This window comes from Cryptomeria japonica, chromosome 11, assembly GCF_030272615.1.
Source record: "Cryptomeria japonica chromosome 11, Sugi_1.0, whole genome shotgun sequence".
NCBI classification, from domain to species: domain Eukaryota; kingdom Viridiplantae; phylum Streptophyta; class Pinopsida; order Cupressales; family Cupressaceae; genus Cryptomeria; species Cryptomeria japonica.
Genome location: NC_081415.1, coordinates 676,125,041 through 676,197,129, shown reverse-complemented (window position 1 = coordinate 676,197,129; position 72,089 = coordinate 676,125,041). Strand labels below are relative to the sequence as shown.

General features: G+C 34.4%; 7 protein-coding genes across 7 annotated transcripts; 1 reads left to right on the top strand and 6 right to left on the bottom strand.

Annotated features, from left to right (window-relative positions):
- Positions 1–2,403: 2,403 nt before the first annotated feature.
- On the bottom strand, positions 2,404–4,098 carry LOC131058807 (E3 ubiquitin-protein ligase PUB23-like). Its single transcript, XM_057992405.2, has one exon. The coding sequence runs from the start codon at positions 4,036–4,038 to the stop codon at positions 2,815–2,817; it is 1,224 nt and encodes a 407-aa protein (XP_057848388.2). The 5' UTR covers positions 4,039–4,098; the 3' UTR covers positions 2,404–2,814.
- A 7,478-nt stretch (positions 4,099–11,576) lies between these two features.
- On the bottom strand, positions 11,577–13,426 carry LOC131058803 (E3 ubiquitin-protein ligase PUB23-like). The gene has a single exon (XM_057992402.2). It carries the CDS (start codon positions 13,377–13,379, stop codon positions 12,153–12,155), a length of 1,227 nt encoding a protein of 408 aa, XP_057848385.2. The 5' UTR covers positions 13,380–13,426; the 3' UTR covers positions 11,577–12,152.
- Positions 13,427–20,156: 6,730 nt separating this feature from the next.
- Positions 20,157–21,672, bottom strand: LOC131058801 (E3 ubiquitin-protein ligase PUB23-like). The gene has a single exon (XM_057992400.1). It carries the CDS (start codon positions 21,597–21,599, stop codon positions 20,400–20,402), a length of 1,200 nt encoding a protein of 399 aa, XP_057848383.1. The 5' UTR covers positions 21,600–21,672; the 3' UTR covers positions 20,157–20,399.
- A 17,587-nt stretch (positions 21,673–39,259) lies between these two features.
- On the bottom strand, positions 39,260–40,774 carry LOC131058804 (E3 ubiquitin-protein ligase PUB23-like). Its single transcript, XM_057992403.2, has one exon. It carries the CDS (start codon positions 40,481–40,483, stop codon positions 39,260–39,262), a length of 1,224 nt encoding a protein of 407 aa, XP_057848386.2. The 5' UTR covers positions 40,484–40,774.
- Positions 40,775–44,490: 3,716 nt separating this feature from the next.
- Positions 44,491–45,609, bottom strand: LOC131058802 (E3 ubiquitin-protein ligase PUB23-like). The gene is made up of 2 exons (XM_059214803.1): positions 44,921–45,609; positions 44,491–44,824 (listed from the first exon to the last, which is right to left on the bottom strand). Exons 1-2 carry the CDS (start codon positions 45,607–45,609, stop codon positions 44,491–44,493), a joined length of 1,023 nt encoding a protein of 340 aa, XP_059070786.1.
- A 7,017-nt stretch (positions 45,610–52,626) lies between these two features.
- Positions 52,627–53,411, top strand: LOC131860395 (uncharacterized). Its single transcript, XM_059214802.1, has 2 exons — positions 52,627–52,765; positions 52,858–53,411. Exons 1-2 carry the CDS (start codon positions 52,627–52,629, stop codon positions 53,409–53,411), a joined length of 693 nt encoding a protein of 230 aa, XP_059070785.1.
- Positions 53,412–66,765: 13,354 nt separating this feature from the next.
- Positions 66,766–68,486, bottom strand: LOC131038159 (E3 ubiquitin-protein ligase PUB23-like). The gene has a single exon (XM_057970505.2). It carries the CDS (start codon positions 68,423–68,425, stop codon positions 67,202–67,204), a length of 1,224 nt encoding a protein of 407 aa, XP_057826488.2. The 5' UTR covers positions 68,426–68,486; the 3' UTR covers positions 66,766–67,201.
- Positions 68,487–72,089: the final 3,603 nt, after the last annotated feature.

The following is a 72,089-nucleotide window of genomic DNA, read 5'->3' as shown; positions in this document are numbered from 1 at the left end:
GTTAGGTTTAGAAGGGGTTAGGTTAGGTGGTTAGAAGTTAGGAGAATTTGAATTTAAAAATTCAAAGAATAGGAAAAGGCTAATTAATACCAACAACTCATTATTGATTTGTTTTAATTAATTAGGAGATATAGAAGAAATGAATTTGATGGGGGGAATTAATTAATTTGAATTAATTAATCAAAGGGAATTATGAAAATGAACCTATTAAATAAATCCTTAGATTTATTAATAAGTAGATGAATGGGAGAATTTAATCAAATTGTTAATGAATTCAATTAAATTAGGAAGGGGGATTAATTAAATAATTTCTTATTTAATTAATTATCTTCAGACCATTTTTAGGTGTATACAATAGTCATGACATGTCATGTCATATTGACTATCATGGGAAAAAGTATAGTCTTATTTATTAAAAAATATTATAAAGAATAGTGGACTAACTTTTAGATTCAATGTAGTCACACCACTAAAATAAATTTATTTCAAGTATTATAAAGTCATTAAAGCTATCACCAACATGCGATGGATAATTACTTCATTGAAAACTTAGGAGTGAGAGGATAGTTGTGGGGATGTCCATTGTCAAGGAAATGGGAAATATTTACTCAAAGGAAATTAATCATATCGGTATTGTCTCCAAGAAGAAGAAACCAAGAAAAGCATAATAAATGAATGAGAGAACCATGATTTTACCAAATGATATTGAAATCCTATATTATTACTTTACACATCTAGCTCAATAGTACACGTAGGAGCTATTTATAGTCATATAGGCCACTATTTGATTATAGACTTGTATTTGCTTTGGGGTTCATGATATAGATTACTCAAGATAAATATATCTACTCTCTTTATCCATATCTCTATCTCCCTCTATTGATACCTCTATAAACTCTCTCTCCCACCCTCTCTCCTATTCTATTTGTATCTCTTTATCTCTATCTACTCTCTCTATATCGTCTCTCTCTCTCTCTCTCTCTCTCTCTCTCTCTCTCTCATCCTCTATAGAACTATATCTCTTTCTCTATCTTTATAACTCAATATCCCTCTCTCTCTCTCTCTCTCTCTCTCTCTCTCTCTCTCTCTCTCTCTCTCTCTCTCTCTCTCTCTCTCTCTCTCTCTCTCTCTCTCTCTCTCTCTCTCTCTCTCTCTCTATTTATCACTCCTCCATATTCTTCTCTATCTATTTCTTACTCTATCTCCCTCCCTCTCTATCTATCTCAATCTCTTTATGTTTATCTTTCCTTGTCTCTTTGCCTATCTCTCAATCTTTACTTGACTCCCCCTTTTTATCTCTTTATCTCTACTTGTCCTTCTCCCCCTCTTTGTCTCTTTATCCATTTATCTTGTCCTCTCTAACTATTGCTTCATTTTTATAATTTGTTGACTATATAGAGAAATAATAGACACATTTTTTTGCATATTTATAAGAAATGTCAATAATCTAAAAAATCTTTCTAATTTTAAATATAAATATTTACAGTTTAGTGGAAAGAAATATATCAATTGAAAGTGACTAAAGTTAAAATTTAAACCAAATATCTTTAGTTAATTTTTTTATTATGAATAAAAGTGGTGTTTTATAAAACATAACACATGATAATATTTTAGAAAACATAAAATATGACTGCATTATAAAAGACAATCATGTTTATATAATCTGACCAAATTGTGACTTAGTATATATGCCAAGACCAAGTGTGATCATGTTATGTCTAGGTATTTACCAAATCTAAACATGATCACATTATTTCTAAAATGTTTGACTTGGCTACTTATTTCCCTTCAATTTAATGCACTTACCCTAAGCTTAGCCTAGAAAGTGTTTTTTAAAGACCTTCCTTTTAGCTGTCATTCCCTTCCCTTTTTCACTTTCCCAATTATGAGATCTGAAGATGTTTGTCTCTTTAATGATTTTCACCCCATACTTCTCAAATCTATATTAGTATAAAATATTTGAGAAAATAAGAATTTCTTGTAAATATTAGGATTATAAGAAACATAAAAGTATTCAATTGTCAAACCATTACAATAAATTTTTGAAAACAGTAAAATAATGATTTTCTATATCAATATAAAACAAAAACAAAAAAAAGATTATATAAACATCTTGAAAATATGAAAAAGTTTAAAAAGAATTCAATTGTCAAAAAAATCATGTAATATTTCTGAAAAGATTAAACTAATCATTCATAAACGAGTGAAAATGTATAGAAGATAATTTATAGGACAAAAATCTCTAGCATTTTCCTTTTGCTTTGTAAGAGACCCATTTCATCTTCCCTATTTTACAGTTTTCATTCATACAATTACATCGACAATTTAGTAACTAGAAAATAGTCATATATTTCAACAATAATTTGATAATGATGATTACAATGAGGAAGGGCTTCTGAAAAGTCCCCATGTTGAACAAAGATGGCCAAGCCGCCGCATTCTTTGACTCAAATTGTTGTAGACGCTACTCAAAAGTTACTTTCCAGTCTCCACCAGGCAAGAAAGCTTCAAGAAATCGCTTTCCACGATTGTTTCTGTCTGATTTGTGCATATCAAGGGTGAGAATCCAATGGAAATTTTAATCTTGCAAGAGTATCCGACTACTTTCGAGACTAGCCATTACGTTCTATTTCCGCCGCAGTGGTTTTAATTTGTCTCGCATCTGCTGCTCCACTATTATTAACGCGACAAGAGCAACGAGCATGTTATGTGATCGAGGATGCGTCTGCTAATTGCAATTATCTCGCATAGCTGAATATGAGTCATCCAAATTGTTTAACACATATAGTTTCCCAGTGAATTGCGGTATTTTATTTATTCTGGAAAATTTACTGAGGAAATGTAACATCTGTCTTTCCAGCACTTACTATGCATTCTGAGCACCTCATTTACTTTACTCCTTGTCTTGGCCGAGCATGCGCATTGCATGAGCAAGCACAGTTTGGTGACTGCACCAGTCTGCAACATTTCATCAATTACTCGCTTCGAAGGAGAGAATTTACAAAGCAACCAGAGAATCCGAACAGCCTTTTCGGTTGCCAAATTGGAGACTCTCATTATTTTCTTAGAAACTGCAGGGATGCCCATTGCGTGGTCGGCCATGGCAGCCCTTCCTTCTGCACATCCGCACAACACGTCCAGAAGACATAACATCCTCTCGCACCTGCCTTTTTTCTCAGTAGTCTGATCGGGGAGCGATTCGATCAACACGGACACTGCCCCTGCCTCGATGGCCTTCATTCTGTTGCGTCGGCTGTTGGAGGCGATTGCAATGAGCATTTCGAGGGCGGCCACAGTGGCCTGGTGGCACACCTCCTCCGTCAGCAGCTCCAGCAGCCCTTCAATTAACTCACCGTTGGCATTCAAAACAAGCCGCTCCAGGCCTTTCCTTGAAAGCGTCTGTAGGAGCATGGCGGAACAAAACCGTGCGTTGGAGGTGCCTCTCTTAAGAATGGCGGCCAGGGAGGCTAGGCACTTACTTGTGGCGATCGAATCCAGCGTCTCGTCCAGCAAAGGAAGAGAATAAAGGATTCCCAAGGCTTCCTCGCAGGCCGTCGCAACTTCGTAGCAGTAACCCTCTTCATCCCTCTCTATGGAATAGCTTTCAATGACAGAGATTAGTGAAGCCGGTGCGGCGGAGGAAGCGAAGAGCCGCCTGTTGCTCTCACTTTCACCGGCCACAGATCTCAATTTCTTCAACGCCTTCACTTGAAATGAGTCCATGTGTAGGAGCAATTTATTAAGGCGATCCGCGTCGAGTGGTGGCCGGGGCGTGGAGATCCGTTGGACGCCAGCGGAGGAGTTGAGGACGCACCATTGTTGGATGAGGCGGCGCAGTGTGTGGTTGGGTGTGAGGTCAGTGTTGTGAAGGGGTTGCTTTGTGAGAGGGCAGGTGTTGTTCCCCAGTGTAAACATCCACTCCTCAATGCTGTGTCGATCATAGCTCGCACCGGTATAAAGCGTGACAGGGTCTTTCATGAGCTGCATGGATATGGGGCACAAGAAATACGAAGGGATTTCCATCTGTGTGGAATCCATACGTTCCAGAGACCTAATAACGGAGACGGCCGAGTGTTGGATTTTCTTTATAAGGCCTAGGAATTTTGGAACTGGGAAGTGTATTCTGGCAATAGAGGAGGCCACAGACGCTTTATATAAACTCGTTTATGGACGCATGCAGTCAGCGTAGGTTGCAACTTGTTCGTAAGGGTTTAATGTCAACACGGTTGCCCACAAGAAAAATAAATGAGGGCGGTGTTGAATGAGAAAGCGTAATGCAGCCAACGATCTTGTGACGGGCCGACCCTTCCTTTTGGTGATGGATTCTTGGTTGGCAGTCGAGCCTTGAAAGTTTCATAAACATTATAAACATTATATTAGATACCTAAAGTTTCAACTTTTATGACTAGATGTTTGACATTTTTGTGAGTTTATTTGTAGGGGTGGTTGTTTTCTTGGTGGAGTAGTTTTATAATACTAAGCTTTTGATACTGATTATATGTGTTTATTAAGTGCAACATAATATTTAGTCGAATTTTAAAGCATAAATTGACACATCTCTTTTTGCATTTCATGATTATAAGACATGATTTCTTTGTAACAGGATAGAGAAATTCTATGATTTTTTTTTTATATACAAACATCAAAACAATCTCATTCAATATTATCAAATAATACTAAAGCTATAAATTAAATCAATGCATGAGATTCAAAGAAAGGCATGAATCTTTGATTTTATAGATTTCAATAACATCCTTGAGACTTTCCCTTAAATTAATTTTAAAATTGAAATAAATTAATATATTATGCTACTTTTTCATATATATGATGTCCACTAGATGTGACAATCTAGTGATAATTAGCCCATAAAATTGAAAAAAAAGGCGAGGTTGATCTCTATGTACTTGTTGAAAATGGGGCCCTTGAACATAATAGATTTCGTTGCTTAATTTTTCAACTGCAATGAAAACATATTTATACCATTAAATTAGTGTGCCTAATTTATCATAAAAAAAGGGAAGAAATTAGATTGTTATAAGAGGAATATTGTGAAATTTTATGACATGAAAGAACATAGTAAAAAAAGATGGAAACAATCTTTGAGGAGGGTTACCTATAAAATAAAGTATAGTGAAATTAGCAAGTGACAACAAGAACACATCATTGAGAAAGGAAGGAGGAGAATGTCTATATTAAAATTGTTCAATGGGAAACATGCAAGAAATTTATGAGAATGGAACCTATAACCATTGAATGTTGGAATTGTGAGCTAAGTAGGGAAACAATAGAATATATAGGAACTGTTTCTTACCATTATTTATTTGCAAACCATAAATAATCTTTGAGTGGCTATAATTGGTATAGGAGGGTTTGAAAAAGAAAGGACTTGCCATATCACTCGAATGTGATTTCTCTATTTCTTATTTGCAATGAAAATTTAGACATTTATGCCATGTCTAAGTAAAGTTGTTTGGTAATCAATTAAAAATTGATGAAGGAAAAAATATTGAGCATTACAAAGCATACCTATCCACCTAGTTAAAGATCAAAAGAGAACTTGATATCAAAGAATTGAAATACAAGTTCATCAAGGTTGTGGTAATGGGTAGGAATGCTAGTGATATGCCATAGATTTTGTTCATAGTAATATTGTAGAAAATAGAAAATGAAAACTTTTGGATATAGAGAATCACAAGGAAAATTATTGATCACCCTATCTCCTCCTCTATTATACTCAACTTCTCCTTTGTATATTTTAAAATATGTACAAGCCCCTATTCTTCTAAGCTTCATTTATATGCATTCCAATGACAATGGATAAAAGGAAAAGAGGTAAATAATAAGAAATAAGAAATCACAAAATATGTGATCCTTGATGATGACAATGAAATAAACATTATTTACATTAATTCAACCAACATAATACACTTCTATACCAGATACTAATGTATACTTAGTATTATGCATTTTCTACATGGGAAAAAAGTTCAAATTCATTAAGTAAATATAGGCACCTAAGTTAATAAGATCATGGTGCACAACTCAATAAGCACCATCACTATAAAGGACTTATAAATGGAATCCAATAATTTAATCTACTATTTAGAAGGGAAAAACTTATTCTCATAAAAATAGGAAAGGTAAAATGTACAAGAGTAAGTAAAAAATAAGGAACTATGTGAATAATTTCATTGCACTTAGATCATAAATTGGTTCTATCTCTCATTCTACTTTTATTCCACGTTCAAAACTTTTTCACTTCTTCATTAAAGCATTGCATTCACAATAATCGCAAATGAAAGCCCTTACACAAATTAGATGTAGAATTAGATATGATCAATTCATAGTAATGAAAGTTTACCAAACAATTGTTACATCTGAATGAAATATTTCATTTTGTTAGCACATTTTACCAAATAATCAAAAACGATTCCAAAAATAAAAATAGAGATGCCAAAGAATATGACTGGTTTACTTTCTCAACCTCCTATTGACTTTTCAAAAGATTTTAAAAAATGAGAATTAATTCATTGTCTAGATTAACTTCTTCAACCTTCACCTTTTAAGTTTTGTCTTTCATATTCATTAGGAGTTCCTTAACAGCTTTTGCTCCAGAAATCTTTAAAACATTTTGGTGGTGTGCATGACTTATCAATTGCCGACAAGTTGGTATGTGTAGAAGCTGATGAAGATTTAGTGTTTCAAGGTCATAGGAATGATTTTTGCGCAAAGCTACATCTTGAAATAGCTCTAATACCAATTGATGAAATAGGGAAAACAACTAAGAGGGGGAGGGGGTGAATCAATTGTCACAAAAACTTACACAACTTAACTTATTCTTAGATCTGATAATTAAGCATGAAAACATGAATCAACAACACAACATAAACACACATAACACCAATATTTTGATGTGGAAAACCCAGTCAAGGGAAAAACCATGTGGGAACCTACCCACAATAAGATGATACTCTATTAGAAGTATTACAATGGGGAATGCACAAGCATTCAGGCACACTGCCTAGAGCTCATTGCTCAAAAACAAGAAGGGATACAACCCAGGGAAGACTCACTGTCTTACAAATAGATTCAGATCACATCCAAAAGATTATGAACTGAAGAATAATATCTCCTTAATGCCTAATTAGAGTTCTGATTAAGCACATAACAACTTCTCTTCTCAGCTTCCGAAAGATGTATACATTCACCGCACATATATTCTAATTATCATCCATACACACACTCAAATAGAAAGATACTACATTTATTTATACATTACATCAACCTTATGAAGATCATCAAGGTCGTCTTCAACACTCACCACCTAGTTACAAAAATATAATCACACATGCTACAATACCACATGGGGACCAAAACAATGTTGGCTAAGACATAGTATGGACCCAAATCGTCACCTTGAACATGCTACACCTCCAAGAATTATGCATCAAACATCCAAAACACGCTACAAACATCCGATAACCTAAAACATGAAGAACACTAATGCACAGGAGAAAATTGTCAATTGCAAGCTCAACGATCAATGCGGACCACCAACACAAAAGGCAAACGATCTAGAAACATCCACAAACATCATGAATGACTATAGCAACATTTGCATGAACACAAATTACTAAAATCACATCATCATTATATCAAACCTTAAGAACACTAACTACAATGACTATCAAGATGGAAAAATCACTTGCAAAGCTCCAAACCTTGGACCACTTGAATTGAGGATACACATCAATGTTCCAAACATATCTCTAAATCCGCAGATCAAGATATTATAATGTGGAGCAATGTAGATCAAAATACTGACACTCTGTCACCATTGAACAACTGAAAAACCAGCCACAACACATATATCCATAACTCAATCCAATATTTAGTTAGTGATGTATAATGATCCCATTCATGTCCTTACAATGAAAATATTGATTGATTGACAACCTGCCCTTTTGCGAGAGTCAATATTTGAAGAGAGTTGTGATTAGCACATAATAAATGAAGTCATCCACATAGTTGCTGGTCTCTCAGAGTGAAGTCATTTATGACCACACATGCTATGACTAGAGAAATCAATTCATCAACAACAATCCCTTTATAGACGTTAGGAACTTCCAGAGAACACCATTGCCAAACTGATGTTTACTCAGTTTTAAGGGCTAGTCAATGATTTGTACAAAAATGCCGTGTTAAACATTAGTACTTTGATTCTAATTTTAATTTTATGAGTTTTGAAATTTTATTGTTATTTCTAGCCATTTTCAATTATGTATGTGCTGGCTTTTGGACTCAATTTACAAAACTCTTACACCATAGGGCTATTGTATCCTTCAATAATAGAAAAGAAACTTTAAAAAGAAACAATATCATTGCAATTTTAAATGTATTTCAAATATGACAAAGAGCATACTTTAATTGTGCAAGGCAATAAATGTAAAGGCTTCATCCAAAATTCTATCTTCATGTCAAAAAATTGTTCTATTGTGTTTATGGTTATACCAAATCTAAAGATACAAGTGGCAAGAACAAACTCAAAACTATTGCTTCTATTGAAATGACTTTGTATCCACGTATCTTGTTATAAATTATTTTCTTGTCTTCAAAGAATTAGAAATAAGAAATTGATCTTTGTACTCTATATATATCTTTTAAAAATATTGGAGATAAACCACATTTGGACTAAGGGTGGGCTAGCCATAGAGGGGATAGTAGCTTACTTCGTGGAGCACTCAAAAAAGAAATTGAAGGTCCTAGGTTCAATTTATAGTTGTTCCATATGAGTTAAATTTCAATATGTGGCATCAGAGCTAGGGTAGGAACCCCAAACACTTTTAGTGTGGTTTAAAGGGCTTGTTGGAAATTAGCCACACTTGAACTAATGATGAGTTGTCCATAGAAGGGCCAATAGCTCTATTGAAAGAGCACTCCAATAGAAAATGGAAGGTCCTACGTTTGAGTCATAGTTGGTCCATATGAGTTGTAGCTCAACAAAATATTTCTTTTCAACATAGATGTAACAAGCACTTTTTAATAGATTCTTTTCAAATAAGAAATCAATATAATAGTATCAAAAACTAACAATAGAAACATCAAGCATAGTTGAATTAAACTTGTGAGGTGTAAAGAGCAAGTAATTCAAAATATCTTCCCACACATGACCTATTTATCCTTACTCATCTATCAACCAATAAACCTCTCTTGGCATCAAAGTCTATGTTAATAAAAAAGTATTTTGGATAATTTTGGTTGCTGATCTCCAATTTCATCTTCCTTTTTTCTCACAACAACACTTGGTTTGACATTGAAGAGTGACATCCAGCTATCTCCTTTAAATTTGATAGCATCTTTCTCTCAATGCTTTTCAAATACTTCACTTATTGCACCCATCTCTTGAGCACAAAATACAACATATTTTACTTTGCCTAGGATAATAGAGAGACCACTCAATATTTCCTTTCATTCGACAACAATCTAAATAAATCGACACTAATTAAAGGGAAAGAGGATGAGCTAATTGCTAGAGAATGTGGCAACATTTCTATTAATGATAATTTCATTAGCATCTTGAAGTAGCCAATGATAAATGAAATGTCTTTATCCTCAAAAAATAAATGTCCAAGTGGTTTGCAATTTCCTAAGAAGATAGTTTTCCAATGCCATTAGGATGAAGAGGTAAGAACAACACTTTCAACTATCTCATAGAAAACAAACACCTTACATTTTTTCACAAGCACATTGACCTTATTTCAGAATGATACTAAATACTGGAGAACAATGAAAACATGATCAATCATTATTGATGAACAATACATGACTATAAAAGAGGAATAGTTGTAAGGTATAATAACCTGAGAATAATCTCTTGCACATTGATTCATAATGATAACAATATAATAATTTCCCATGCTAACAAAGATAAAGAGAGAGGTAGAGAAATAGAAAGATGAAGTTATAGATAGTGACATAGAGGAAGATAAATTTCAAGGAGAATAAATGGATATATAAAGAGATAGAGAGATGGATAAAGAGAAGGATATAGAGTTAAAGATAGAGGAATAAATAAAGATAAAGGGTGGAGAGATAGAAATATAGAGAAGGGTAGAAAGAGATGGAAAGAGGGATAGAAAGAGGGATAGAAAGAGAGAGAAATGCAGAGATAAAGATATAGAGAAGGAGAAAGATAGAGAGCTAGAGAGAGATAGAGATAAGGATATAAAGAGATGTAAAGAAGTATTCAAATAGATAGAGAGAGAGAGAGATGGAGAGAGGGAGAGAGGAAAATATAGATATAGAGGTTATTATGGAGGGACCCAACATTTAGTTGTCTAATCAAATAATTCTTAGGTGGCACACATTGTATGAATTAATCCATTGAATTTTGGTAATTTTTTCTCTTAAACCTATTTTAAGAGAGTTTGTTAAAAACATGTAGCCTAGAAGGATTAGGTGTGTAATTTTGACTCTCTTATCCATAAGTTTAATTAAAAGGTGGTGCAGATAAATCTCTTATATCCAAAATTTTATTTTCCTTATGGAAATCCATCAAATTTTGATGAGGATAAGAATTTTATAAAAAAGATAAGTTTCCTAAGGCATATTGGGCCATGAATGAATTTTTATAATATTTATTAAGAGTCATGGGTCATTTTTATAATTTTTATAATATTTTATCTCCTCCACTCTAACTATTGTTTTATTTTTATAATTTGTTGATTATATAGAGAAATAATAGACATTTTTTTGCATATTAATAAGAAATAACAATAATCTAACACATCTTTCTAATTTTAAATATAAATATTTACAATTTAGTGAAAAAAATCAATTGAGTGTGACTAAAGTTAAAATTTAAACCAAACATCTTTAGTTATTTTTTTTATTATGAATAAAAGTTGTGTTTTATACAACATAACACATGACCATTTTTTAGAAAATATAAAATATGATCGCATTATAAAACACAAGCATGTTTGTATAACTTGACCACATTGTGGCTTGGTATATATGCCAAGGCCAAATGAGGCCATGTTATGTCTTGGTATTTACCAAGTCTAAACATGATCACATTATTTCTAAAATGGTTGACTTGGCCACTTATTTTCCCTTCAATTTAGTGCACTCACCCTAAGCTTTGTATAGGAATTGTTTTTTTAAAGACCTTCCTTTAGTTGTCTTTCCGTTCCCTTTTTTATTTTCTCAATTATGAATTCTAAAGATGTTTGTTTCTTTAATGTTTTTCACCCCATACTTCTCAAATCTATATAAGTATAAAAATATTTGAGATGATAAGAGTTTCTTGTGAATATTAAGAATATAAGAAACACAAAAGTATTTAATTGTCAAATCATGATATTAAATTTTTAAAAGCAATGAAATAACGATTTTCTATATCAATATAAAACAAAAACCAAAAAAAAAATCCATGAATACCTTGGAAAATGAGAAAGTTTAAAAAGAGCTCAATTGTCAAACAATCATAGAATGTTTCTTAAAAGATTAAACTAATCATTCATTTTATGAGTGAAAATGTATAGAAGATAGGATAATGCTTTGTAAGAGATCCATTTCATATTCCCTCTTTAACAGTTTTCTTTCATACAATTACATCCACAATTTTGTAACTAGAAAACAGTCATATAAGTTCAACTATAATTTGATAATTATGATTAAAATGAGGAACACGTGGCTTCTAAAATGTCTCCACGTTGAACGAAAGATAGCTAAGCCGCTGCATTAGTCCTTTGACTCAAAAGTAAGCGAACATAAGTTTGAATCAAATTATTGTAGACGCTAATCAAAAGTTACTTCCCAGTCTCCACCAGGCAAGAAAGCTTCAAGAAATCGCTTTCCACGATTGTTTCCGTCTGATTTGTGCATATCAAGGGTGAGAATCCAATGGAAATTTTAATCTTGCAAGAGTATCCGGCTTCTTTCGAGAATAGCCATTACGTTCTATTTCCGCCGCAGTGGTTTTCATTTGTCTGGCATCTGCTGCTCCACTATTATTAACGCGACGAGAGCAACGAGCATATTATGTGATCGAGGATGCCTCTGCTAAATGCAATTATCTCGCATAGCTGAATATGAGTCATCCAAAGTGTATAACACATATAGTTTCCCAGTGAATTGCGGTATTTTATTTATTCTGGAAAATTTACGGAGGAAATGGAACATCTGTTTTTCCAGCACTTACTATGCATTCTGAGCACCTCATTTACTTTACTCCTTGTCTTGGCCGAGCATGCGCATTGCATGAGCAAGCACAGTTTGGTGACTGCACCAGTCTGCAACATTTCATCAATTACTCGCTTCGAAGGAGAGAATTTACAAAGCAACCAGAGAATCCGAACAGCCTTTTCGGTTGCCAAATCGGAGACTCTCATTATTTTCTTAGAAACTGCAGGGATGCCCATTGCGTGGTCGGCCATGGCAGCCCTTCCTTCTGCACATCCGCACAACACGTTCAGAAGACATAACATCCTCTCGCACCTGCCTTTTTTCTCGGTAGTCTGATCAGGGAGCGATTCGATCAACACGGACACTGCCCCTGCCTCGATGGCCTTCATTCTGTTGCGTCGGCTGTTGGAGGCGATTGCAGTCAGCATTTCGAGGGCGGCCACAGTGGCCTGGTGGCACACCTCCTCTGTCAACAGCTCCAGCACCCCTTCAATTAACTCACCGTTGGCATTCAAAACAAGCCGCTCCAGGCCTTTCCTTGAAAGCGTCTGTAGGAGCATGGCGGAATAAAACCGTGCGTTGGAGGTGCCTCTCTTAAGAATGGCGGCCAGGGAGGCCAGGCACTTACTTGTGGCGATCGAATCCAGCGTCTCGTCCAGCAAAGGAAGAGAATAGAGGATTCCCAAGGCTTCCTCACAGGCCGTCGCAACTTCGTAGCAGTAACCCTCTTCATCCCTACTTTCTGTCGAATAGCTTTCAATGACAGAGATTAGTGCAGCTGGTGCGGCGGAGGAAGCGATGAGCCTCCTGTTGCTCTCACTCTCACCGGCCACAGATCTCAATTTCTTCAGCGCCTTTACTTGAAATGACTTCATGTGTAGGAGTAATTTATTGAGGCGATCCGCGTCGAGTGGTGGTCGGGGCGTGGAGATCCGTTGGACGCCAGCGGAGGAGTTGAGGACGCACCATTGTTGGATGAGGCGGCGCAGTGTGTGGTTGGGTGTGAGGTCAGTGTTGTGAAGGGGTTGCTTTGTGAGAGGGCAGGTGTTGTTCCCCAGTGTAAACATCCACTCCTCAATGCTGTGTCGATCGTAGGTCGCACCGGTATAAAGCGTGACAGGGTCTTTCATGAGCTGCATGGATATGGGGCACAAGAAATACGAAGGGATTTCCATCTGTGTGGAATCCATTCATACACTTCCAGAGTGTTGGATTTTGTTTACAAGGTCTTGGAATTTTGGAGTTGAAATGTATTGTAATGATAGAGGAGGCCACGGACGCTTTATATAAACTCGTTTATGGACGCAGGTCAACGGAGGCTGCAAGTTGTTAGTATGGGTTTAATGACAACGCGGTCGCCCACGATAAACATAAATGAGGTACGTGTTAAATGAAAGTCTAATGCAACCTTTGACCACGTCGATGGGCCAACCTGTGTTGGATTGTTTTTCTGGCAGTTTAGCATTGAAACTTTCTTACAATTATATTTTAGACACGTGAAAATACGCAAGGTACATATTGTAATGTTTCAATATCAGGTGTAATGGTTGTTACCTTCGCTCTAATCTATATAAGTAGAAAGTTGTATTGAGTCAACATGGAAGCTTAAAATTTTGTAAGAAGTCTGAATTTATTTATTAAATATTAGAACTAAATATTTATGCTTCATTGACTGTTATACAATAGTACTTATAACATAAATCTTACGAGTCATTAATAAGTAATTAATGATTTTTCAACATTTATGATAAAAGTTTTCAGTCATTCAAAATTGTGGTTGTTTCTTGGTGGAGTGGCTCTTTATCACTAAGCTTTTGATTTTGAATTTAGGTGTTTGTTAAGTACAATATATCATTTAATTGAATTTGACAAAATAATTTGACTCATCTTGTTTTATTTCATGATTATAAGAAATAAATTCTTTGTAATATGATGAATTACATAAAGACTTTTTATACACAAACATTCAAGCAATCTCATCTAATGTTCTTAAAGATTACTAAAGCTAATAATCAAATTAATATATAAAATTCAAAAGGAGCCATGTATATTAGACATTATAGATTTTACCGACATCCATGAGACTTATCCTTAAATTAATTTTAAAATAAAAATAAACTAATATATTATTTTACATTTTGATACTTTTGATGCCCAACAAATTCGACAATGGGTTCTTTGAACATAATAGATAATACTACTCAATGTTTTAATTGCAATTAAAGTAGATTTATAACACTAAATTAATGTGCCTAATTTATCATAAGAAAATGGAAGAAACCTTTACTATAGGAATATTGTGAAATTTTATGACATGAAGAACACAATCAAAGAAAATGTGCAAAAAAATTTCACGGAGGGCTACTTATAAAAGGAAGTAAAGTGAAAGTGAGAAGTCAGTAACAAGGGAAACATTCAATTGTACACATTAAAAAAAAATAGTGGACAAAATGGAAGGTTTGATTGAGAATGGAACTTATGTGCATGCCGAAAATGAGAACTATGGAATTGTGAGCTAAGAAGGGCAACAATTGGAACATACACGGATCATTGATTTTCATTCTGTATATGCAAATCATAAAAAAATTTGATTTGTTAGATTTTCTTAAGAGGGTTCTACCAATGGGAGGGCTTTCAACATTACCTAAATGTGAGCTTTCTGTTTCTTATTTGAAATATAAATTGAGAAATTTACACCATATATTGGAGTTGTTTAATAATCAATTACAAAGTATTGAAAGAAAAAATAATCAACATTATAAAGCGTTTGTACACATTAAGTTTCCACAGTCCATAATTGTTATGGAGTATAGAGATTCTGGATATGATAAGAAAAAGGCACACATAGTCAAATCCAGAATCTCTATACTCCATAACAATTATTAACCATGTCTATTGTTGAAGAGTCAAAGAGAACTAGATATTAGATAATTAGAATACAATTGCATGTAAGGTTGTCATATATTTTATTCATTACAATCTTATAGAAAACACCAAAACAAAACTTTTTGATAAAGAATTGTAAACAAATTTATAGATCAACGTGGTTCCTCCTTTGTAATACTCCACTCTTCCTTTGCATCTTCCAAAATATGCATGAGCTCCTATTTTTCTAGGGTTCCTTTATATGTAGTCCAATGATAACGGAGTTATGTGATGGATGAAAGGAAAAGAGGTGAACAATATGCTATTATCAATGGGCCCTTGGTTTGTTGGTGTAGTTGAATGGTTCTAAATGAGCCCACTAGGGATCAAGTCTTGTCAAGTCTAAGGATCCAACATCATAAGGGATGAAGTTGGGGTCATGCCTTGGGCAAATTTGGCAAAATATTTATGCCTTAGTCCTTGTTTTTTGGCTGAAGAGGTTTCAACCAATAGGCTCGTACCCTCATATCGAGTGACAAAAACTACTTTGTGAAGATCCTCGTTGGGCTGGTGTGCTCATGGGCTTTATGCCCTTGCTAAGCTATCATGCTTGTAGGTCTAGACCTCGATAAAAATATTTAATAAATAAATAAATAATAAGCTATTGAAAATCACTAAATGATTATTCAAAACCACTGATCATTTTTTCATGACATTTAGCTAATCAGTATTTTAACTTTTTATCATGTAGAATATTCCTTTTGTTTCATTCCAATTATGTGTATATAACTTTACAATTGACTATTCTACTTAAATGTTATTTGATTCAAAGAACAAATAATTAATTATAATTTTATACCTCATCGATATTTTTTATCACTTCATGGGAAGTGACTTAATCTTGTGTGATATAGCTATTTATTTTCCTATTGGAACTTACCATTTCTAATTCTTATGAATGATTTAAATACTAGAACTTATATAGATTTACTAAATTGATATAGAATACATTGAGAGATATCATTGTTAGGTAAAAATGTGTTTTACATGATCTATTATCTCATACAAGAGAGACGTTCCTATCTCATATTCTATATTTGACTTTGTGAACATGAAAATTCTTGTAATCTATTCTCTTTCTTTCTAATCTATTTGAATGCTTCTATTGATGGATTTAGAAGCTTCATTGTAATCTTTTCTAGCAAGAACTGATCATATGTAATGCAATTTACTTTATATATCGATTACCTTTTTAATTTTGTTTACACATCTTTACAAACCCTATATGTGTGTAGAATGCCTCTCAACATAAAAAAATCATAATCTAAATTCTTATGCTTAGTAGAGTTTTAATCTTAGCTATACCCACCTACCACCTACCACCTACCACCTTAGTTTCTTAGCCAAGCACACTGATTTGAAAACCAACCCTAAAAATGTATGTAAAACATTGATTTGGATTAAATAATAAAATTCAAATGGATCAGACATATTTTAGCATATGGAAGGATGCTCCTCTACATAAACTTCTTTCACACCAATGGAGCACATTATTTCCCAAGTTGTATCTACAAAATTTTCAATCGTTTGATTAGTTTCTATTCGAACGATTCTGAGAGTGGTGAAAGTGTGTCCTCTATTCCTCTAGTAGCTTATTAATAGCTGCATTCAAGTTGTTGAAGGCTCTATAAGATTTTCTCATGCAGTTTTTGAGTAATTTGCATGATGTTTTAATTTGCATGTAGTATTTGCAATATGTCGTAGCCTGCATGATTTTTATCTCACTGGTTGGTTGGTTAGATACTTATGACTTGGTCATGGATATGAAGTGAAAGTATGCTAATTTCTATGACTGGCTTTTTCCATTGTGCCCTAATCAAATTATAATGGGTTGGTCGGTCCCTACCTAGCTATTTTCTCTATATGGTCCGACTGGCCCTATCTATATTGTCAACCGAGTTCCAATCTCGATTTGGTACTTCTGTGCCAAGCCCCTACCTATATGATTGGGCCCTATTCATATCCTCTACTTGCAATGATATAGGCATGGCACATGGCATTGGAGTTGCTATTGCTATTCCCATGGAAGTGTTTGTCAGTATGGAGCAGTTAGAGATTCGTACATCCTGGCAAATAGTTAAGGTTTGCATGCACAACTGGTCCCAAAGATTTATGCACACCCCCCTCCAATGGGAACTGCTCAGTATGTTGAGATGGGATTCGTTATTAGATCAGGGCGTTTACATTCCCGTGCCATAGATAGTAGGGGCCCTTGATTCTACCTTTGCTAAGAGTATTGTCTTGAACTAGGTGGGGTGCTCGATGTTTTGCCTAAAGAAACAATAGACTCGTAAGGAGATGGGGAAGCAATAACTAAAACGATATGTTCAACATTATATTTATAACCAGCAGTACAGAGCAAAAGGAATACGAAGGGATTTCCATGTCTGTGGAATCCATACACTTCCAGAGACCTAATAACAGAGTCGGACGAGTGTTGGATTTTTTTTACAAGGTCTTGGAATTTTGGAGTTGAAATGTATTGTGGTGATAGAGGAGGCCACGACGCTTTATATAAACTCGTTTAGGGTCAACGTAGGTTGCAAGTTGTTCGTATGGGTTTAATGGGGACCCGGTCGCCTAAATGAGGCACGTGTTTGATTACAAAGGGTAGCGCAACCATTGACTACCTCGATGGGCCAAGCATTTATTTTGGTGATGGATTCTTTGTTGGCAGTTGTTAACTTTTTATTTTAGACACGTGAAAACACGCTAAGGTACGAATTGTAATGTTTCAGTTTCAATATGAGGGTGTGTAATGGGTACCTTAATTCTAATTAGGTTTTATAAATAGTAGAGTAGCATTGAAAGGTTTTATAGATGGTACGCATTGAGTCAACATAGAAGTCTAATATTTTATAAGAGGATTTTGTTAATAAAAAATAAACAATATAGTATTTCATTGAATTTGATATAATAATTTGACTCATCTTATTTTATATAAGAGACACAAATTCTTTGTAATATGATAGAAGAATTATATGAAGAAATGAATTTACACAAATCTTAAAGCAATCTCATTAAATGTTTTCAAAGAATACTAAAGTAAAAGATGAAATTAATATAGAAAATTCAAAGGGAGGTATGAATATTTGACATTATAGATTTTACTAACATTCATGAGATCTATCGTTAAATTAATTTTAAAATTAAAATATTCTGATATACTATATTACATTGTGATAGATTTGATGTTCAACTATGTAGTTTTTGAGTCAAACTCATTAACCCACGTTGTATGAGTAGTGATTCACAAGAACCAATCTCATAGTTGAATCCTGATAGCAATATCATAATTTGACTTGTTGTAGAAAATATCTCCTACTTATCAATGGAATAGAATAATTAAAAAATAGCACCTATATGTTTATGCGGATAAACCCTTTTAGGAAGAATAATCCACCAAGAAGAGAATATAATTTTTATTTTCAAAATAGAGATTACATACAATCCTTCCTTTCTCCTCTTTTTTCAATCCTTCAACACTTGCAAATATATTTTGTCCACTCTTGCTAATTACAATTGCATACTAGCACCTCAAGTCATGTTTATATATCATTTTCAACCCCTAAATGGTGCATCCAATGTTTTTATAAAATTACAATTCGTCCCTTGGATAAATCCAACCATTTGATGCATAAGATAATGTAGGTTGCAATTATTTTACTCTGCTATCCTATTTTGACACCCGATTATTAATAGTTTCTAAATAGTTTGGTGGTTATTATTATAACAATAATTTATTTTGTCTTTAATAATAGCCACCAAAAATGACCAAAAAACCTCATTAAACCCCCCTTAGGAAGTTGAACATACAAAATAATCATTATTCTTCTAGATTCCTTCCCAGTAAATAGTAAATCACAACTAGTAAAACATAGTTATTGACCCTTATAAGAAAATATTTACTATACCAATAAAACTTAATTACCATAATAGTAAATGGACAATGGTAAAAAATTAGGAGTAACACTCTCACTATTGTGCTTTTAACATATATTCTTTTTAAAAATTAATTATAAATAATATATTCATTAAAAATACGAAAAAACATTTGTACTAATGTTAAGATTGTACTACATCTATTATTGGAAAGCACTACTACCTTCATAATTGTTTGTTGTTGAGGGTTCAATACGTTTGTTCTTATCTATAATCTACTATGAATTTCTTGACCAATCTTTAATTTGTCAACTCTCTATATAAGAATTTAAAAATAAATAAATATATAAATGTTAAAAAATAAAATAAAACAATTCATTATAATTTACAAAGTCCAAGTTAAAATTAAAAAAGCCATACATCTTATTGTAAACTTCTAGACCAATTTTATCTTCCCTCCTTTTCAATTTTTATCCATAGATTTACATTTACAACAACAATTTAGTAATTAGAAAGTGGTCATATAATATCAACCATAGTTATGAATAAAATGAGGAAGTCATGGAATACGTCTCCACATTTAACAATGATAGCTAATCGGCTGCATTGGTCTTTGACTAGGGTAAGTAAAATTAAGTTTTAATCAAATTAATATAGATGCATTTATATTTAAGGTAGGGGAATAGCACCAATAGATAACATAGTTCCAATAACCATCGCCTTATTATCATGTTGACCCCCCAATAGCTGTCATAGTGAAGACACCATTAATAAATTTGTTTTGTACTAATAGCTGATCATTTTTTGTAATTAATTAACCCATTTGTGCATCACTATTGGGACATTTGTCAACAAGTACTAGCGATTTTGAGTTGATGGTTACTGGAACATCTTTAGTTAGGTATCGGGCGACACTTTGAAATGTGTACTTTTTGACCTTTGTGCGCATAATTGATTCCATAGCGTGCATCGTTACTACCCAGAACCCAGATCAATTGCTATAAGCAGTTAAGTCGCATACGAAGACAACTAAAAAAAAATCAAAATCCAATGTACCGTTTAAGATCTGTGAGTGTGTGAAATTAGCTATGATGACTACTTATACTCTTCCCCTATATATTTATAGAATAAAAAAAATTACTTTCGAGTTCCCACCAGAAAAAAAAAAAACTTCAACGAATATTCGATTGCTTTTAAGAATAGCCATTACGCTCTATTTCCACTGCAGTGGTTTTAATTTCTCTGGTATCTGCTGCTCCATCACTATAACGCGGAGAGGGCAACGAGCATATTATATGATAAAAGAATGCCTCTGCTAAATGCAATTATCTCGCAAAGCTGAAAATGAGTCATCCAAAATGTATAACACAAATGGTTTTTACAGTGAATTGGGGGTATGTTATTTACTCTCGAAGATTTACGAAGGAAATGCAAGAAGTGCTCTTCCAGTGCAATTTGAGCATCTCCTTTACCTTACTTTTGGTCTTCGCCGTGCATTCGCATTGCAGGAGCAAGCACAGTTTGGTGACTGCACCAATCTGCAACATTTCATCAATTACTCGCTTACAAGGAGCGAATTTACAAAGCAACCACATGATTCGAACGGCTTTTTCCGTTGCCAAGTTGGAGACTCTCATAATTTTCTTAGACACTACAGGGATGCCCATTGCGTGGCTGGCCAGGGCAGCCCTTCCTTCTGCGCATTCACATAACACGTCGAGAAGACATAACATCCTCTCGCAGCTGCTTTTCCTCTCGGGAGTCTGATCGGGGAGGGATTCAATCAACACGGAGACTGACCCTGCCTGGACGACTTTCATTCTGCTGCGCCGGCTGTCGGAGGCGATTGCAGTCAGCATTTCAAGGGCGGCTACAGTTGCCTTGTGGCACACCGCGTCTGTCAGCACTTCCAAAAGTCCTTCTATTAAGTCACCGTTGGCGTTCATAACGAGCCGCCCCAGGCCTTTCCTTGACACCGTCTGTAAGAGCATGGCGGCATGAAACCGGGCATTGGAGGTGCCCCTCTTAAGAATGGAGGCTAGAGAGGCGACGCACTTACTTGTGGCAACCGAATCTAGCGACTCCTCCAGCAAGGGAAGAGAATAAAGAATTCCCAAGGCTTCCTCGCAGGCCGTCGCAACTTCGTAGCAGCATCCCTCTTCGTAGCTCTCAATGACAGAGATTAGGGCAGCTGGAGCGGCGGAGGAAGCGATGAGCCGCCTGTTGCTCTCGCTGTCACTGGCCACAGATCTGAGCTTTTTCAACGCCTTCAATTGAAATGACTCCATGTCTAGAAGTAATTTATTGAGCCGATCTGCGTCGAGTGGCGGCCGGGGCGTGGAGATCCGTTGGACGCCAGCGGAGGAGTTGAGGACGCACCATTGTTGGATGAGGCGTCGCAGTGTGTGGTTGGGTGTGAGCTCAGTGTTGGGAAGGGGTTGCTTTGTGAGAGGGCAGCTTTTGTTTTCCAATGTAAACATCCACTTCTCAATGCTGTGTCGGTCGTAGGTCGCACCGGTGCATAGCGTGACAGGGTCTTTCATGAGCTGCATCGATATCGGACACAAGAAATACGAAGGAATTTCAATCTTTGTGGAATCCATATGCTTCCAGAGACCTAATAACAGAGACGGCCGAGTGTTGGATTTTCTTTACAAGGTCTTCAAATTTTAGAGTTGAAATGAATTGTGGTGATAGAGGAGGCCTTATATAAAGTGGTTTATGGACGCTAACGGTCAACGTCGGTTGCAACTCGTTCCCATGGGTTTAATGTCAACGCGTTCGTCATGTCAATGAAGCACGTGTTTGATTACAAAGTCTAATGCAACCGTTGACTACCTGGACGAGCCAGATGGATTCTTCGTTGGCAGTTCAGCGTTGAAAGTTTCATAAAACACCAAAAGTATTTTTTTAGACACGTGAAACCACCAAAATTATTTTAGACACGTGAAAACACCAAAATTATTACAAATTGTAATGTTTCAATATAAGGAAGTGTAATGTTTGGGTTAACGGTTTTATAATTTTGAAACTAATATTGAGTCGACATAGAAGTCTATAAATTTATAAGAGGTCTTAATTTAAGATAAAATATCCGAATTAAATAATTAAATTTGAATAATTAGAATATAAATCTTATCAATCATTCAACAATAAATTGAATAAATAAGTTGTTACAAGTTTGATTTTTTTTCTTGGAATTCATTTGTAAGGATGGTTGTTTCTTTGATAGAGTGACTTTATAGTGCTAAGATTTTTATTTTGAATTTAGATGTTTATTAAGTATAGCATAGCATTTCATTACATTTGAAAAAATAATTTGACTCATCTTGTTTTATTCCATGATTATAAGAGACATAAGTTCTTTGTAAATGATAGAGGAATTACATGAAGAAATCAATTTAACACAAACATTAAAACAATCTCCTTCAATGTTCTCAAAGAATAGTAATGGTAAGAATGAAATTAATATAGAAAATTCAAGGAGAGACATGTATATTTGTAATCATAGAGTTTACTAACATCAATGAGACCTAACCTTAAATTATTTTTAATTTATTTTTAAATTCATTATATTACATTTTGATACATTTGATGTCTAAAAGATTTGACAACCTACTGGTAATTACCCTATGAAATAAGCTAAGATGAGCTCGAGTTCTATTCATTGGTTGAAAATGAGTTCTCTGAACATAATAAACTCCACTACCCAATTTTTTAATAACAATTATTGTATATTTATAGGACTAAATTAGTGTGCACCTAATTTATCGTAAGAAAATGGAAGAAATCAAATCTTTACAATAGGAATATTGTGAAAGTTTATGACATGAAGAATACCAATGCCTATGTTTCCTCCATATTTTGTGACACCAAAATTTGACAAGTATAGAGGAAAGGGAGATCCTAAAGCACATATAAGAGAATTTTTCATGGCATGCATTGAGGTATTAAGAGAGGAAACATTCTTGATGCGACTATTCCCACAAAGTTTAGGTGGACAAGCCATGGAATGGTTCTCTCAACTTCCACTAGGAATCAAGTCATGGGGTGATCTAGCAAAAGCTTTCATACAACACCTCTCATACAATATTGAAATAGATGTGTCAGTGACTACTTTGTGCAGTACCAAACAAAAAATGGAGAGTCCTTTGCTTCATTCTTACAGTGATGCAGAAGTCTTTCTAGTTGATGCTCTTGTGATATTATTCAAAAACAAATGGTGGAAATGTTTACTCAAAACATTAATAAAGACATTGGATATGGATTAAGAAAAAATTGTTTGTCCACTTTTAAGGAAGTCATTGAAAAGGGATTGGTAGTTGAAAAGGTCCTTATTGAGTAAGGTACTATTAAGCTATTCAAGGACAACAAAGATGAACTCAATGGGAAGGATAAACCTTGCTTTTGGAACAAAAATAAGAACACAGTTAACGATGGGGTAGTGGATGCAAACATGGTAAAACCAAAGATGACTTTCCCGAGCGCAAGTTCATCCAATTCTAATAATCAAGTGAATGCTCAAAGGGCATCAAAGCCTCCAAGAAAATATACTCCATTGGGAGAGCCAACTGAGAAAACATTTAAGAAGTTGGTTGCGAACAAGCTTATAACAATACTAGACAATCCACCTTATGAAACATAACACGAATGCGTTATAAGATGTAAATTTTTTCTTTTATTTTTTTTGGAATTTACCCACCCTTAATCTTTACTAATGCTTGAATTAGCTTATTTCTTTTACAATTTCTTATTTTGTGAATTACATAAAAAATATATAAATATTGAATTTTCTCTCTATTAGGTTGCATATTTTAAGATATTATTCATACTAAAACACTATTGTAATGTCAATCTTCATTTTAGCTTTGTAACCACCCCCTTTTTTTAATTCAAATAATTATGATATATATATATATATATATATATATATATATATATATATATATATATATATATATATATATATATATATATATATATATATATATATATATATATATATATATATATATATATATATATTGACATTTTCACATGTTAATAAAAATGAATGATCTTTTTGCACCTATTTTTAATCCACACATCTATATTTAAAAAAATATATGTTTATGTTCTATGTTTCATTCTACACACTTTTTCTTTGTTTTTTTTCCAACTGTTTTAAAAATTATGGGGTTTTCTCATTTTTAATTACTCTAATTTTCCTTTAATCTTTCTCCCTTATGCCATGACTCAATAAGTAAGTTCTTGACCAAACTTTGTTTCAATCTTTAAATCCCTAAGTTGGACACTAATTCTCAAATTTTGGTAAACTCTTCAACAGTAGGAGCTAAAAATTAGAAAATGTAAGAGATTCATTTAGGTGTTGAAATCATTGATGTAAAAATATTATAAGCATCTTGAACACTTTAAGCTTACTTTTTGTGACTGCTAACTTGTCTCTCTTCACAAAAAGGATATTGACAAAGATACCTCACTTTATTTTTTATGTCGTACACATCTAGAAAGTTTCTCTTCTTGAAGTTGCTACCCTCAATAACTTTATCTTTAAGTCTATTAAATAAATTATTTAGAATCATCTAGAAATAAAATTGCAATGCTATATCTTTAAAAATCCATGCTTTCATCTAGAAATAGTCATTTAAATTCTTTGCAATAACATTACTTTTTGGGTATCTGTTGTCTCCATTCTCACACAAGATGCATTGAAAGCCAACCAATAGGGGAGAGGGACCAGTAGTCATTAGGGATAACTTCGTCAACATGTAGCCGTCACATGGAATATTGTAAGACCTCTATTTTTTTTAGGAATGTAATATGGAGACTTAACCATCTACAACTAAGGTTTGAAGGCATGACTCATTATGCAAGTCATCAAAATAACACGTCCAGTGTGAAGGGTCAAAAGAATGACTTTTTAAAGATTTGACCAAAACTTAATCTAAAAATCCCTGGTTGTTGAATAAAAAATATCATTTGTAATTAATATAATATCATATTTTTATGTAAAATATAACTTATATGAAACTTAAATGGACCAAATACCTATTAGTAATCATAAATGTGTGTTATCTCTAACTTTTATATCCAACACTAAAGGACCAATAGTTGAACACAAAAGCAACATATTATGATATAAAATAAACCTTATATGAACACAAAGGGACCAATTGTTGAACACTTAAATATTTGGACAATCCCTCACATTTCATGGAGAAAAACAAGGTATTTATTGTGTTCACCTTTTATATTTGTGATAGGACAAATTACTAATATGAAATACTCCACTGCATATACATTGCTACCCCAATAGTTGTGCACATAAGAATAATATTTTTACACTATGATAACACTACTTGTTTAAGTAAGTATCTTATTTTATATATGACATACTTATAGTGGATAGCTATGATATTTTATTTGAAACAAAACATGATCTATTTCACTTGTTAATTAATGTATTTGTGTTCAAGTATTGGTCCATTTTGATCAACATTTGGTAATTTTTTTATTTACATATGGATTGTTTATTTTCATTATATAGTATAAATATGTGGCAAGACTGCATATTATATGCACAATTGCTATAACGACTATTAGACCCGGTACAACTACTGGTCCCTCTCCCCTACTTAGCATATCAACTCAAGAAGATTCAAGTTGGAGTTGAAATGAATTATGGTGATAGAGGAGGCCACGGACGCTTTATATAAAGTCGTTTATGGACACATAAGGTCAACGTCGGTTTCAACTTGTTCATATTAGTTTAATGTCAACGCCGTCGTCATTTCAATGAGGCACGTGTTTGGTTACAAAGTCTAACGCAACCATTGACTACCTCGACGGGCCAGATGGATTCTTCGTTGGCAAATAAGCGTTGAAAGTTTCATAAAACACCAAAATTATTTTAGACACGTGAAAACACGCGTAGGTACAAATTGTAATGTTTCAATATAAGGAGGTGTAATGTTTAGCTTTAACAGTTTGATAAATTTGAAACCAGTATTGAGTCAACATTGAAGTCTATAAATTTATAAGAGGTCTTAATTTAAGATAAAATATCTGAATTAAATAATTAAATTTGAATAATTAGAATATAAATCTTATCATTCATTCAACAATAAATTGAATAAATAAGTGGTTAAAAGTTTGATTTTTTTTCTTGGAATTCATTTATAAGGATGGTTGTTTCCTCGATAGAGTGGCTCTATAGTGCCAAGTTTTTTATTTTGAATTTAGACGTTTATTAAGTAGAGCATAGCATTTCATTACATTTGAAAAAATAATTTGACTCATCTTGTTTTATTTCATGATTATAAGAGACATAAATTCTTTGTAAATGATATAGGAATTACATGAAGAAATAAATTTAACACAAACATTAAAACAATCTCATTCATTGTTCTCAAAGAATAGTAATGGTAAGAATGAAATTAATATAGAAAATTCAAGGGGAGACATGTATATTTGTAATAATAGATTTTACTAACATCAATGAGACCTAACCTTAATTTTTTTTTAATCTATTATATTACATTTTGATACATTTGATGCCTAACAGATTTGACGACCTAGTGATAATTAGCCTATGAAATAAGTTAAGATGAGCTTGAATTCTATTCATTTGTTGAAAATGAGTTCTTTGAACATAATAAACTCCACTACCCAACTTTTTAATAGCAATTAAAGTATATTTATAGCACTAAATTAGTGTGCCTAATTTATTGTAAGAAAATGGAAGAAATCAAATCTTTACAATAGGAATATTGTGAAAGTTTATGACATGAAGAATACCAATGCCTCCGTTTCCTCCATATTTTGTAACACCAAAATTTGACAAGTATAGAGGAAAGGGAGATCCTAAAGCACATATAAGAGAATTTTTCACGGCTTGCATTGAGGTAGCAAGAGAGGAAACATACTTGATGGGACTATTCCCACAAAGTTTAGGTGGACAAGCCATGGAATGGTTATCTCAACTTCCACTAGGAATCAAGTCATGGGGTGATCTAGTGGAAGCTTTCATACAACACTTCTCATACAATATTGAAATAGATGTGTCAGTGACTACTTTGTGCAATACCAAACAAAAAATGGAGAGTCCTTTGCTTCATTCTTACAGTGATGGAGAAGTCTTGCTAGTCGATTTTCTTGTGATATTCCTTAAAAACAAATGGTGGAAGGGTAAGTGCACCAAGATGGCGAACAAAAAGTGGCCACATGCAAAAAAAAAAAACCAAAATTTTCATAACTCGTGCAGGTTCTGAAAATTCAAAAATGTGCTAGGCTTGGTAACACCAAGCCTAGCCAAAAACAATTTAAAAAACATAAAGTTCCTCAATACGGGTTTTGAGGAACATTTTTTTTTTGGGTAGGCCATAGGTTTTGGCCATTTCCAACGCTAAAACCCGTGGAATAGTAGCAAGAGAAAGCCAAAAATCCACAGAACCCGCACGAGTTTGTAATTATTTTGGATTTTTCCAGCATTGAGAGCAATTTTCAACAATGGCAGCCCATCGAATAGGTAAGATTTGATTGGTTTGATTATTTTTGTTTGCATTTTAATTGAATTAGGGTTTTTAAATTGATTTAAGTTTTCTTTTTATTAATTTGATGTGAGATTCTTCAAGCAATCCCCAAAAATGAAATAGACAACACAAACCTCCTCCTACACAAGCAACACAAGCAAACCCTGTAAACATTGCACATGAGCAATAAGAAAACCCTCAAGACGTTTCTTGACAACCACAAAATCCTCAAAATGCTGCACCTCAACAACCACCGCCACCCCAAAACCCTCCACGTCCTCCATTAGATCATGTAGATGTCGCACAAAAGGATCTCATCAATCGCCTTACACAAAATAGTGCCCAAATTTCTATATTGGTGAAGAGGTTGAGGTCCTCTAGGCTTGAGCACCACTCAACCCCCGCCAGAACACTAGAAATAATGGCCAATAGTGCGAATGAGGTATCTAGGGAGGTTATGAAATGGGGTTCATGGAGGGATAGATGTTGAACATTTTATGCATATGGGTTGTCATATGATCAAGTGAAAAAAAGGGCATAGTTAAAGATAACATATGTGCTCTTTTCACCAATCCTGTTACCAGTAACAACCTAGAACTAAATATGACTCAGTTTCCTATACATTGTTGTGTTCATGCTAGGCTGAAAGAAGATTTTTGGGATAGGTGGTATATGGTCTTTGACCAACCACCTTGTAATAATTGGGAGGTGCCTCTATATTTTTTGAGAATGTTGTATTGTGAGTTTATCCTTGACGAGAAGCCGAATTACTTTGGCATCCGACAATTTCAGGGTAGAGGGAGAGGCTTTGCACATGATAGACCTGGGGCCCATAAGGTGGTAAAGCCACAACATAGGAGGAGTACAACTTCTAAACCCATGGTTCATGTCGCTGTCCCTATATCCTTGAAGGAGTCTACGGAATTATAGACTCTTCAGGCAGCTGTATCATTGACTGATGTCATTGTTCAACATGGCACATAGTTGGCTGGAGCAGAGGATGTACCATCACCTACGACACCTCCTTCATCAGCGAAACCTCCTTCATCAGCAACACCTCCTTCATCAGCAACACCTCCTTCATCAACGACATGTTCTTCATCAGTGTCACCTCATGCATCATTTGGCACGGGCCAACCCATTCAACATATGTGCCCCACCTGCTAGGGTGTATGTTTTGGTGTAGACACTGACACAGATGAGGAAGGTTTGACATCTCATTCGTGTACATGTTGTGGGAGTATATGCCATGCTTCCACTGTAGAGGATGTAGCCCTCACCGACAACCTGATCAGTATGTTGTACCCTCTCTATCAGACACAGGTGCGTTTAATTCTGTTTATGATATGTTATTAATTAAGTAACTAAATCTTATAAAAAGAAATGAATTTTTATTTTTAGAACAATTTAAAGTGACATATAAATAAAATGCATTGCAGGGTGCAGTAGGTGGTGGGAGTACACCACATTCTTTTCAGTCGACTCCACGGTCACGAGTAGTTTTGCCACTAGAGGTAAAGATTTGTAAGTTTGTTAAAAATATAATAATACATTGGTTTCAAAATATATTTTGTTAATTATATGTATCATTACTTGGTGTTTTATTAGGCTTATCAGGGGCTGAGATCTCCCAACTTGATGATATCATGCTTTCGACCATTGACTTTGGCCAAGATAGCTATGTGGTACCATTTATATTTATATATTTTTGACTTAAGTGGTATATTAAATACATGCTCTTTTCCCTTATGTTAATTTTTTCTGTTAGTTTACCCCACCTACCTTGAGGACATCTCGTGTGAGAAAGCCATCCTCTAGCACTCCAAGGCAGAAAAATATATCCTCTTGGACACCCAAACGACAGAAGGTAATTCAGTATAATTTAAATTCATTTGTTGAAATGTATTATGATTAAACATGTATATGTAGATATTGAAACCCTCTAGTTAACTCCTTTTGGATCACTTACCATGGATATAGGAAATGATCGTAATTGATTCATCTGTGACTTTGCCTCCTACGACCAAAACACATCCATCTGAGGCTCCAGTATGCTTTAGTTTTTTAGTCTATTCATTTTTAGTTATTATGTGTTAGGTGACATATATGTTATTAACATGTATTAATGTTGTTTTACCAGCTACAACCCCCTTCAGGACATCCCACGGATCCTTAGCCTCACCCAATTGCAGAAGACAGAGATGAGGTAATCAACATTTTAACTTCAAACAATTTAGAGTTCAATATTTAGTTATTTTGATGTTATATTAAGAAACTATATCTGATTCGACATTTGAATTGTCCTTGTGCAGCCACCTGTAGAGCCACGTACTACTTCAAAAAGGCTCGATTTTGATGATCTACCACAGTCATAGATATCGATAGAGATATAACTATAGTTGTGGTCATTTAAGGACCAATTTTTTTATATATTCGACATTTGTATATGTATATATCGACTTTGACAGACATGGCACATGCCACATTTTTGTAACTATTATTGATTTGGCATCTATGCCATTTTTTGATAGGTACACGATTATTGTTCATTTTGATATATATGAAACTTGTTATTCGATCCAATTTGTTCATTGATATATATGAAACTTGATATTCTTGAAACTTAGTTATTTTTTATTGAAATGTGATCAAACTTGTTCGTTGTGTATATTTCTTAAAATGTGATCCAATTTGTTCATTACTTGTAACTCATATGGCATATACTTTTAAACTATCTATTGCTCATATTGTGTATACCCACGTACCCAAGTACCGACACCGGTAATGCTGATATTGTGTATTTTGATTGAGAGAATTTTCTTTGTGTCCTTCATGAATGAAGAGATTGGAGTGAAGCTATTATTTCATAAACTCATGTTTATGGAGCGAAGTTCATCATTTCAAAAATCAATTAAGACAAGATTTGAGCACACAAAGCAGATTTGAAATTTATCTAAGGATGAGTCGGCTTAGGTAAGGTTTTCATTTAAATTTTATTCCATAACAATTCAACTTTAGGGTAAGAGACACACCTATTCATCCAAATCAAATATAAAAGAAGAGTTGAAGCAATCATTTTAACATCAAATCAAACCAATTATCTCTTCTTTCATAAAAAATGTCAAAAACTGTTGGTGAGAGGTGGAAAAATAGTGCATCTTTCATTATGCTCATCATGGAAATGAACCTTCAGTGTGAGCACATCTGGGTGGCTGGGTTTATGCGAGGTGTGCCCTTGTCTCTCTCCCTTAGATGTTTGACCATTTCGAGCCACCTCGTAGTGACATTTTCCCTTGAGTGCTCAAAGTGGAAAAAATGGTCAAACTTTAACATCGTGTAACTCGGAGAGTGTGGCACTTATGGATGATCCATTTGAACCTATGGGGTTATGTTGCCGCTTCCTAAAAAATCCTCTCTCAGTTTCGGACAACTCGATTTCGTTTTCTTGTGGTAAGATTTTTTCTGTTGCATAAAAAATCGTCAGTGAGAGGTGGCAAAATAGTGCATCTTTCGTTCTGCTCATTGTGGTAAAGAATCGTCAGCGCAAGTGCATCTGGGTGGTCACGTTTATGCTAGGTGTTCCCACATATTTCTCCCCAAGACTCCCAATCATTCCGAGCCACCTCATAGCGACATTTTTCCTTGAGCGCTCAAAGTGGAAAAAATGGTCAAACTTTGACATCGCGTAACTTAGAGACCGTGGAACTTATGGATGATCCATTTGAACCTATGGGGTCTTGTTGTCTCTACTTAAAAAATACTCTCTCGATTTTGAACAAATTTATTCCATTTTCTTGTGGTGAGATTTTTTATGTCGCATAAAAAACTGTTAGTGAGAGGTGGCAAAATAGTGTAGCTTTTGTTCTGCTCGTCATGGGAATGAGCTGTTAGTGCGAGCACATGCATGTGGTCGGGTTTATGCTAGGTGTTCCCTTTTCTCTCTCCCCAAGACCTCCAATCATTTCGAGCAACCTCGTAGCGACCTTTTCCCTTGAGCACTCAAAGTTGAAAAAATGGTCAAACTTTGACATTGCATAACTCAGAGACCGTGGAACTTATGGACAATCCATTTGAACCTATGGGTCATGTTGTATCTTCCTAAATTGCCAAAATTACAATGTTTTGCAAAAGATATATACAAAACTGTCAAAATTATTGTACCATATTGTAGAATTATTCTTCTAGATGGCCCAAAATCATTCAAGTGAACCTTTTGGATCAGCTCTAACCCTTAGTGTCTCAAGTATTGCCTCGTGGTTAGATTCATGAACTTTCCACAAATCCTTGTTAAGAGGTCTACCACAATATTTACTCAAATAAATATTTTTTGCAACAAGAAGGTTTGAGTAATGAAGAATATGTTTGTGTCTCAAAGTCCTCAAACAACCAGGCATTAGAATTTTTGATAGGGTACCTGCATTTTATAGAATGATAAGTTAATGCCAAAATCAATACAACGACTGATAAATAAATGAGTTTAAGAGGTCTCAATACAACACGACACAACAACGGTACCTTCTAAGCCATGTCCTATCACAACAATAGATCCTATTTGGTACTCAATACCCTCTCCATCAACCATTGTAGAAGTCAATTTATTTTTGGCCTTAATACAACGACACAAAAAGTAATTTGTCCCTTCTTCATTGTTCTCATCCGCAATAACTGCATATACATGATCTTCATTTAATAGAATGATATAAGTTAATACCAAAATCAACTTAAGTTAATACTAATAAATTGAGCTTAAAATTGTAGCAAATTACAACCCTTTAGCTAGTTCAACTATGTCCGATACATGGTCAAAATCCACTGATGCTTCAATTTGGTTCATTTGTAGTGCTCTAGGAAGTTGATATGTATCTAGGGTTTGCAAGAGTCTACAAGACCATTGGTCAATCCACTCTTTTGATTCACATTCATCCCACACAAAATGCATACATGAAGAGCAAAAGCATGCAATCTGTCTAGTATAAATAACTAGTGATGTTGCATTTGAACTTCTGAATGAATGAATGCATGTCACTTGATCCGGTAAGTGTACAACAATCTAGATAGTTTTCAATGTTAGATTCACGTATTAACTAAAAATATCTAGAAACCATAGACTTACCTGTATTTCCTGGTCCCATCATAGAGTTACACCATTGCACAATTGTTTCTGCATCTATTAACATTGCACCAACTTCGTACTTCAATTCCTCTCTGGTAAGAGCTCTTTTCACAATGCTCCCGCACCATCATTCTCTCCCTTTCCATGCCCTACCTCAATGAAATTCCAAAAATGTTGCACATCACTTGTCACATGCATCCTACCCAACCAATAGAACATCCTTGCATTCTTGAATTGTGTGGTGCAATTGTTCGACTATATTAAGTGTTGGTTGTATCTTATATCTCTTTCCCTTAAAGTATCATAGAAGACGGTAAACAATCCTTGCACAAAATCGGAGGAATGAATACGATCATCGCTAATATAGAAGTGATATTCTCTTATAACCTTTTGGTCCTCCTCGATGCTATCATGTGCATGCATGAATGTTATGTGTGTAAAAATTGTAACTTGTGTAGAGTGGTAATACATAGATTGTACTTCATTTTGTGCCTTTAGTGTATAATTCTCAGCAAAATGAATGACAGAGACAATAGTATCCAGGGGGAAAGTGTCCTTACACAACTTGAATTTCTCATCTAACCACCTAGCTCTATGTGTGTGACCTATGTACTCATACACTAGTTTCTCTTGAAACATCATAAAATTAGCTATGCATATATATCCCTTTTCACTAAATCACTCCTCTTTAATTCTTTTCCATCTTTAACATCATATGTGACTGACTTGTATTTTCCAATAGAAACTAGTTACTTACCAATTTAATGTGTGCTATCCAGATGTAGGCATCTATGCAACTGTTGCAAACCGCCACATGTAGGACAAAAACCTCTCAAACACATCATCTTATAGTAATTGCATCCATCATCTTGTCTACATAGTACATTTGAAATAATTTCTCGTAGTGACTTAGGAGGTGCTTCTAGACCACATTCCTACAAAACATCATTAGTGTGCAAAGTACAACATATATAACGATAAATATCATAATGCATAGAAAATTCAACATGGACCCTACAACAACATGTAGTACATGCATGACTAATCTTAACATAAAATGGTTTTGTCATCTCAAAAAATCTTTGACTAATTTTAATCTGAGGAAATATTTGAAGAAACCTTTCATAAAATTGTGTTTGAGTTGTATCTAAATAGTTTTTTGGATGTGGCTCACGATTACTAATTCCAATTCGCCTTCTAACAACATCTCTTTGGTTGGGTGAAACCCTTGTGTTGTCATACCAATATTTCTCAATTAACGTTCTTAGTGCATCAACAACAACCTTGTCCTTGCATGGGAGTCTACCCGAGAATGCCCAAAGAGAATTATTGTTAGGATCCTTGATTTTATCTCGCCTCTCTAAGGCATAGTGTAATGTGGTTCTACTTATCTAATGAATTGCTTGTTTTGCTTATTAAACAAGATTTTTTCATTTCCTTTCCCATTATGGTTGATGTGAGGACACGACGAGTAACATTAGCATCTTTAGTGCGTGATTTCGAACCAATGGCTTGGTATGCATCAAAAAAATTTCTCACAATGGTTCTTTTACTATTATTTTCGGATGTTCTTAACCCCAAAATTTTCATTCTCTCTCTAAATTTCAGATTTTTAATCATTTCAACAACTAATTGGCATCTCCCACTTTGATTTAAGTTTTCAAAATAGTTATTCCAAATTCTTCAAACCATTCTTCTACAAGTTCTTTCGGAAGTTTTATCATGCATTGGCTTCACAATATTTTCATCAATATCTATTAGGAACTTTGGTTTTCTATGAATTATTCTAAGAGGTGTTAAGATTGGTGCATGCTCTTCATTTTCATTAGGTGCATTGATCACATCAAATTCAAATGGTACGTCTTTTTTAATTTCATTAACATGTGCATTCACCGAATCATTTTCAAATGGTGTATGTTCATTGCATTCATTATGTGCATTCATCATATGAATTTGAATTGGTGTATGTTGATCATTTTGATCTGGTGCATTCATCATATAAATTTCAATTGTTGAATGTTCATCACTCTTATTAGGTGCATTAGATGATGTACCTTCATGTAATCTCCTCATACACTCCCTTTGTCTTTCCTTTGTTGCCTCTCTTTGTTCATTCATTCCTCTCTTTTTCTTTCCCATTGTCCTAAACATAACATCATGATGACAATCCACAATCAAATAGCAAAAACCAACAAATGATCATCATTTTGTTATAATCTAAAGTAACAATAATAAAATAACCTAAAAAAAAACCAAAATACAAGACAAATAAATCATGATCAAAGAAAAAAAACAACAAATGATCATCATTTTGTTATAATCTAAAGTAACAATGATAAAATAACTTCAAAAACAATCCAATATACAAGAGAAATCAATCATTTCAAAGCAAAAGTGACAAAAAAAAATGAAAACCTGACTATTACTGTCCCAGAAAATCATGTGAAAAAGTAGTGGGGCCTTCAAACAACTTGCAATGCCGATGTTTAGGCCGTTGGGACTAAAATATATTAAGATTTTCCCATAACCCATATGGGTTATGGAAACCTTTAATGTGAATGTTCACAATTTCTCATAACCTGTACGGGTTATGTAGAACTACAAGTTTTGTCCTTAGTTCTACATAACCCGTACAGGTTATGTAGAACTAGAAGTTTTGGCATTAGTTCTACATATCCCGTATGGGTTAAGTAGTTATAGGAACCAAATATGAAGTGGGGAGAGAGATAGAGGGAGTGAGAGAGAGAGGGAAAGAAAGAGAAGGGAGAGAGGGAGAGAGGGAGAGAGAAGGAGATTAGGAAAAGGAGAAGGGGAGAGGGAGAGGGAGAGAGAGGGAGATTGGGAAAATGAGAGAGAGAGAGAGAGAGAGAGAGAGAGAGAGAGAGAGAGAGAGAGGAGAGAGAGAGAGAGAGAGAGAGAGAGAGAGAGAGAGAGAGGAATAGAATAGAATAAGGAGAGGGGGATGGAGAGAGATTTAGAGACAGAGAGAGAAGGGGAGGAAGATTGGGAAATGGAGAGGGGGAGAGGAAGAGAGATGGAGATAGGAAAAATGTGTGTGTGTGTGTGTGTGAGAGAGAGAGAGAGAGAGAGAGAGAGAGAGAGAGAGAGAGAGAGAGAGAGAGAGAGAGAGTAGGAGATATGAATAGAATAGGATAAGGAGAGGGGGATGGAGAGAGAAGGTGAGAGAGAGAGAGAGAGAGAGAGAGAGAGAGAGAGAGAGAGAGAGAGAGAGAGAGAGAGAGAGAGAATGTGATAGGGAGAGAGAGTAGGAGAAGGATGAGAGGGTGATAGACATGAGGTAGAGAGAGAACGAGAAGGAGAAAAGGGTGAGAGAATTGACAGAGAGAGAAGTCTGAGGGGGAGAGAGATGAGATAGAACTCAAGGAGGATAATTAGGGCTCATAATAGACAGAGACGGTGATGGGGAAGGAAGATGAGAGAGAGAGGAAAAGAAGAGATACATGCATGTATACAAACATATATACATATATCTATATAAATATATATATATAAGTATAGATATGCATATATACATACATAAACACATATTATATATGTATGTCTATACATATGTGTAGTAAATGCTAAGTTTACAAGCATACATTATTATGTCTTCATAACTCGTACGGGTTTTGTGAAACATAAAATAATGGTTTTAGTTCTACATAACCCGTATGGGTTATGTAGAACTACGAATAGTACTTTATGTTTTTCAAAACTTGTGCGGGTTTTGGCTTGGTAAGAGGGTTGGAAAATGATCCTAAGAATTGCAAGCCCATTTCCCCCCCATTTTTGTCCCTTTACACGTTTTTTCATCATCCAACATGATTTCTCAACTTCGTCGTCATCAGGTTTACAAATGATCAAGTGGGTATCTCTAAAATTACCACCATAATCTCACATATCTTCTCAGTTTTTGGACCATATAAGTTTTTCTATTTTTGGATAACATTAGCATAGTAAACTTTAATTTTCTTTATCAATGCCTTAACAATCCTCACAGACATATGTCTACCATTTTTTTAATAACTTTTGATATACTTAACCAAATTCAAAATAAATTACATATTATTGTTCTACAATAGATTCTATACACTTAAAAAAAAATGATTTTGCATTTTTTATTACTTTGATGCAAGTTGTGCCCAACACACGAATAGGTACCAAATTTTTAGGATGTGGTTAGTTCAAAAAGTCATTAAAAAAAAATACTCAATGGAAGATTACAAAACAAAACATAACTTCTAGATCTTAATCTTACCTATCATCCTACCAAAGGGTTTTGCAAAATACTAAACCTAACTATATATTTTGTGCAATGCATGAAAACGGCTATGTTATGTTTTCTGAAAAAATCAGGAACAATTTTTCATGCGTGAAAGGTTTGACCCTCTTAATCTTATCAATTTTTTTTGAAAATAGTAGTTTAGAAACTAAATTTAGAGTACTACAATTCTTATTCTTTTCTCAACTCCTAGTTTTGTGTGCATGACCTTCAAATATCTCTTTCAAGTTCAGGTTTATCTGTTTTCAGAAAAAAGTGGCCACTTATACCCCCCTTTTGTTCACCATCTTGGTGCACTTACCCGAAAATGTTTATTCAAAACATTAATAAAGACATTGGATATGGATTAAGAAAAAAATGTTTTTCCACTTTTAAGGAATTCATTGAAAAGGGATTGGCAGTTGAAAAAGTCCTTATTGAGAAAGGTACTATTAAGCTATTCAAGGACAACAAAGATGAATTCAATGGGAAGGATAAACCCTGCTTTTGGAACAAAAATAAGAACACAGTTAACGATGGGGTTGTGGATGTGAACATGGTAAAACCAAAGATGACTTTCCCGAGCACAAGTTCATCCAATTTTAATAATCAAGTGAATGCTCAAAGGCTATCAAAGCCTCCAAGAAAGTATACTCCATTGGGAGAGCCAATTGAGAAAACATTTAAGAAGTTGGTTGCGAACAAGCTTATAACAATACTAGACAATCCATCTTATGAAACATAACATGAGTGCGTTAGAAGATGTAAATTTTTTCTTTTATTTTTTTTGGAATTTACCCACCCTTAATCTTTACTAATGCTTGAGTTAGCTTATTTCTTTTACAATTTCTTATTTTGTGAATTACATAAAAAATATATAAATATTGAATGTTCTCTCTATTAGGTTGTATATTTTAAGATATTATTCATAATAAAACACAATTGCAATGTCAATCTTCATTTTAGCTTTCTAACCATCCCCTTTTTTTAATTCAAATAATTAAGATTTTAATATATAATTATATTTCTTAACATTTTCACATTTTAATAGAAATTCATGTTCTTTTTGCACCTATTTTTAATACACACCTATATTTTAAAAAATATATGTTTATGTTCTATGTTTCATTCTACACACTTTTTCTTTGTTTTTTTTCCAACTGTTTTAAAAATTGTGGGGGTTTCTCATTTTTCATTACTTTAGTTTTGCTTTAATCCTTCTCCCTTATGCCATGACTCAATAAGTAAGTTCTTGACCAAAATTTGTTTCAACCTTTAAATCCCTATGTTGGACACTAATTCTCAACTTTTGGTAAACTCTTTAACAATAGAAGCTAAAAATTAGAAAATGTAAGAGATTCATTTAGGTGCTGAAATCATTGATGCAAAAATATTATAAGCATCTTGAACATTTTAAGCTTCCTTTTTGTGACTACTAACTTGTCTCTCTTCACAAAACGGATGTTGGTAAAGATGCCTTACTTTATATTTTATGTCCTACTCATCTAGATAGTTTCTCTTCTTGAAGTTGGTACCCTCAATAACTTTATGTTTGAGTCTATTAAATAAGTTGTTTAGAACCATCTAGAAATAAAATTGCAATGTTGTATCTTTAAAAGGTCATGCTTACATCTAGAAATAGTCATTTAAGTTCTTTGCAATAACACTATTTTTTGGGTATCTGTTGTCTCCACTCTCACACAAGATGCATTAAAAGCCAACCAATATTTGGCATATCAACTCAACAGATTCAAGTTCAAATTGTTGAGTTGACTACCAAACACTTGACATCCATTAGACTAGTTGTTAGATTTGAATTATATAATTAGAGTAAAATCAGTTGGATTGCATTCCACTACATCACGCTTAAGATGAATTATTTTACATCCATCATTGAAGAGATGCTACCTTTGTAATTGTTTGTTGTGGATGGTTCAATAGTCTTATTTAGTAATTATTATCTAATAAGATTTTATTAACTAATCTTTAACTTATTATCATATTTGTTTACTAAAGTTAAATATTTTTAATAAACATACGTTTTATTTAATTTTAAAAAATAAAATAATTATAATTTAAAGTCTACCAATTAAATGAAAATAAAAAGGAAGCGCAAAGTTACCATATAGCCATATGTTTTATCATAAGAGAACCATTTCATCTCCCTCTTTGTATTTTCTTCCCCTAAGACATCTACGACATTGAACAAAAATAGCTAACTTACCTTGAATACGGTAAGGGAAAATAATATAAATTAATGTACATAGTAGCCAAGCAATTATCTTGCCAAGCTGAAAATGAGTCATCCAAGATGTATATTACAAATAGTTCCCACAGTGAATTCCTGCGTATTATTTATTCTGGAAAATTTACCGAGGAAATGCAAGATCTGCTTTTCCAGCACTTACCATGCATTCTGAGCACCTCATTTACCTTACTCCTTGTCTTGGCCGAGCATGCGTAGTTCAGGAGCAAGCACAGTTCGGTTACTGCACCAATCTGCAACATTTCATCAATCACTCGCTTCGAAGGAGAGATTTTACAAAGCAACCACAGGATCCGAACGGCTTTTTCCGTCGCCAAGTCGGAAACTCTCAATATTTTTTTAGAGACAGCAGGGATGCCCATTGCGTGGTCGGCTACGGCAGCCCTCCCTTCTGCACATCCGCACAATACATCGAGAAGACATAACATCCTCTCGCACCTGCCTTTTTTCTCCAAAGTCTGATTGGGAAGTGATTCGATCAACACGGACACTGCCCCTGCCTCGATGGTTTTCATTCTCATGCGCCGACTGTTGGAGGCGATTGCACTCAGCATTTCAAGGGCAGCCACAGTGGTCTGGTGGGACACCTCCTCCGTCAACAGCTCCAGCAGCCCTTCGATTAACTCATCATTGGCGTTCATAACAAGGCGCTCCAGGCATTTCCTTGAAAGCGTCTGTAACAGCATGGAGGAATAAAACCGTGCGCTGGAGGTGCCTCTCTTAAGAATGGCGGCCAGAGAGGCCAGACACTTACTTGTGGCTATCGAATCTAGCGTCTCGTCCGGCAAAGGAAGAGAATAAAGAATTCCCAAGGCTTCCTCGCAGGCGACTGCAACATCGTAAGAGTAACCGGCTTCATCGCTTTCTGTGGAATAACTTTCAATGACAGAGATTAGGGCAACCGGTGCGGCGGAGGAAGCGATGAACCGGCTGTTGCCCTCACTCTCAGCGGCCGCAGATCTGAGCTTCTTCAACGATTTCAGTTGAAATGAGGCCATGTCTTGGAGTAATTTATTGAGGCGATCTGCGTCGAGGGGCGGCCGGGGCGTTGAGATTCGATGGACGCCAGCGGAGGAGTTGAGGACGCACCATTGTTGGATGAGGCGGCGCAGTGTGTGGTTGGGTGTGAGGTCAGTGTTGGGAAGAGGTTGCTTTGTGAGAGGGCAGGTGTTGTTTCCCATCGTATATACCCACTTCTCAATGCTGTGTCGGTCGTAGGTCGCACCGGTGGACAGCGTGACAGGGTCTGCCATCAGTTGCATGGATATGGGGCACAAGAAATAAGAAGGGATTTCTAACTCTGTGGAATCCATACGCTTCCGCACACCAAATAACAGAGAGAGATGAGTGCAGGGTTTTCTTTATAAGGTACAACTTGGAATTATGGAGTTGAAATTATAGTGGAGGACATGATTCTTATATAGAGTCGTTCAGAGCTGGGAAAGAGGAACCATGTCAACGGTAGGCGATATGGGAGTAATGTCCACACAAAATGAGCCTGGTCTTGCACTAGTCGTAAGCTGCATCGGATGAGAGAGTAAAATAGAGCCGCTGACCTTCTCGATGAGCCGACCTTTTGTATCAGTGATGGATTCTTCGTTGGCAGTTAAGCCTTGAAAGTCTCATAAATTTTTTTTTGAACACGTCAAGGTACAACCTATTAAAATCGCAATTTATGTTTTCAAAATACTATGAAAGAAGATCTACCTTAGTCGTAATTTATATAAAATGTTTTATAAATTTTGAAGTAGTATTGAGCCAACGCGGTCGAAATGAGGCACGTGTTTGGTTACAAAGTCTAACGCAACCATTGACTACCTCGACGGGCCAGATGGATTCTTCGTTGGCAAATAAGCGTTGAAAGTTTCATAAAACACCAAAATTATTTTAGACACGTGAAAACACGCGTAGGTACAAATTGTAATGTTTCAATATAAGGAGGTGTAATGTTGAGCTTAACGGTTTGATAAATTTGAAACTAGTATTGAGTCAACATAGAAGTCTATAAATTTATAAGAGGTCTTAATTTAAGATAAAATATCCGAATTAAATAATTAAATTTGAATAATTAGAATATAAATCTCATCATTCATTCAACAATAAATTGAATAAATAAATGGTTAAAAGTTTTTCTGTTTTTTGGAATTCATTTATAAGGATGGTTGTTTCGTGGATGGAGTGGTTCTATAATGCTAAGCTTTTGATTTTGAATTTAGATATTTATTAATTATAGAATAGCATTTCATTAAATTTTAAAAAATAATTTGACTCATCTTGTTTTATTCCATGATTAAAAGAGACATAAGTTCTTTGTAAATGATAAAGGAATTACATGAAGAAATAAATTTTACACAAATATTAAAACAATCCATTATATTCCCTTTTGATACATTTGATGCCTAACAGATTTGACAACCTAGTGGTAATTCGCCTATGAAATAAGCTAAGATGAGCTTGATTTCTATTCATTTGTTGAAAATGAGTTTTGTGAACATAATAGCCTCCACTGCCCAATTTTTTAATAGCAATTAAAGTATATTTATAGCACTAAATTGGTGTGCCTAATTTATCGTAAGAAAATGGAAGAAATTAAATCTTTACAATAGGAATATTGTGAAAGTTTATGACATGAAGAATACCAATGCCTATGTTTCCTCCATATTTTGTAACACCAAAATTTGACAAGTATAAAGGAAACAGAGATCCTAAAGCACATATAAAAGAATTTTTCATGGCTTGCATTGAGGTATTAAGAGAGGAAACATTCTTGATGTGACTATTCCCACAAAGTTTAGGTGGACAAGCCATGGAATGGTTCTCTCAACTTCCACTAGGAATCAAGTCATGGGGTGATCTAGCAAAAGCTTTCAAACAACACCTCTCATACAATATTGAAATAGATGTGTCAGTGACTACTTTGTGGAGTACCAAACAAAAAATGGAGAGTCCTTTGCTTCATTCTTACAGTGATGCAAAAGTCTTTCTAGTTGATGCTCTTGTGATATTATTCAAAAACAAATGGTGGAAATGTTTACTCAAAACATTAATAAAGACATTGGATATGGATTAAGAAAAAATTGTTTGTCCACTTTTAAGGAAGTCATTGAAAAGGGATTGGCAGTTGAAAAGGTCCTTATTGAGTAAGGTACTATTAAGTTATTCAAGGCAAACAAAGATGAACTCAATGGGAAGGATAAACCCTGCTTTTGGAACAAAAATAAGAACACAGTTAGCGATGGGGTAGTGGATGCAAACATGGTAAAACCAAAGATGACTTTCCTGAGCGCAAGTTCATCCAATTCTAATAATCAAGTGAATGCTCAAAGGGCATCAAAGCCTCCAAGAAAATATACTCCATTGGGAGAGCCAATTGAGACAACATTTAAGAAGTTGGTTGCGAACAAGCTTAGAACAATACTAGACAATCCACCTCATGAAACATAACACGAATGTGTTATAAGATGTAAATTTTTTTTTAAATTTTTTTTGGAATTTACCCACCCTTAATCTTTACTAATGCTTGAATTAGCTTATTTCTTTTACAATTTCTTATTTTGTGAATTACATAAAAAATATATAAATATTGAATGTTCTCTCCATTAGGCTGCATATTTGAAGATATTATTAATAATCAAACACCATTGCAATGTCAATCTTCATTTTAGCTTTCTAACCATCCCCTTTTTTTAATTCAAATAATTAAGATTTTAATATATAATTATATTTATTGACATTTTCACATTTTAATAAAAATTCATTTTCTTTTTGCACCTATTTTTAATCCACACATCTATATTTAAAAAAATATATGTTTATGTTCTATGTTTCATTCTACACACTTTTTCTTTGTTTTTTTTTCCAACTGTTTTAAAAATTATGGGGTTTTCTCATTTTTCATTACTCTAATTTTTCTTTAATCCTTCTCCCTTATCCCATGACTCAATAAGTAAGTTCTTGACCAAACTTTGTTTCAATCTTTAAATCCCTAAGTTGGACACTAATTCTTAAATTTTGGTAAACTCTTCAACAGTAGAAGCTAAAAATTAGAAAATGTAAGAGATTCATTTAGGTGCTGAAATCATTGATGTAAAAATATTATAAGCATCTTGAACATTTTAAGATTACTTTTTGTGACTACTAACTTGTCTCTCTTCACAAAAAGGATGTTGGCAAAGATTACTCACTTTATTTTTCATGTCCTACTCATCTAGAAAGTTTCTCCTCTTGAAGTTGGTACCCTCAATAACTTTATGTTTGAGTCTATTAAATAAGTTATTTAGAACCATCTAGAATAAAATTGCAATGCTATATCTTTAAAAGGTTATTCTTTCATCTAGAAATATTCATTTAAGCTGTTTGCAATAACATTATTTTTTGGGTATCTCTTGTCTCCATTCTCACACAAGATACATTGAATGCCAACCAATATTGGGCATATCAACTCAACAAGATTCAAGTACAAATTGTTAAGTTGACTACCAAACACTTGACATCCATTATTTGCAAGTCACCCATTAGACTAGTTGTTAGCTTTGAATTATATAATTAGAGTAAAATCAGCTAGAATGCATTCCACTACATCACGCTTAAGATGAACTATTCTACATCCATCATTGAAGAGATGCTACCTTTATAATTGTTTGTTGTTGATGGTTCAATAATTTTATTTAGTAATTATTGTCTAATAAGACTTTATTAACTAATCTTTAACTTGTTATCATATTTGTTTACTAAAGTTAAATATTTTAAAATAATTATAATTTAATGTCTACCAATTAAATGAAAATGAAAAGGAACCATAAAATTACCATATAGCCATATGTTTTATTATAAGAGAACCATTTCATCTTCCTCTTTGAATTTTCTTCCCCTACGACAAGTCTACGACATTGAACAAAAATAATATAAATTAATGTACACCGTAGCCAAAGCTTCTTTCCAATTCCCAGCAGGCAAGAAAGCTTGGAGAAATTTTCTCCCAATCTCGTTGCGTCGGATTTGTACATACGAAGGGCGAAAATTGGATGGAAGTTTTTGCATTGCACAAGTATTTAAGTAATTTCAAGAATAGTCATTACGCTGCGAGAGCAACGAGTATATTATATATATATGATTAGTGGAGACTCTGCTAAATGCAATTATCTTGCCAAGCTGAAAATGAGTCATCCAAGATGTATATTACAAATAGTTCCCAAAGTGAATTGCTGCGTATTATTTATTCTGGAAAATTTATCGAGGAAATGCAAGATCTGCTTTTCCAGCACTTACCATGCATTCTGAGCACCTCATTTACCTTACTCCTTGTCTTGGCCGAGCATGCTCAGTTCAGGAGCAAGCACAGTTTGGTTACTGCACCAATCTGCAACATTTCATCAATCACTCGCTTCGAAGGAGAGAATTTACAAAGCAACCATAGGATCCAAACGGCTTTTTCCGTTGCCAAGTCGGAAACTCTCAATATTTTCTTAGAGACAACATGGATGCCCATTGCGTGGTCGGCCACGACATCCCTCCCTTCTGCACATCCGCACAACACGTCGGGAAGACATAACATCCTCTCGCACCTGCCTTGTTTCTCCAAAGTCTGATCGGGAAGTGATTCGATCAACACGGACACTGCCCCTGCCTCGATGGTTTTCATTCTCATGCGCTGGCTGTTGGAGGCGATTGCACTCAACATTTCGAGGGCAGCCACAGTGGTCTAGTGGGACACCTCCTCCGTCAATAGCTCCAGCAGCCCTTCGATTAACTCATCATTGGCGTTCATAACAAGGCGCTCCAGGCCTTTCCTTGAAAGCGTCTGTAACAGCATGGAGGAATAAAACCGTGCGCTGGAGGTGCCTCTCTTAAGAATGGCGGCCAGGGAGGCCAGACACTTACTTGTGGCTATCGAATCTAGCGTCTCGTCCGGCAAAGGAAGAGAATAAAGAATTCCCAAGGCTTCCTCGCAGGCGACTGCAACATCGTAAGAGCAACCGGCTTCATCGCTTTCTGTGGAATAACTTTCAATGATAGAGATTAGGGCAGGCGGTGCGGCGAAGGAAGCGATGAACTGCCTGTTGCCCTCACTCTCAGCGGCCGCAGATCTGAGCTTCTTCAACGATTTCACTTTAAATGAGTCCATGTCTTGGAGTAATTTATTGAGGCGATCTGCGTCGAGGGGCGGCCGTGGCGTTGAGATTCGATGGACGCCAGTGGAGGAGTTGAGGACGCACCATTGTTGGATGATGCGGTGGAGTGTGTGGTTGGGTGTGAGGTCAGTGTTGTGAAGGGGTTGCTTTGTGAGAGGGCAGGTGCTGTTTCCCATCGTAGATATCCACTTCTCAATGCTGTGTCGGTCGTAGGTCGAACCGGTAGACATCGTGACAGGGTCTGCCATCAGTTGCATGGAAATGGGGCACAAGAAATAAGAAGGGATTTCTAACTCTGTGGAATCCATACGCTTCCGCACACCAAATAACAGAGAGAGATGAGTGCAGGGTTTTCTTTATAAGGTACAACTTGGAATTATGGAGTTGAAATTATAGTGGAGGACATGATTCTTATATAGAGTCGTTCAGAGCTGGGAAAGAGGAACCATGTCAACGGTAGGCGATATGGGCATAATGTCCGCACAAAATGAGCATGGTCTTGCACTAGTCTTAAGCTGCTTCAGATGAGAGAGTAAAATAGAGCCGCTGACCTTCTCGATGAGCCGACCTTTTGTATCGGTGATGGATTCTTCGTTGGCAGTTAAGCCTTGAAAGTTTCATAAAAAAAATTTGAACACGTCAAGGCACAACCTTTTAAAACCGCAAATTATGTTTTCAAAATACTATAGAAGAAGGCTCACCTTAGTCGTAATTTATATAAAATGTTTTATAAATTTCAAAGTAGTATTGAGTCAATGGAAAAATCTATTTTATAAAAAGTATTATTGGGTCAGTGGAGATTTTTTAGAATTTTATAAAGAATCTTTAAAAAAATATTAATTATCAGTTTGAAATAAAGTATCAAAACTAAATAATCATTATTAAATAATTGTTAGGCAATAATGTTTATGAGCATAAATCTCATTCATCATTCAACAATTAAACTATTAATAAGCAATTATTCTCAATCCTTATGGTCATAGGTTTTACATTTTTTTTTTTTTTTGTTTCAATGTAATGCAAAATTGATAAAAAAGTTAAAATGGTTAGGACAAGACTTTTTTTTTGAAATTGATATTCTTCAAGAACGATGACAGTTAAAAAAAAGGAGTTCACATAAAAGCTGCATAATGTTCCTTCTATCTTGGCCCTCTTGTTCCTTGCAAGAAAGCTACATAATATTTTAGTGATTGTACCAAGTTTCATTGATTTTTTGGATATTCATGTTGAGATTGAATGTTATGAAGTTGCAACATTATTTACAATAACTGTGTAATGGTGAAAAATTAGGGTTCACCCAATGGTTAAGTAAAATCCTTAATTTTAGCTTTTAAGGTACCACTACATTAAAGAGGGGTGAACCCAACAGATCTAGCCTCAAATCAGCAAGGATAGGGTTGAGAATTTCTATTGGATTCACTAAGATAAGGATTTGATACTCTCTTTTGAGTTGAATTATGGAAATGTTGAAATTAGGGTAACTATGCTGAAATTAAGGTAAATTCATAAAAACCAGTTCATGTGTACCTTTGGTAACATCACTATAAGTAATTTGGCATTTTTTCAAATAAGCTCATCTAAAAACATAGTTCTAAAGATTATTAAAAAATGAAAGCAAAATAATGCAACCGAAAAGAATAGTTGTAAAGGGTAATAAAAATGAATGTAGATGGATGTGTGCATTGGTATTGATAGATAATGCTAATTTGTAATGGTCAATATAAACTAAAAAAAGAATACAAGTTAAAGTGCAAAAGCTTGGGGAAAATTTGCAATACTTATGACAATGTTAGAGATCCTTGGTTGTCCTATCAAGATGGAGAAGTATTCCATAGTTCATAGCAAAAAAATACATTATCCTTTATCTAACACTTGGACTTTAAATTTAACAAAGTCATCATTCCTAATTGCTTTGTTAACTTGAAAAAGTGGTGTGTAGAGTTGTACCTATATAATGTCTAGACTAGAGAATTTAGAAAGAAAGACAATTTAATATTGTCAAAATGATACCACATTAATATTTACTTTAGAAAGCACAAATTGATAAAACAACTATAATAGGTTACTTATACATGTAATACCAATTATAATCAAATAGATGGTTTACAACTTACAAAAGGATAAGATCCTAATATTCCTTTCTTGTTTTAGCTATCTATGAAAACTTGTGATTTTGAATCCAAGTTCTCTTTTGCTTTGACTATCTTTGAAAGTGATTTTAACTTTCTAGGAATGCATATTTATTTAGTTGAAGTTGGAGAGAAATATCTTCTCTTAATTAATACGTAGGGGAAATTAAATAAATAATATAGAGAACACTACAAATTATGTGAAAGATAAAGCATAGGTGTGCAACATTGAACAATGCTTCCAAGATATATACATATTTTAATCTATTAACAATAGATGAGAAGTGGATCCCTTAGATTCTTCAACTCAAGACAAGATTTTTTTAGCATTTTCAATTAATATCTCTTGCTCTTCAACAAAAACTTGAATGTGAGTTTTCAAATGTAATGACAAAATTTATAGACATAAGCAATGTTGAATTCTAATAGACAATGCCTATAATATATAACCTATCATTTAATAACATAAGATTAAATCTAGTGATAACTAGATCAATATAATTAATTTCTTTAATCATTTAATTTAATTTTATACTCCATTTTACCCTATTTGTTCTTATTTTTTTAATAATTATTTTTGGTGATTTTTTATTGTATGTGTGTAGTTGTGTGTGAGCTCAGTGTTGTAGGGGGTGCATTGTGAGAGTGTAGGTCATGTTCTCCATTGTATAACAGATAGCCGAGTGTTGGACGCAATGCTTATATAAAACCGGTGACTCGTTGACTATATTGTGCCAACTTGCTCATGTGGGTTTAATATCAACGGGCTCGCCCATTACAAATACAAATGCGTCAAAGTTGTTCCATTGACCCTTTCTTGTGGTGACGGATTCTTTTTTTGGCAACTAAGCTTTGAGTCGCAAACTTTGAAAGCTTTATACAACTACTTAAAAGACTATTTGAGGCACGTTTATCACAAAGGCACAAAACAAAGATGAAGATATCACCAAGTTCCTTTGAAAGTAAAATAGCTACTATTAAGCATTGGGTCACTTTAGTCCTAAATTATGATAATGTGAAATTCAAATTCATATTCAAATTTTAGTTATAAATTCAAATTTGGTGGGGGTTTTATTTATTATTTTTCAACATTATTTTTGGTTGTGTAAGAATGAGATGGGTTTTTAATTTGAATGCGTGGTTTAAATTATTTTTAAAAGTAATTAAATCATAATTTAAAACTTAAAAATATATTTTTTTAAATAAAAAGGCAAGCCTCATAGATGTATCAATATAAGTAAATATGTACAAGAAAATATATAATAGGTTTTTCAAGTCACATCAAGAGCTTTAGATAGCTCTGTTTGTTACAACTCACATCCACAAATATATAGAATGTTGTTTACAAACATATATACTTAAAATGTAGTCACACCTATTCTTGGTGCGTACATTGCAAAGTTCCAAGAAATAGAGGAAACAACACAATACACATTAGATAGATCAAAGTACCTAACTAAAAATTAAAAACCAGTGAACATGTGGCCTACTATATCAGTTAGAGACAATCACTTGAAACCTTCATTCAAGACAAAATTCAGTGAAAAGTTGAAAGGGGAATCTCTTGGTAGTAGGACATCTTCAAAAACTTAGCAATATTATTTTAGTGTATTATTTTTAATAATTATATTTAATAGAATAAAAATTAATATTTTTTTTAATTTTTAGATTTATATAAATATATTTATTAATATTTTAATTTTAATTTAATAAATAAAATTTTCTTTTCAGACTAGTTAAATTTAATTGTTTTAAATTTATAAGAAAATAGTAAAAAAAATAAAGAAATAATAAGAATAAATTATTGAAATTAATATAAAATTGAAAAGAAGAATATAAATTTTATATAAATTAAAGTAGATTTAGATAAATAATATAGGCATTTAAAAATTATTTTAGATATAGAGTTGAAAATTATAACACTTACATCATTATAAAGAAGACATAGATGTCTTGGGACTTAATAGGTTATACTATTGGTTTAAGAATCATATTGCATTTAGAAACACGATCATTTGTAATGATAAATATTCTTATTGTCATTTAAGATCTTAAATAAATATAATAAAAATAGTATTAAAATTCTATATAAATGTTGTTGATTGGTTGGAATGATATAATTTAATTAATTAAAAAAAATGAACATATTGTTTGCAATTATATAAATATATTCATTTAAATAAGAATAATAGATAGTAAATGGGGGTATGCATCTTGAAATATATTTTTCTTGTACAAAATTAAATGGTTATTGGATGGTATAGATTTAACTGACCTTTTATATATATATTCTGATTTTCAGTACACATTGAATGAATGGATTTAATATTATTGGAGAGATTAGGATGGTTTGCAATGGGCTATGAAGTAATTGCTAAAAGGATTTGAATTCATCTAGATTTTAAAGGCATAACAATGCTTTAAAATTTTATTTCTACCATTTTCATTGGAAGTATACCAACATCATATTTACTATATATTAGTGAAATTATACATATGTGGAAGGATTTAAAAATGTGTATTGCATGATGAAAGTAGCCTTTTTCATGGAAGAATATAAATTACAGTTTTTTTTAAGCACATTACATCATTTTATTTATAACTATTTTGGATTGTCTTTATATCTTAATATTGAGGACCACTATAATTTCATGGAAGATGATGTTCAATTTAGAAGAATGACTTAAATAAATAAGTCTCTTAAAGTTCAAAACATATTACAATAAAAATAATAAATAGAGGTGTAAATTTCAAATAATGTCTCTTTACACAAAGTCAATGTAAGAGAGGAGATATCTAGAAAGGGTTTGTATAGAATTATAACAGAATATATTGCATATCTCAAATTTAAAATTATCAATAGATAATATAAATCAAATTGTAAGTTATAGAAAATGATATATACACATACGCAAGGCTGAAAATTGCGGTCGTTATGACAATTCTGTAGTCTATTACACTCCTATCATCGGACGGAGAATGGAACCAACAAATTGAGGTAGAAAAATAAATTAGGGTATGCTCCAAATGTGGAAGCAAATTTCACCAATCCAACAAGTGCAGAATATTTGTGAGAAAAGCCTATGACAGGCAGTAGAAGAAACCCAAGAAGGAGTGGAGGAAAAAGGTGGATAGCACATAACAAAATATTTTGATGTTGGAAGCTCCTAAACAAAATACCAAATCCCCAATACAATAGATGAATGATAATATTAACCAACAGAATGTATCTCAGAACATTACTATGACTGAAAACATCATTCTGAGTATTACAACTATGTCAAACCAAGGTAACTCCTTAAATTATATGATACAGAAGGAACAGGGTAATGCAAATACTATTATGAATGGTCATGTGGACACTATCTCGGAGACTTCAGATTTGTCTGAGGAAATGGATGACATGGATACACTGGATCCTAGATGCATTAGACAATCTGCCAACACACTCCTGGGTAGATCTAAATGATTGAGAGGTAGGAAGAGCAATAGGCTAGTCAGAGAACAAAGAGAAAATGAAAAGGGGCTCGTCAGTGTTTTGAATTACTTGAAAGTATCCAAGGGAGGACACCCCTCCCTTGGAGAAAGATGAAGATCACCTCATGGAATGTCGAGGGCTTATCTACCCTTGACAAAAAATGCTTGGTCAAAAGATCTTTGATCAAGCTAGAATCGAAGTTGATAATTTTACAAGAGACAAAGCTTAATGGAGAAAAGGTTGTAGAATTTGTAAAGTATTGCTACAAATGGGAAGGAATTTTCCAGGATGCCAGGGGAATGGTTGGTGGCTTGGGATTATTGTAGATTCCGTCTCTTATAGAGGTAAATCCAATCGCATCATATGATCATTGGATGGCTTGTGTTATCCACTGTAAGAGAACAAACATTCATTTTTCTTTGTTTAATGTTTATGGGCCAATCAAACCTGAGGAGAAGCTAAAAGTCTGGACTGAGATTACCCTGCAAGGTAATTTGTTAGAAGCGGATAAGGTAATAATTGCAGGTGATTTTAATGCCATTCTAGACATTGATGACAAGGAGGGTGGCCTAAGGAAATCCACCAAAGTTATGGGTGATTTTTGGGATTTTGTTTCAAGCTGCAAATTGGTTGACATCAATCCCAAAAATGGGAAATTTACTTGGACAAACAGAAGATTAAACCTCTGTAAGATATCTGAGAGATTCAACAGGTTCTTAGGTGGTGAATGGTGGATGAAGGACAATTTCTTAATGGAGACAAACATTATCCCTCAGACTGGATCAGATCATTTTCCTATTACCCTCTCAATCGATCATGATAACCCCTGTCAAAAGAACTACTTCAAGTTCTTAAGCATGTGGTGGCTTGACCTAAATTTTAAGGACAATCTTAGGGAGTGGTGGTTAGAAGGGGATATCTTCTGTGGTTCCCCAAGCTTCTGGTTCACAAAACAAATCCATTTTCTAAAAAAAAACTTAAAGCCTGGAACAAATTCTCCTTTAGGAACATCTTTGCAGAAAAGAATAAGATTGAGACAGAAATGGAGGCCATTAGTAATCAGATTATGTCAATACGCATGACAAACAGTGATTATGAGTCTGAGAAACTCCTAAGAGAGCAGTATTTGGAGATTCTCAAAGGGAAGAAATATATTGGAAAGATAAATCAAGGGAATTATGGATTGCTGATGGGGACCTGAACACCAAATTTTTTCATGCCTCCTCCAAAGCCAGAAGAATTAACAACAAAATTTTCTCCATCAAGGATGACAATGGCAATTTAAAAACTTCGGTGAAAGATATTGAGCAATCTGCTATCGATTATTTCACTGATCTTTTGGGAAATGGCAATCTAGATAACAATTCCACATATCCCTTAATTGCTGAGGTCATTGAAACACTCATCACCAACGAAGACTATGAAATGCTGCAAGCTCTGTACACTTTGGAGGAAATAAAATGTGCTACTTTTTCCCTACACCCTCATAAAGCGCCTGGACCTGATGGTATGACTGTCGAGTTCTTTCAGAATTGCTGGGATTTCATGGGTCAAGATATTTTGTCGGGGGTTGAGGAGTTCAAAAAAAACAAAAATTTGTCAAAGAAATCAATCACACTTTGATATCCTTGATTCCCAAGAAGTAGTACTGTGACATAATGAAGGACTATCGTCCTATCTCACTATGCAACACAATCTTCAAAATTATATCCAAAGCCATGGCGGAGCGACTTAAAAAATTGCTACCCAAGTTAATATCAGAGAATCAAAATGGCTTCACCCCCGACAAGGAGATTGCCGATAGCATCATTTTGGTGTCTGAAGTCATCCATTTAATCTGCAAAGAGAAACAGAAAGGTATGATCATTAACTCGATGTTGCTAAAGCTTATGATCGGGTGGTCTAGAACTTTTTAATAGATGTTTTGGAAAGACTGGGTTTCCCTAAAGAATGGATCGAAAGCATTAAATTTTGTATTTCTACGGTTAATTATTCCCTTATTGTCAATGGAAATGTACGTGGTTTCTTTGGTGCCACTAATGGCTTGTGCCAAGGAGATCCTTTATCTCCTGCCCTTTTTGAGTTAATGGCAGAAGTCCTAGGGAAATTGATTAAAAAAAGACATACATATAACATATGGAAAGGGATTAAAGTGCATAATCAGTTGAATGCCATCACCCACTCCCAATTTGCTGATGACATCGTGATATTTGGGGAAGCATCATTGGTTGAAGCCAAGAACATTATGAGTACGCTAAAGCTCTATTCTGAGCAATTCGGGCAGCTGATGAATAATCAAAAATTGCAGTTATTTTTCTTCAACACCGACAGACAGACACAACTCAGAATTGCAAGCCTTTTTGGAATTATTGTTTCAGAACTCCCAATTAAGTATCTTGGCATTCGAATCGATAAAGGTGGCAGGCAACCACAGATTTGGGATGATGTGATAAAATCTTGTATGTCTAAATCAGAAATTTGGAAGAATATATGGTTAACATAGGCAGGTAGATTGACCATGATCAAATCAGTTCTCTCGATTATACCTATCTACAATATGTCTTGTTTCAAAGTCCCTTCTGGTACAAGAAAGAGCATGGACAATTTACTAAGAAAATTCATATAGGAAGGAGCCAAAGATGCAAAGAAGATACCACTAATTAATTGGGACACTATGTACCTATTGAAAGAAGAGGGAGGTGCAGGATTAAGAGAAATGGAACTACAAAATATTGTGTTGGGAGATAAATTAACTTGGAAAATGTACACAAAACTGCTAAAACTTTGGTGCAAAATATTCAGGAAAAAATACTTGGATTCTAAGATCCCAAACAAAATCCTCACAATGGTAAACTCAGAAAGAGGATCTACCACCTAGAACTTTCTATAGGATTGCAAATTTATAATAAAAAACCATATTAGATGGCATATTGGCAATGGTAGATCTGCAAATTTCTGGCGGGACTCATGGGATGGTGCACCCGCATTATCAGAGATAATTAGTGACAATGATTGGATAAATCTTGTTGAATCCACTTATGGAATGTTTATCAAGGACAACTTCAAGTAGAATAGGGACATGGATGGGAAGAGAGTGTGGAAACAGGTAAACATTAGCAATTCGATACTAAGATTGTGGGAAGTACTAAAAAGTAGGAGTATCCTAGTGTCAAATGAGGAAGACAGGATATTCTGGTGCGTCTCCAAATTAGGGGACTATAGTGTCAAATTAAGATATGAGGTGCAAAGACAAAGAGGCATGTGCTTGGACTAGCCATATAAGTTATGTTGGAGCAACAAGCTTCTTCCTAAAGCAGGGGCCTTTCTCTGGATAGCACTACATAATAGGATCCTCACAGGGGACAAACTGAAAATGATTGGTATCTCAGGACCCAATATGTGTGTCATGTGTAGAGCGGACGAAGAAACTGTTAGCCCCAATATGGAAAGCTAATGTACTGAGAGGGGAGGGGTGAATCAGTACTCCAAAACATTTCTTGAATAATATCTTTACTGTTATGCATAAACCAAATAGTGCAGTAACATAAAATAAAGCTAAAACAAATAGATAACAATCATACATGATTCACTCCATAACACATATATTTTGGTTACACAGAAACTCTTGGTTAGAGAGAAAAACTATGGTGGGGATGGCACCCACAACTTCACTACTGCAATAATAAAGAGTGCTCGGTTAGAACTACATGTTCAGCTATTTTTGATAGCTTACCCTGTTAGGAGTAACAAGATTTGTTAGATCTACCTTGCTAAAGGATTTTACAACACTTAATCTAAATGTTGCACTTGGTTAGAGGCTTTACAATTTATAGACTTGATTAGAGTCTTTTAACCTGTTAAAGGTTTCTCTTTCAACTTCACAATATTATAATAAAATCATTACAAATATCTGTAACTTTACATCTGAAATGTTATAGCAGATTCTATGTGCTCAGAATAGATTACCTTGCTTATAGCATACCTTGGTAACCCATATAGTAACTCGGTAAACCCTTCTGTTTACTCTGTTCTTCGACTGTTCTCTGAAAACCTTCTCGGTGACCTCTGTGTCTGTGTAATAGTCTTCTTACACTCATACATACACCCTTAACTCATGCTGTATAAATAGATCTCTTAAGACGGTGATCCAATTCATTGCTTCGATCTTACAAACATGATTTATAACCATGTAAAATATTTCATTAGTTAGATGACCTCGAAATTATACACAATCTTCTAGTATAATTTCCAATGTGATAATGGTTAGACGTGCATCGATCTTGTAACACGTTTTCATATGCATGTCCAGGTTCAATGAATCTGGTAATACGTTTCACTCGGTGTATATCAACTCGGTGTGTCATCTTTGTTGCTCGGTAGACATGAAAAGATACTTGGTAGACAGCTCGATGTATACTGCGTTCTGTGACTGCTTTCTTCTGTAATCGACTAGACTGTGCATACTGACTAAATATTTCAGTAATAGTAACCGACTAGAGTATATAGTATAACTTTGACATAAAACTAATGGCAATCTGATAAGTAGTAACAATCTACCCTTTTGACATTAGTTGAGATGTTTGACAAAAACTACTTTCAAAGTTATAACTCAAAAAATCTATATACTTTGCAAAATGACTATACTTGATAGTATATACAATAGTCAATGAAATAGTATATTTAGATATACTCCCCTTATCATTATACTGTACAAAACTCTAATTTTGAATGCTCGGTTTTGTTTTGTGTGCTTTACTTACTATTCTGTATACTGCGATTGGATATTCTTCTTATTCTGCTCGGTATACTCCCCCTGTATACTACACTCTGAATACTATACCAAAACTATATCACTCCCCAAATATATTGTCTCACACTCCCCCTTTTTGAAAAACATCAAAACTTAATTTCCATCCGGGGGGCGGTAACTGGTCAAAAATAGATATGTACTTGTTTCGGGCATCGGTGAGAGCGACAGAGAGTGCATCCTTTACATTGTCCATTAAAGAATTTTGTGCTTGAATATCAGCCAATAGTGATATTAAGCCATCAAGAGTGCTTCCCTCTTGTGTAGTAGACAAGTATGTGGCTTGGTTGATCTGTTCTTGGACAGATGAAAGATGAGGAAGGAATAATGTCTGAAGTGTCATTATGTCCATCCGGATCTTGTGTTCTTCATTTCTTAAGTCCAATTGTTGAGCCATGAGCTGTTGTAACCTTGTATAAAAATTTTGAATTGAATTTGGCTCTGTGGTCAACTTGCTTGAGAGATCAGTGATCTCTTTCTCAATTGTCTCTATTTTATTCTTAATGTCTTTAATGAATAAAGAAAATGTGCAGAGTTTCTGAAATAACTAATGAATGTGCTTGAGTTGAGGAGTCAGCTTAGCAATAAATTTGACAAGTTTGACTTTGCTAATGGCTAGAGTTTTCTGTACCTCTTCTATCATTTTTGCAGTGAGCTCCTTGTCTTTTAGCTTGCTCAAATATTCAGAGGCATCAACTCTGGATGTTTCTATTTGATTAAGGAGTTCATCCAGTTGAATATGGATGGCTGCATCAGTTGACACTGTAGCTGTAGGTAGCATATCTGATAGTAGTGTCTTCACCTTCTGAAGTACTTTATTCTTCTTTTGTATGGCCATCTATTTTTCTTGTTCGGCCTTTGCTTTGCACAGCTCACCAAAATCAATGAGTGCTTGCCCCTTTAATTTTGACATATCCACATTGGGTAACACTATTGGTTTAGACAAATCAACTTTGAAACTATGCTTTTTCACTTCTTTTCTTTACCTTTGGCCGGTTGGACCAAGACAATAGCTTGGGAGGCTTGCTGACCCTCGGTAGGTTGCTCGGTAGAGGCAACACTTTGGTCGGTTCCTATAGCCTCTGTGGTGTCTTTTGGTGTCTCGGTACTGGGTGTCTTAGTTGCAACATTTTCAGTGCTCGAAGGTGCTTGTGAGGTCTATTCTAGAGTAGTATCTTCTCCTGCTGTAGACTTGTGACCTTCGGTGCCTTGTGTTGTATCCTAAGGAGTTTCGGTAGAGACAAGTTGATTGACCGGGGGATAAGGCTGAACTTGTTCTAAAATGGATTCACTAGATACAAGTTTTGCATATGTAGTGCCTTCTATCATTTCCTGCTCCAGTGCTTCTGTATCCATGACATCTTCATCTATTTGAATAGTGTTAGCAAAGTCTTGTTCGGTAGCATCAGGACCTTGCTCGGTGACATCAGGATCGTGCTCGGTGACATCAACGATTCAACAGTAGTTTGTTCACCGGCATCCTTGATTTTGAATATTTCCTAGCACTTTGCTTTTGTCTCATTTTCTACGTCAATATATAGCCCATTCATCAGTTCTAAGGCTCTCCATTTGACAAGAAACTTTGAATTGTAGGTTGTCAGATGTTCCTTTATTTCAGCTATTGACATATCAGGAAAGAGATGGACTAGACTTCTTTCTTTGATTTGTTTCTCTGAGTCCATTGCATACTTCCACCTGTTATCAATATGCAAGTAAAGTTCATTTGGAAGTGACTTTGCTAGTTCCAATGGAGCTAATCGGAACTTTAGAAGTGTGCAGATGACAACTTCTTCAATTTGTCTCTTCTCATCATTATTTCTAGTTTCATACTTGACATATCTAAATGAACCAAATCCTCCATATTCTTTCAGATTAGCACAAAAGTTTTCAACACTATGTATATTTACCTTCTTTCTCTTGACAATCTGGAATTTGTTTGCATCCTCTGATTCTGTATCACTAGACTCTTTTGCCAAAATGAGTCTCCGAGTAGATTTCTTGTATGTCTTGGTTACCTTGGGAGCAGTAACACTCTTTTGTTTCTTACTCGTTGATGTTGCAGATGCTCTTGTGTTAGGTCTCTTTGTTGGAGGAGTCGGTAGGGCCTTTGAAGTGTCCTGTTTCTTTCTTTTTAACACTTTACCCTTAGGCAATTCGGTGCTCAGTGTTATAGCTGCCTCTTGAGCTTCTGATTCCTCTTCGGTGATGGCAAGAGTGCCTTTGATAGGTGTAGAGGAAGAGTCTTCTCCAAATTTCTCTGACAATGCCTTAATCATCTTTGTTGCCTTTCTTGTAGCTTTGGGTACTACAATGCTCATTTTTATCTTTTCCTTTACTTCTTCATAGGTTCCATATCTTAGCTCGGTAGCATGCCTTGGTAATGTAAGAAATGCATCAATTTGTTGTTTTGTGATGTCAAAGTCAATCTTGTAACCCATAGGTGGCAAAGATTGAGTCCTTGGTTCCACAACATTCACATAATAGTAATCGGTGTCAACTTCAAAACATATATCATTTTTGTATTTCTCTACTAGCTGGGGTGGGATTCGGTACCTGTTATGCATTTTCTCTTGAAATTTACTGAAGTAATCATCCATGATATCATTGAAATTATCTCCTAACTTTTTGATGAAGTCATTAATCTGATGGGTGATTGGTCGGTGTAGCTCCCAAACTACTTTACCGACTGATGGAAAGAATTTTTCAAAGTAGAAAAACATGCATACCAGTAGTGATCCAAACTTTAGAGTATTAGCTGAGTTGTTCTTCTTCAGCTTCCTGATAATGTTCAGATTCTCAAACAAGTTATTCAATAACACCTCACATAAGTCAATTTTCATTCCCTTTTTCACAATTTTATAAGATAAGTCAACTGCTGCATAGGGTACACTATTTTCCCTTGCCAATTGGAAGAAATAGTAACCAATTACTCTAATAGAAAACTTAAGTTTTGCATCAATGACATTGTTCAGTTTTAGTCCTCTGTAATCAGATTCTACTCCGGTTAAACTGATCAATTCCTTCTGTGATATCACCTTCTGGGCTCGAACATGATCATAGATAGGGTAACCGGTAATTAGATGAATGATTTCCTTGGTTATCTTGAATGGTTGCTCTTCTAGCCACATGAAATCATCATGAACTCTGCTTAGAACAAACTTGACCCACTGGGGTTTGAACACACGAGGATAGGTTAGGGCTTCAGTTAATCCTTTGATTTTGATGTGTTCATATTTGCTGTTCAATTTACCATCGGTACATAGCTCATCATAGGTGTCTCTGATTTCAACATGACCAAGTTCTTCAACACGATATTTGATGAAGAATCTCACATCTTCGACTAACAACACTCTATCCGGGATGAGTGAAAAGGCGGTTTTGTCATCAGGTTCAGAAGCAACTTTGGGAGTCAAAGAGTATTTTAGTGAGGGCTTCTCTACATTCTTGACAACTATGGGATCTTGGATCTTGGGTGCCATTTAAGATTTTAGGTAAAAACTAGTAAAGAGTCCTTAGGGTTTTAGGATTTCAAATGACAGACGCTTTGTACTTAGCAAATAATGGCAACTAGATAAGATCGGTAAACCAACTTAACAATACATTGAGATTTGATGTAAATACCTTGTATTTTCTTTGAATGAGGGTTTGATTGCCTTGGAATCGCTTTCTCTGCTCTCTCAAAAACTTGGTAAGTGTAAATGACCGCGAAAATGCTTTTAAGTACACAAAATACCTTATCGGGCTTCATGCGGGTTAGGTCAAAAACATTAAATGCACTCGGTTCCTCTTTAACCAATTTACTCTCCCTTTTTGTTTTAACCGAGTAACCAAATTTCCTTCATTTACCGACTTGATAGGCTTCCTGTATTCACTGACTTTACAGGTTTCCTGTATTCACCGACTTGACAGGTTTCCTATAAAGTGCTTCAAAAGGCTTTGATAGAATTTCAAACTTACTAATACATCTTAACTATGTAGATTTTGAATTTAGTACATAATAGAATAGGAATTGTTATGATTTTAAGCTTCAGAGAATGTAGTCCCTTCATACCTTTACCGATTAATTTGGAATAGGTGCACCTAACTTGGTAGGTAAGGTGCTTTCTTTATTTGACACAATTTCCTTCTTTTTCCAAATCATTTGTAATTTTTCTTTTATTTCTTTAGTGTCTTTTCGAGGTTGACCTCTACAATCTCCAGCCAAGTGTCCAACTTGGTGACAATGAAAACATGCCATACCAGGATTTTTCCATGATCTTCGGTTGTTTATTCCAAACCTTATAAAATAGTTAGCACTAATATGTCCATATCTTCCACAACATTCACACCATATCCTTGTATTGTAATCCCATGGTACTACTACATATTGTTGGTAAGGATCTATGTAAGTTCGGTAACCTCTAGTGTTTGCTTGGTGTGCAGACCACATGTAGCTCTTTTGCTTAAACCAACACTTCTCGGTACTATGTCCATATCTATTGCAGTTTCTACAAAACCCTTTGAATTTTGCCTTCTGATAATTGTTAACAAACTTTTTCCTACATTGATTAGATGTGTGACCATATTTATTGCAATTGTAACAATAACCATTGGACTTAGTGACATTCGGTTGCTTACCTTTTCTGATTTGGCATATGTTGGCAGTGTGACCTTGATTTCCACAATAGTTGCAAATAGGCTTCTTTCTTTTGATGTTATTCTTGTTTCCAGCTTGCTTTGATGATTCTCCTCTCTCGGTAGTATGAATTCCTTTCTCGGTAGAGTCTTTTCCTTTGTAACCAAGTCCTACATCTTTGTTGGGTCTTCTTGTATTTAGTTGCTCATCTAGCATCTTTGATGCTTCATAACTCTTCTTTAGTGTTTCTTTGGATTTCTTCTCTGTTTCAAGTTCATCGGTCAGCCTTGATACTTCAAGTCTCAATGCTTGGTTCTCATCATTCTTCAGAATTGCTTCATGATGTGCATAACCTAGTTGATCTGATAGGTTTTGTTGAATTCCAGACAACCTTGAGATTTCATCATTCTTATTAGATACTAAGACTTCAAGTTGTTGTTTCTCTCTTTCTAGATCTCTTACTTTATCCTCAGCTGTTCTTAATGCATCTAGATTTTCAGTCATCTGTGTGCTGAAATGTTCATGTTCTCTTTTCATTGCTTTTAGTTGATCAGCCAGTGCTTTGTTATTTTCTTTCAATACTCCAATCATTTCTTCAATTTCTTCAGATATACTGTTCTCAGATGATGTCTCAATTTGTTCCACTAACTCTTGAGAGTCCTGCAAATCATCAGATAATCTTCTTCTTACTTTTAGAGATTTTTGCATTTGCCTTTGCATGTCTGCAATCACTTGATTAGCATGATCCAACTCTTCTTGCAGATGCACAATCCTCCGAGATTGTTTATAGCTTTCCATTGATAAGATCTTTCTCTTTAGGCAGTTAAACCCTTTTCCAAGATACAAGATCTGATACCAATTGTTAGGCCCAATATGGAAAGCTAATGTACTGAGAGGGGAGGGGTGAATCAGTACTCCAAAACATTTCTTGAATAATATCTTTACTATTATGCATAAACGAAATAGTGTAGTAACATAAAATAAAGCTAAAACAAATAGATAACAATCATACATGATTCACTCCATAACACATATATTTTGGTTATGCAGAAACTCTTGGTTAGAGAGAAAAACTACGGTGGGAATGACACCCACAACTTCACTACTGCAATAATAAAGAGTGCTCGGTTAGAGCTACATGTTTAGCTATTTCTGATAGCTTACCCTATTAGGAGTAACAAGATCTGTTAGATCTACCTTGCTAAGGGATTTTACAACACTTAATCTAAATGCTGCACCTAGTTAGAGGCTTTACAATTTATAGACTTGATTAGAGTCTTTTACCCTATTAAAGGTTTCTCTTTCAACTTCACAATATTACAATAAAATCATTACAAATATCTGCAACTTTACATCTGAAATGTTATAGCACTTTACATCTGAAATGTTATAGCAGATTCTATGTGCTCAGAATAGATTACCTTGCTTATAGCATACCTCGGTAACCCATATAGTAACTCGGTAAACCCTTTTGTTTACTCTGTTCTTCTACTGTTCTCTGAAAACCTTCTCAGTGACCTCTGTGTCTCTATAACAGTCTTCTTACAAACAGATCTCTTAAGACGGTGATCCAATTCATTTCTTCGATCTTACAAACATGATTTATAACCATGTAAAATATTTCATTGGTTAGATGACCTTGAAATCATACACAATCTTCTAGTGCAATTTCCAATGTGATAACGGTTAGATGTGCCTCGATATTGTAACATGTTTTCATATGCATGTCTAGGTTCAATGAATCTGGTAACAAGTTTCACTCGGTGTATATCAACTCGATGTGTCATCTTTGCTGCTCGGTAGACGTGAAAAGATACTCGGTTGACAGCTCAGTGTATACTGCATTCTATGACTGCTTTCTTCTGTAACCGGCTAGACTGTGCATACCAACTGAATATTTTGGTAATAGTAACCGACTAGAGTATATAGTATAACTTTGACATAAAACTAATGGCAATCTGATAAGTAGTAACAGAAATTGCCAATCATTTACTCTTCAATTGTCCTCTGGCAGAGGCTTGTTGGAATTGGTTTTTTGATAAAAACCAATCTTAAGACTGTTAGAAGCAAGCTACTCAAGGACTTCCTTATTTCATGGCCTAGTACCCTCTCTTCGAGATGGAGTGATCTCTGGTTAGGCAGACCTTCAATGATTGTTTGGCACATTTGGAAAGAAAGGAATAAGAGGATCTTCAAAGAGGCTCTGCTTCCGTTTAATAAAATAATTGATAATATCAAAAGTGCAGTAGAAGAAGTGATAAATGGGAAAAATGCTAAGAGAAAAATCAGAAACTATAACGATTGGGACCATAGGATGGTGAAATTTTTGCTCCTCAAAGACCCCAGACCCATACTCATACCCACCAAAGAAAAAATTGATAGGAAAACTATCAGATGGAAGGCCCCGCCAATGGATTGGATGAAACTTAACTTTGACGGAGCAAGTAAGGGGAACCCCGAAGATTCTGGCATTGGTGCCATTATAAGAAATAATATTGGCGACCCTATCTATGGGGTGTATGGTGGATTAGGACTTGCCACTAACAATGAGGCAGAGATCAAAGCTTTAGAGGTTGGATTAAATCTATGTGTGCAGAATGGTATCTCGAGAGTAATCATTTGGGGAGACTCTCAAATCATTATAAATGACATCATTAAGTTGAATTTCCAATGCTGGAAGCTAAGAAAATTGTTCCCCCACATAAATTATCTCTTGGAAAAGATTGACACTTTTTAAATTAATCATGTATACCACGAAGGGAATCAAATGACAAATTATCTTGCAAACTTGGGAGTTGTGAACAGAGACGACAGGATCACCTTTGATCAGCATTCTGCGAGTGAAGGTATAATCAATCAAATCAAGCAGGATTCTTCACACGAAGGTATCAGATAACAATTGTACGGTAGAGATATGAATACTCGAGCTAAGGGTATAGGTGGCACTAGATAAGACTTCGGCCCTTGTTCGTAGTACCGTGGTAGGATGAAACTGTCATTCCAATCCTAATATTGGCGAAAATATGGAATGGTGTAAATTCCAATACTTCTGTATTGGCGGCATAAACGCATCATTATCTTTGACTATATTCGACAACTTTCTTAAAGACAATGTGTGACTGAAATATGTGAAGGAAAAATATAGACATATCCGGCTTTATAAAAGGTCTTCATCCCTCATTCTAAGTTGTCTGAGCCAAAAGAAAGAAGGTAATGACACATTTTAGAGATATTAGTTGTGTCAACTGCGATAAAAATCTACGAGCCTAGCTTCGAGACTTGTTTGTTACCGAGGATTATGTGTATGATGCTATACAAGGGTTGGTGGGCATTACTTCGAACTTTGACAGGCATTGGTGTGATGCCTTCATTTATGAGGCAGTTATTCTACCATTGGTGGACATTATCGACTCAAGGGAGTGGTCGGTTGAGCTATTAAATGACTTTGTCAAGTTGTTTAATGAAAACTCAGTTGCGAACGCGATTCTCAGCCTTGAAGAAGAGGTGAAGGAAAGTATTATAAAAACATATTTCCAACCCGAATACTATTTTCCCTCGGATTCTGGTGAGGAAACAGGCAACTCGAGTGAGAAAGGGAGCTCGAACTCAGAGGACAATGAAAGATGTAGGGCCAAGGAATGGAGGATCGAGAAGGCAAAGGAAAAGGAGCAAATGAAGATATTCACAGAGAATGCATAGGAAGTATTTTGGTGCGCGGCTCTGAATGGAAACATGGCCCCATTCAGGAGATTAACAAACTCTGAGGAATGGTGGTTCTCAGACAACTCCACCGTGACTATCATCAGTCTGGGTGAATATGCTGCCCTCATTTTCCAAGCAATCCAAGGGGGTGATTAATGTTCTTTGATTTGCGTCAAAGTCCAATACGGACATGGTTTTACTTGTTCTTAGGTTTCTAGGTTATCACTGTCTTGTAATAGATGTATTTGGCTTCTGCTACTGTTATTTCTGCCTACCCACTACTGGTGCTATCTTTCCATAGGAAGGTTTTAAAACATCCAGCCTATGTTCATACACCTGTATTTTGTAACTACGCGGGTGGCATATCTGTTTGTATATATTAAAAAAAAAGCTTAATAGAGGGCACTATGCCCACTCTTGATAGCACTTATCAAAAAAATAAAAAAATAAATCAAATTGTAAGAACTATTTTCAAATATTTAATGAGTTATTTAACTTGTAAAAAATAATACTAATTTTTTTATTCGAATCATATATGAAAATTTAATTGAAAAGATCAACTTTTTTGATAGCAATGGATTTCATAAAATAATACATTATGAGAAAAATAACTAGAAAATATAGTAGAATGATTTTTATGGTAATGATTACTTAAATGATTGGAATGACCTTTGTTTCTAAGGTTTATTTACTTAGGTTTTTCTTTTAAAAATCTCAAGGAAAGAAAAAGATTTTAGTATTCAAGAAAATAAAATAATAACAAAAAACATATTAGGAGAAAATAAAGATTTTTTTTTTTTAATAAAAATATAAAAAATAACAAGAAAAATTAGAATATGAATGATATTAAATAAGTCTTCACCACCTTAACAAGTTAAAGGGGGTCTCTCCTTTCAAAGATACTTTATTTTTTTTAAAACTTTAAGGATAATAAATTATTCACTTGACATAATGTCATTTTGAGAGATAGGATTGAATTTTTATCTATGTTTTCTCATATGTGACATGCTTTTAGATTAAAAAATCCAGTTTGCATTTAGGAAAGATAAGGCTTCTATTATTTTTCTTATTCTATACTAGATATTAATTTTACAATTTCAAGCCATTGGTTATCTCTAATATGCTCATGTATATTCAAGTTCAACCTATTAAGATTATGTTGAACATATTTGGACTTAGATTAACCACTATGAGAATACTAGATTAAACAATTATTATCCCAATAAAATAATAGTAATTGAAATTTACTTTAGAATTCTGCTAAGATTAAACCGGGAGATGCTTGAACCATTACATAGCAACTAAAGTGAAGAAACCCAGGTTTTAACGAGGAGTGAGAGTCCTAAACTGAATTGCCAACTTCCAAAAAGAATATAATCTAGTAGGCACCCAGAACCGAACACCACAAAACTAGAAGACGAGGCTAGACTAGACTAAACAAACAAAACACAAAACCAATAGACACACCCCCACTGAAGACACAAATTGATGGCCTACCTGGTGGGGGGCTTCTCATATTTACAATCCTGATTCATCACTTTGACTTTGTCAAAAGAAGGAGAGCCTCTTGTTTGAACCTTTTCTGGATGAAATAGCGGGGGAATTCAAATTATCTTTCACCTTAGACACTGATGGCTCCAAACCAGTAACTAGGGAAGAGACCAAATGATGTTTCTTCTTTGCCTGCCTCTTGTCGATTTCTTTCTATTTGGCTTGTAGAGCTATGGAGTTCTTCTTTGACATCTTATTATTTTGTGATATCATTTCCTCCATTATCATCTTTAGTATACTTTGTAGTAATTTAAAATTTATAAAACCATAAATATAGATATCATAAATATATGTTCATACTCAAGATGCTTGGTACTAGATACACTTTTTTTAACCTCTAAGGATAATATTATTCACTTTGCACAATGTCATCTTGAGAGATAGGACAATATTTCTAGATATGTTTTCTCATATGTGTCATGTTTATAGATTAAAAATGTCTTTTTGTATTTAATAAAGATAAGACATATTATTTTTAAAATTTTCCACTAGATATTAATTTTAAATGTTCAAGTCATTGGTTATCTCTAATATTCTCATGCATATTCAAGTTCAACCTATTGAGGTTATGTTGAAAATCTTTAGAATGTGATTAACCACTACGAGAATACAAGTTTCAATAATTATCATCCCAACAAAATAATAGTAGTAAAAATTTACTTTAAAGTTACTTTGTAGTAATTTAATATTTACAAATTATAATTATTTTATAGAAACATACGTATAGATGTCTTAAATATAGTATTAGTTTCAATTAATTTGTATTGAATTAAAATATATTTAATATTTTAAAAATAAAACTTTATTTAAATATTACACTTTTCAAGAGTCAAACAATCAATAACAATTTTACATTTCATCTATCTAATATAATAAATAATTATCCTATTTTATTAACCAAAAAATATTTTTGATTATTGAATTTAATAATATTTAAAAATAATCATAAAATATTTAATTATATAAATATGATGATATACTTCTAAAACTAATGTTAATAAACATATTACATAATTTGGAAATTTATCTTGAAGTAATGATAATAGATATGACTTAAAATTTAAAAAACTCAAAGATGAGAAAAGACTGCAATTATATTAAAAAATTCAATAATATATTTACTATATAACTGCACCTTTTATTATTTACCTCTAAAATTTAATAATTAGAGAACACTTAGAATTTAATAATTATGAAAAGGTTGAAAATCAAAGAGCCAGTTTACCCTAATAATTCTCCAACGGTATGCAAAAATAGGTGAACTGCTGCATTGGTCCTTTGCATTTCGTAAGGGAAAAGGAAGTTGTAATCAAATTAGTGCAGACTTTAGCCAAATGCTAATTTAGAATCCGCATTGATCTCATCTCATCATCCGCTGGATTTGAAGCTTTTTGCCTCGCACGATTATTCAGTTAGTTTCAAGAATAGGCATTACGTTATATTACCATCATAGTGGTTTTACATTTATGGATGTTTCATCATTGTTAACACTGAGGGAGCGCTGAGTATATGATCAAAGGAGCCTCTGCTCAGTGCATTTTTCTTGCATAGCTGAAGACGAGTCATACGAGATATATGATTAAAATAGTTTCCATATTGAATTCATGCCGTGTCTTACTTATTCCTGAAAATTTAAGGAGGGAAAGCAGGATGCGCTCTTCCAGTATGTACGATGCAATTTGAACATCTCATTTACCTTACGTTTGGTCTTCACCGTGCATTCGCTGTGCAGGAGCAAGCACAGTTTGGTGACTACACCAGTCTGCAACATTTCATCAACTACTCGCTTCGAAAGAGATAATTTACAAAGCAACCAGAGAATCCGAAAGGCTTTTTCCGTTGCCAAGTCGGAGACTCTCATTATTTTCTTAGAGACTGCAGGAATGCCCATGGCGTGGTCGGCCACGGCGGCCCTTCCTTCTGCACATCCGCACAACACGTTGAGAAGACATAACATCCTCTCACAGTTGCATTTTTTCTCGGGAGTCTGATCAGGAAGAGATTCGATCAACACAGACACCGCCCCTGCCTCGATAGCGTTTATTCTGCTGTGCTGGCTGTTGGAAGTGATGGCTGTGAGCATTTCAAGGGCAGCTACTGTAGCCTGGTGGCACACCTCTTCAGTCAACAGCTCCAGCAGCCCTTCTATTAACTCACCGTTGGCGTTCATAACAAGCCGCTCCAGGCCTTTCCTTGTTAGCGTCTGCAACAGCATGGCGGCATGAAATCGTGCGTTGGAGGTGCCTCTCTTGAGAACGGAGGCCAGGGAGGCAAGACACTTGCCTGTGGCGATCGAATCAAGCGTCTCATCCAGCAAAGGAAGAGAATAAAGAATTCCCAATGCTTCCTCGCAGGCGACTGCAGCATCGTAACAGCAACCCACTTCATCGTTCTCTGTGGAATGACTTTCAATAACAGAGATTAGGGCAGCCGGTGCGGCAGAGGAAGCGATTAATCGCCTGTTGCTCTCGCTCTCACCAGCCAAAGATCTCAGCTTCTTCAACGCCTTCACTTGAAATGATGCCATGTCTAGGAGTAATTTATTGAGGCGATCTGCATCGAGTGGTGGCCGGGGAGTGGAGATCCGTTGGACGCCAGAGGAGGAGTTGAGGACGCACCAGTGTTGGATGAGGCGTCGCAGCGTGTGGTTGGGTGTGAGCTCAATGTTGTGAAGGGGTTGCTTTGTGAGAGGGCAGGTGTTGTTCCCCAGTGTAAACATCCACTTCTCAACGCTCTGCCTGTCGTAGGTCGCACCGGTGCAGAGCGTGACAGGATCTGTCATGAGTTGCATGGATATGGGGCACGAGAAATACGAAGGAATTTCCACCTCTGTGGAATCCATATGCTTCCACACACCAAATAACAGAGAGAGCCGAGTGTGGGATTTTCTTTACAAGGCCGAGGAGTTGTGGAGTTGAAATGTATAGTGGTGATTGAGGATGCCACCAATGCTTATATGATTTCATTGAGCGAAAATATCGCATACGGGAAGGAGGAAACCATGTCACCGCGGGTTCTACGTGGGTTCTGCGTGGATTGCAACCTGCTGCTGCTCTAAAATAGACCTAAAGCAGGCGGTCTTCCATTTTATACATAAATGTGGCAGGTGTTATCAGGACATTGAATGGCATAGTCAAATATCGGCAGTCTCATCACCGGCAACGTCTTTTCGGGAGGTACATTTGACCGTAATTTGTTCGTTTTATTTCAAATTAAAAATTATGTTTATTTGAATTTTATTGAATTAGTGAGTACGGTCAAATGGGATTCAGAATTGTCGGTAGGCGCCTTCCTTTTCTTTTTGTGGACGATTTCTGTTTTCTCCAGCCGTAAATTTTGACCGTTTATGAGGCATTAAATATTTTTGAAAAATTCTCGGAACGGATTTGCCAACGCGAAAACCACGGTTAACAGGGAAAGGGAAGACCACATATTATGTTTTAAAAATCCGTTTGAAAGTGGACGGTTATTTATCTATAAATATACGAAGACATGAGGAAACTATAGTGTGCACTATGGAACTTTCAAAGAATTGAAGGCTTTCAAGGGCATTTTGGTTGGGATTGTTTATTTATTTATTATTATTTTAATTATTTTTTTATTTCTACATGGGTTTAGTGTTGTATTATTGTTTGTAATAGTTGTTGTTTTTTTTAAAAAAAAAAACGGGTAAACACTTTTGACCTGGAAGTGAGGCCACACTTCACTTGTTCAAATCGGCCAGCACAATGAAATTGTAATAGTTTTATTAAAATAGATATTTTAATAATATTTATTTGAAAACAATTGAAATTATTTTAAGATTAGAGATAACAATTTTCCACAATCCATAATGTAGTTAGCTGTTCTTTCTTTTTTTCACAAAAAAACATACACAATCACACCACGAAAGAACAACTAATTATTTTAAGATGTTAATTTGTTATTTAATATTATTTTAATTAATCAATTTTTTTATTTTATTGATAGTTAATATGTTATAGTTGTGAAACATAAATAAATTGTGATATCAATGATTCATCTTAAAAAATGTGTTGAAAAAAATACACAAATTAAGTTCAAGTTTACCAACTTTCACGCAAAATATTTAACTTATATGTTGTTACATAAAAATTGAACTAATTATGCCGAGAGGCATCTACAATGACATACAAACATCCTTAAACAAGAAATTGATTTTGATTTGATGTGTAGATGATAGGCAAATAAGCAAAAAAATGATTTTGATTTGACATGTAGATGATAGGCAAATGCATGCATATTTTAGTTTCTCTATAAGTATTATTTTATTAATCTGAATAAAATAAAATCATTGCCACTTGTCTACATCTTTAATGAGAGTGAAAGAGTGCAGCATTATTTTGTGCCGAGAGGCATCTACAATGACATACAAACATCCTTAAACAAGAAATTGATTTTGATTTGATGTGTAGATGATAGGCAAATAAGCAAAAAATTGATTTTGATTTGACATGTAGATGATAGGCAAATGCATGCATATTTTAGTTTCTCTATAAGTATTATTTTATTAATCTGAATAAAATAAAATTATTGCCACTTGTCTACATCTTTAATGAGAGTGAAAGAGTGCAGCATTATTTTGCTCCATGTCCTTCTTGACAATTAATAAACATGCAAGACAATTATGTGATATCTCTCCACATTATTTTACATATATTTAAAAAAATATATAATTATACTAGTTAATCGAAGTCCAAAATAAGAAAAAAAGTCCAATGCTTCGAATAGTAATAAATGAGACCATTCGCTATCATAGAGAGAAGAAAAAATACATTTTAATGCACAAGTCAATGTTCATTTCCCATTTATATCATTGATCATTAATGTAAAGGTCTCAAATATATCAACTAAAAAGCTATGATAAGAAAAAAACTTAATTCAAATAAAAATAGTTAATAAAAAGTATCTATTTGACTTGCTATATTCATGACCAATAATCATTTTCTCTTTTCTTTATCACTAAATAAGAAAATAATATTTTTAAATATTGTACTTATATTTCATAAAAACATGCCCACACATATTAAACATATAAAACAAATATCTTAAACATATATAAATATGAATAATACAGGACTTCTTAAATTTAGATCTAAAATTTAATAATCAAGAAAACTTTAAGAAACTGATTTTAGGTTAAGTATTTCTCTCATCTCATTTTCCCAGCGCTTACCTTAGCATTGCTCTTGCCCGCTCCTTAAATCACAATCGCTCTACAAAATTTTAAACCCTGTTGTTTTACGGTTATGAATGGTAAGTACATTGTTGACTATTTTGTCCACTTTAACTGTACCGTTTTCGAAGGGATGCGGATTAACAGGCTTAAGTTCTATTTTTTTACTATTTTAAATGGCAGTATTTTATTTATTTATATAACACACATATATGTAGTTTTAATGAAAAACTATTAATTTTTTCTTATGAAATTTTCTGAATTCGATTGTGTGTATTTTTTTCCCATCAACGTTTTGAATCACACTTCGTGATTCATCATCAGGATGAAAAGAATTCCAAAGATAAGAAAAGATGAAACATGAAGTGTGATTCGAAACGTTGATGGGAAAAAATACACACAATCGAATCTAGAAAATTTCATAAGAAGATAACATGGATTGTGGAAATCTCATAGCTTTATTATTTTTTCATTAAAATTTATGATTTTATGTTATTTAAATTGTCTAAAGTATTATTTTTATTTACTTGAAAGTTGTTATATATATAAAGTTCAGAGAAAATTTAATATATTATTTTTTAATTATAATAAATTTGATTATATATATTTTTGTATGTATGTGTAGATTCTATGTGTGTATACACATAGATATATACACACACATACCATTTATGGTGTTAAGTAGGTTAGTCTACACAACAAGGTGTGAAAGGATGTCAAGTGGAGGCTTCCTTATGAAGGTCGGGTCAAGGTTAACTTTGATGGGGCAGTTAAAGGCAATGTTGATATGGTGGACATAGCGTGTGCCATTGAGACCTTGAAGGGAATATCGTGAGACTCACGGAAAAGAATTTAAGAAGAACAATAGAAAATGTAGTAGAATTTCAAGCATCCCTAATAAATGCAAAGGATGACAAAAGATTGGGATTCCACAAGATTCATGTGGAGAGGGACTCACAAATTAATATCAATACAATTTGAGTAGGAAGCATCCCAATCTAAAAATTGGACGAATGGCTAAGATAGATTTTGGAGTTTCTAGTGTCCTTTGAAAATTACATTGTCACCCATATATTTTGAGAAGGCAATGATGTGGTTGATGAGGTGGCTAAAACATCAGTAGATATGCCAGTGCAAAGGTGGAGGTCAATTTAATCATTGATTGGTATGATATTTGCAATCATGACAAGTGACGTATGCTTATTCACATGCCCATATTTGAGTGATAAGATGGTTAGCATGTTAGTGAAGGTTTTCATTTAATGAATGCTAGTGTCATAGTAATCATTACGATTAGTCTTTAAAAAGTGTG

Excerpts from the sequence above, each read along its gene's own strand:
- LOC131038159 (XM_057970505.2), bottom strand. The coding sequence starts at position 68,425 with ATGGATTCCACAGAGGTGGAAATTCCTTCGTATTTCTCGTGCCCCATA.
- LOC131058801 (XM_057992400.1), bottom strand. The coding sequence starts at position 21,599 with ATGGATTCCACAAAGATTGAAATTCCTTCGTATTTCTTGTGTCCGATA.
- LOC131860395 (XM_059214802.1), top strand. The coding sequence starts at position 52,627 with ATGGCGGAGCGACTTAAAAAATTGCTACCCAAGTTAATATCAGAGAAT. Across the intron at positions 52,766-52,857 it reads CTGCAAAGAGAAACAGAAAG|AATGGATCGAAAGCATTAAA; the intron begins GTATGATCATTA and ends GTTTCCCTAAAG.
- LOC131058803 (XM_057992402.2), bottom strand. The coding sequence starts at position 13,379 with ATGGATTCCACACAGATGGAAATCCCTTCGTATTTCTTGTGCCCCATA.
- LOC131058807 (XM_057992405.2), bottom strand. The coding sequence starts at position 4,038 with ATGGATTCCACACAGATGGAAATCCCTTCGTATTTCTTGTGCCCCATA.
- LOC131058804 (XM_057992403.2), bottom strand. The coding sequence starts at position 40,483 with ATGGATTCCACAGAGTTAGAAATCCCTTCTTATTTCTTGTGCCCCATA.
- LOC131058802 (XM_059214803.1), bottom strand. The coding sequence starts at position 45,609 with ATGGATTCCACAGAGTTAGAAATCCCTTCTTATTTCTTGTGCCCCATT. Across the intron at positions 44,825-44,920 it reads GTTATGAACGCCAATGATGA|CCAGCGCATGAGAATGAAAA; the intron begins GTTAATCGAAGG and ends CGCCTCCAACAG.